The following is a 72,089-nucleotide window of genomic DNA, read 5'->3' on the forward strand; positions in this document are numbered from 1 at the left end:
GCAAAATGAAAAACAGCAGGGTGTTACTAGACATGAAAGCAGACTTGAAGGTGAACAGAATGGATTAACACAGGATTAGAGAAGTGAAGAGATGAGGTGAATGAGGAAAGAGGTGGATGAGATGGGGAAAGGGAAGACAAACAGGAGGAAAAGGAAAAAGACAGAAACTAAAATGAGGGAGTGATAAAAAGCATGCAACAAATGAGCATGAGAAGTGTGGCAGAAATATTGTTTTGACAGTAAAAGGGGAGGATGGAGAGAAAGTGGATAAAAAGAAAGGTTGACATCCAGGCAAAGAAAAACCTGGGGAATGGAGGTGACAGCAACTGAAAAATGTTACTAATAGGATGAGAGAGAGGTAGTGACGTGAAGAAAACCAGGGAACTGAGGTCACAGTGATCCTTGTAAACATTGTGGTGGGTGCCCTAAGCATCATGGTGGCCTAGGCATAAGATATCCGCTGTACACATATTCTTAATATTATAGTCATTAAGATGGCCCTCCATGGCATGCTGTTGCCATCCAGGACTTTAATGAGATCCTGCCCTACTGTTCATCTGTACCCTGCTTCAAACGCTCTTACACCGAACCTTTACTTGGGGAGTTTCTGACTTGCTCTCTTTGATTGCTCGGTGCCATTACAGTCTTGATACCAAGTGGCAGGTATGTTAATGTCCTGCCTACTCCCTTTATTGTGGTTCCTATTCCTACTTTATCCCCTGTAGTGACAAACATCTTCTTTATCCATGTGGTTCACGCTTCTAAGGCTAAGATGTGGACTTCACATATATATCCAGTCACCATATTTGAAATGACAAATAATTTTATGTTTCTGGAAACCTCCATATTTATGCACTTATTTTGTTTCGCAAATTGTGCATCATAGAGGAGGTGGACGCTATGGGAAGAGCTGCAGACTTTGGCACAGGGGAATCTTCTCCCAGTCTCAGCGTCAGCTCAACATCCTGTGGTACTGGGCAAATTACTCAACCTCCCAGTGCCTTAAAAATGATTGTGTAATGTAAAGGAATGAATGAATGAATTTATTGTGTAGTTAATAAAAACCATTACAAAAATAAAAATGCATTAGTCTAAAATTGGTCAGTTTACATGCCTGTTTTAAAAAAAAACATTAATAACTATTTATATTCATAAAATATCAGATGTAAGAATATTACTGAACTACATTATACAATTTCCTATTCGTTCTATACAAAATAGCTCTTATTTCAGGAGCTCAATATCAAATTACATCGATCCATTTGCTAGTGTAAAACGGATCGCACAGCTCTTCCTACTCAAGATCAAAGTTGATTTGGGTCGATCTACTGCGAGTTATGTGAAGGGCTCCAGTATCTTTGGGTCCAGTTTGCGCTATATTAAAAGAAATGTTGAAACTGTTTCCTATTTCAATAATGTTTGTCAATCCTGCCAAAAGTAACCCTGGCAGTGAACTCCGCTCGGTTCACGGAGTTTCCGGAGATTTTTGCACTCCACAGAGCTTGCAAAGTGCAGAAAACTCTGTTCAGTGTAGTGGAGTTTTTACCGCAATCGCCAGCATTAAGTTGGCGAGCATGAGCTGCTGCTCGGGTAGAATTTGAGCCAGAGAGGCAGGAAGAGCAGTTTACCTGCTTGTGATCGCCAACGGTAAGTTGTTGAGTGTGAGCTGCTGCTCAGATAGTATTTCTGCCCAAGCGGCAGGAAGATCAGCAGAAATAACAGTTCTCACTGCAGTCTGGCACTTGCGGAACTCCGTGGAGTTGTTTTGTCACTTTGCGGCATTTGGTGTTGCAGAACTCTGCGAACTCTATACAGACTTAGACAAAAGAAGCAAGTGTAGTGCCCTTACACAACAGATGGCTCTTTGTCACTCCACATTTAAAAAAAGTCATGGTTTTAAAAAGCAAAAATACAAACTTTCACAGCAGATACCAAGTGGAAGCCACGTCCAGTCAGCCTACGTCCCACGCACTCTTAATAAGCTCGAATCTAATAGGGTTGTATGACATTACAACGCATACTTTTACAACTCATGCCTTTACAACACAGTTTTTACATCGCAACATCTTTTACATCGCATGATTTTACATTGCATGCATTTTTAGGAACTACCTTTATAACGCATTCCATTACATCGCATTATACATTTACAATGCATACCATTACAACGCATACCATTACATTTCATTTAAGGTAAGTCTTGGCTAGTGTAGGGGTAATAATTACTATTCTAACTCCAGTGAGTGCAACAGTAGGGTGAGTGTTGAATAGTGTAAGGGTACTATGCGTTGTAATGGTATGCGTTGTAATGTCTTGCGATGTAATGCCCGCGTTGTAGTGACATGCGCTGTAATGGTATGCATTGTAGTGACATGCGATGTAATGTCTGCGTTGTAATGACATGCGATGTAAAGGATGTTGCGATGTAAAAACTGCATTGTAATGGTAGAGCGATGTAAATGTTGCATTGTAAAAGTTGTTTCCCATCTATTAAACAATGCATGCGCTGTCTGTTGTGAGGCATATTGTGGTTAACTAAGATCCTACAAGGACTTAGAAACCCCCATTGTTTAACTTTTCTTGTCACTCTCATTGTCCTGCTTTTTTTTGTCTCTCAACTTGTCAATCTTGTGTTTGTCCATCCCATGGAGCATTGCCGCGTTACAGTCAGTTTGATTAGCTGGCATCACTGATTCCACCATTTGCTTTTCAAGCACTACTTTCTTCTTTTGGTTAAAATACACCAATAGAGTGTGTGAGTTTTTGAGCCAATTCCCTTGTGGATGTACCTCCCCGTTGCCCATTGTGGCCCAACTACTTCTCCCTGCTCTCCTCCTTCTTGTGCTTGCCCTTGTGCTTCTCCCTATTACTTCCACCCACCTGTGCCCTCCATGTTGGTTTCCTGGAACCTCCATGTTGCTTTCGCTCTTGGCCCCTGTTGCTTTCATGTCCCCTGCAGTCCTCACCCCCATTCCTTTTCCACCCCTTCCAGTGTTGCTTCACTGTTGCCTCACCACTTCTCCGGCATTGCTTCTCCGTTGGCTCTCCCCAAGTTGCTTCTGCCTCCCCACTCTCCCCATGTTCCTTTGCTATTTGCCCACCTCATTACCCCTTGTTGCTTGACCGTTCCCAAACACCCGCCCCTATGTTGCTTCCTCTCAACTGCCTGCCATCTTAAAAAAAATGAAAACACCTTTGCATGTTTTATTTTATTTTCAATTACCAAGCCAATTCGAAAAGTAGCTGCATACTTTTGTAGGCACGCGCACGTGATGTTCATGCCTACAAAATGACCCCAGAGGCCACATCAAAGGCCATTATTTTTTTTTTTTTTAACTTTAGCCATGTTGCACAGCATTGTGAATGTTGTGCAGTATGGCTAAACACCACTGGCAAAGCCAATAGCTCACAAAGGAGAGATAGGTTGGCTTTTCACTGCAGAAACTTAATGACTTCCGAGGTATTTGATGGCCTTACAAACTCCTCCTCCAGCCACCGCGAAAAGTAATCCACAAGTACAATTCCACATTTACAACACTCCTTAACCACATTGATTAGTCCTATTATGTCTCTCCCCAGTTTGGTCCAAGCCCTATCACGAACGGGTACAGCTTTCACAGGGTTAGGTAGGTAACATGAGTTTTGTCACTGATGGCACATGCTAAACACTCCAACAAGGGGGGCTTACTGTTCCTAAAGTGACACAGATTGTGTCTGAGAAAAAGACAGTAGAGAGAAATGTGTATCTAGGTACTGCCCCAATCAAGAAAAGACAGCCAATAAGATTGTCTCTAGTTGCCTTCACACATCCCTAAGGATATCATGCTTCATCATTGCATGGTGCTCCTCGTTGGGCTGGCGCTACAATGCCCTACGGGTCCCCGCAAGGGTCACTTTATTTCATTTTATTATATTTATTTTGTTGTTTGATGAGTGTGAGAGTTTGTCCTAAGAGGGGTCATGAGAAGTGGGTGTGAGACTAAATATTAAAACTGGCTAGAGGATATCCCAAGCGTTTTAATATGCTGACTTCCCTATCAGAGTAAAACACCTATAGGTTTGTGTAACTTGTGGGGTAGTAGTGGCCCCTAATAACTGACTAAGTAAAAGGTCGACATGTTTCGCACCTAAAATTTGTCAAACTGATCCCTGGTGCTTCATCAGGACCATAAAGAGGAAAAAGTGTTGATGAGCCAACCCCAATCGTACATTTTTGGTTGAGTGGTCCCCCTTTCTTAATTTAGGGTGGCACCTGCTCGTGATAATTATCACTGTTGGTACAACCATGTTGGTTTCCTGGAACCTCCATGTTGCTTTCGCTCTTGGCCCCTGTTGCTTTCATGTCCCCTGCAGTCCTCACCCCCATTCCTTTTCCACCCCTTCCAGTGTTGCTTCACTGTTGCCTCACCACTTCTCCGGCATTGCTTCTCCGTTGGCTCTCCCCAAGTTGCTTCTGCCTCCCCACTCTCCCCATGTTCCTTTGCTATTTGCCCACCTCATTCCCCCTTGTTGCTTGACCGTTCCCAAACACCCGCCCCTATGTTGCTTCCTCTCAACTGCCTGCCATCTTAAAAAAAATGAAAACACCTTTGCATGTTTTATTTTATTTTCAATTACCAAGCCAATTCGAAAAGTAGCTGCATACTTTTGTTGTCACGCGCACGTTATGTTCATGCCTACAAAATGACCCCAGAGGCCACATCAAAGGCCATTGTTTTTTGTTTTTTTTAACTTTAGCCATGTTGCACAGCATTGTGAATGTTGTGCAGTATGGCTAAACACCACTGGCAAAGCCAATAGCTCACAAAGGAGAGATAGGTTGGCTTTTCAGTGCTTGTTGGTATTTACAGAGGCGCCTGCAGCATTATAAAACTTGTCCTAAAGCAATGAAATTCATGTACCATGTGCCATGGAACAGGAGTATGTTATTGTCCCTAACGCATTGCAGAAGTCACAATGTGAGCTCTGCACTTCAAATTCAAGGAGATACATCCGTGATGCTGTGACGTGTGGCTGTAGTACACTTCTAAGGACAAGCTATTATACAACAACAACCTGCTGAAAGCAAACAGTAATGTTAGAAAACAAGACAACTCTTCATCACAGAAAAGAAAGGCAATTAAAACATTACACGTTTTGTAACAGATTATTACTTGCAGCACAATCTTTTTTATTGGCTTTATCGTTAAGTTATTTTCGTGGTAACTTTATTTAGTCATTCTAAAGGTACTCTAAATTCAACTCCATTAAGTACAGGTCCTTTCATTAATATTTGATTCAATTGCGCTAATATCATTGTCTATATATAAGGTATCACGAGTTGTTTTTTCGTTTTTCACTTTTTAGGCAGGATTTCCACACTCGGTACCGAATTCCTCTTAATGGAATCTGTTCTGAGGTTTTTCTCTCTTCGTTGAAGCCATGTGAATCAAAATATTAAAATGGAAGGGGTGCACTTCACCAGCAGATGTATTTGTGGTAGCAAGTCTTTCTAGATACCTTGCTGCAATCCTTTATGTTTGGACACCAGCTTGTATTTATACCCTGCATGGTTGTGACAAACTAGGTTGGGGGTCTTGGAGGTGTTTTAAACACATTTGCACACTTTTTTGCAGGGGTCAGTCACCTCATCATGTGGAATCTTCTTAAAGTGAATGTTATCATCATGTGCACATCTTCTATCACTGAGCAGGCTTTTGCATTTGGACGCTGGTGAAGTTCATTATCATTAGAAGGACTGGTTGTAAACCAGCACGGAATGAGCAGGTGCCTTCTACAGGAGATAGTCAATAGGTCTTTCAATGCTTTAATGCAGCCCTCCTATTTGTTGTTCTAGCAAGGACCTCTCCTTCTTTCTTTGAATCATTAAGATCGTCACTTCCCTTAAATAGACAACTCCTTCGATAGATGCATGCAATGCCAAGGTTCATTACTTGGGCCTCCATAGTCTTGCCCCCTCCACCTTCATCGCTGTTCCAATTCACAATTCAAATAAACTTTATTCGACAATTAAATCATAAAAGTGAGACATAAAATCACATTTTCCATTAATTAAAAGATCATTAAAAATATTATACAATAAATTGATTTAAAAAAGAATTAAACACCAAGGGACAGTTGTCGAATATCACATAGCTAAAAACACATCCTTAAAATGTATAAAACTCATCAGTTGTGTGGGTTAGGTGCTATATAGCAGGGCTCCTGTCCCAGCTACATCCCTGCATTTACAATATAAATGAACAGTTTAGATGGTACTCTCAGTCTAATTTGATAGAGCTCTTACCCGGATTATCCATGCCCATTTTAGAAATTTTGCCACTGCTATGGCAATTGGGGGATTGGGTCTGTACACAAGATTCGTAGCGCCTCCTCATGTCGGCGGATACCTATTAATTTACATATTGGTTTAATCCGCATCTTTCTAGGGGCCACATAGAGAGGACAGAAAAAAAGGAGATGACTTATCGTCTCCAGTTCTTCTATACACCTCGGGCATTTACCATGATGATTTTCACCTACCCATTTAGCTGTGAATGACCTTGTTGGAAGGGAGCCTACTCTAGTTTGAAAATAAAGTTTACAGTCCAGCTGCTTTTCGATGGCATCCCAATACGATTTCAGCTTAGGGTATCCCTTGAAATCAAGGAAGCGACCTGTAAGGTGCAGGGAGAGGCCCTTCGTTCTTGCATTTATTGTAACCATCTCCCAATATTTTGTCTTTAAATCTTTTTAAGAGGGGAAAACCGCATTAGACGGGTCATCCCAAAGTTCCCTCATCCCTAGATTAATTAGCAGAGACTTTATGGCCTTTAGCCAACAATTTTTTTGGGAAGAATCTTTAGCTATTATTTCTTTTAGGCCCTCTGCATAGTGCTGAAGCTCTTCTTTGGACCATATCCTGCGCCAATACAAAAGCGGGCGCAGGAAAGCAAGATCTTGGATAGATTTTTTCCCTAGATCCAAAATTAAAGGTAGCAACGGGATACTTATCGGGACGCCAGTCGCTTTTCTTAGGAATTCATTTTCTGCTTGTGTTAGGCTCCCTAGTTTTTCAAAACCCCATAGTTCAGCTCCATAAAGAGCCAAACTAAGTACCTTCATCCCATATATTTCTAGCAGTGGGCTAATGGGTTTTGTTACAGAAGATTTAAACCTGTTGAGAAGGATACCTGCCTGCTGGCGAGTCTTAAGGACTACTAGTTCTAGTTGGCTAGTCCAACCCAGATCTTTTAATTAATTAATTATTTGTAGGTTTGTAATGCGCTAGAATCGACTCCCAAAAGGAGTATCTCTGCGCAGTAGACCGCTGGGGAACGCGTCCTGGCTTTCCCTGTGTGATGGTCCCTACTGGGTATCTCCAAGGTGAAACCAGGCATCCCCGCCATATGTGGGGGGCCGTTGTGAAGATGAGACAAGCTAATGGCCAGAGTTGCCAAGTGTGATCCCTGGTTAGAGTAGGCACCGAGGTGAGAATTATCGAGTCCGCTGACCCTGGTCCACAACCCTGCCGCATCGGGAATTGAACCCTAGTCACGGGCCGTCCTCTGCTCTCGGGTCTGCCGCCTCTAACCAGTGAGCGACACCACTCCATTTCTGAAGGGTAACCCCCAGGTAGGTAAAAGCTTCAACCTGTTCAAGCGGGGAATTGTTCATGTATATCCTCCCTCTATAAGGTTTGGTACGCCCAGTAGATTTACGGTCAGTAAGGACCATAAACTAGGGAGCCTGCTTGTGTCAGGCTCCCTAGTTTTTCAAAACCCCATAGTTCAGCTCCATAAAGAGCCGAACTAAGTACCTTCATCCCATATATTTCTAGCAGTGGGCTAATGGGTTTTGGTACAGAAGATTTAAACCTGTTGAGAAGGATACCTGCCTGCTGCGATGCTTAAGGACTGCTAGTTCTAGTTGGCTAGTCCAACCCAGATCTTTCTGAAGGGTAACCCCCAGGTAGGTAAAAGCTTCAACCTGTTCAAGCGGGGAATTGTTCATGTATATCCTCCCTCTATAAGGTTTGGTACGCCCAGTAGATTTACGGTCAGTAAGGACCATAAACTAGGGAGCCTGCTTGTGTCAGGCTCCCTAGTTTTTCAAAACCCCATAGTTCAGCTCCATAAAGAGCCGAACTAAGTACCTTCATCCCATATATTTCTAGCAGTGGGCTAATGGGTTTTGGTACAGAAGATTTAAACCTGTTGAGAAGGATACCTGCCTGCTGCGATGCTTAAGGACTGCTAGTTCTAGTTGGCTAGTCCAACCCAGATCTTTCTGAAGGGTAACCCCCAGGTAGGTAAAAGCTTCAACCTGTTCAAGCGGGGAATTGTTCATGTATATCCTCCCTCTATAAGGTTTGGTACGCCCAGTAGATGTACGGTCAGTAAGGACCATATACTTGGTTTTGGCTATATTTATTTCCAAACCCCGTTCTAGGCAAAAGTCCTCAAAGCGCTTAAGGGCACGCTGCAGGGCACTAGGAGTTTTTGAAATTAATAAGGTGTCGTACGCGAACATGAGGATCGGGACTCGCTCACCGCACATCACAGGGGCATCGGTCGGGACCAGGGAGAGAAAACTCGCTACCCCGTTCACAAAGAGCGAGAACAGGGTAGGCACCAAGACGCAACCCTGCCTCACCCCTCGCCCAACGGGGAAGGGTTCCGTAACATCTCCCTGGATCCCCCACCGTACCTGAGCAAACGTACCCTCATGTAATCGGATGACCAAACTCAGCAGCTCAGGGGGCATCCCAAATTCCTCCAGCACTTGCCACAATTTATTGCGGGGCACCAAGTCAAAAGCCGGCCTTAAGTCTACGAAGACGGCGTAAAGAGTACCTTTGTGCAAAACTACAGTGCGCCAAAATAAAATAATGAATCGGAAGACCTGATCTATAGTGCTGGTCTTGGGTCTAAACCCAGCCTGGAGGTGACTCAAAATGTTATTATCATCCATCCACGTCTGGATTTTTCCCAAAACCAGCCGTCCCATGATTTTTTGGACAGAGTCGATCAGGCTGATGGGCCTGTAATTATCTGCTAACGACTTGTCCCCTTTATTAAACACCGGAACTATTTCCGCGCATTTCCATGAAAATGGGACTTCCATCCCCTGGGCGATGGCATTTGCCAAATGCATGATATACAGTCACCATCTTCCCTTATTGTATAAAAACAAATCGGCGGGGACACAATCCATTCCAGGCACGCGGCCCGTGGTCACCAGATCTAACGCTCTGTCCACATCTCTTACTGTAAATACTACTTCATTGTAGAAAATGTGGACCCATATTCCCTCTATGCCTCCTGCTTCATTAGTGGCGTATTGTGGTTTAAAGTACTCAACCCATGCGCCTTGGGCTACATTATTTTGGGGTGACTCATGTTGTCCATCCCTACCCCATTTAAAGAAGTCCCAAAAAGCTTTTGTGGTTTTGGCTTTACAAGCTTCTTTAAGGTCCTGCCAACTAGACTCTTCCCATGCTTTTTAGCAACAAACTGTTTGTGCTTATAGTTGGCTCTAGCCACCTTTACTTCACTAGGGTCCTTTGATGTTAGTGCTTTAGATAGCTCCCCCCTGGCTTTACGACAGGAGCCATCACACCAACTCTCAGTTCTTCGAGTTTGCACACTTTTTACTTTACGAGTCTTACAGAAGTAGCTTTTCAGACTAGTAAAATAAATATTGTGGGCCTCCATAAAAGCTCTATACGGGAGCCCATCATCAGGTTCAACCTTCATAGTTGCCAGGACACCTTCCAATCCCTCCTCAATTTCTGTAATGATATCCTGATGTTCAACCACCTGACACCACTTTAAGTGTCGCTCATCATTAGCTAAAACTAGGTTCGACTTAAAGGGACCCCTAGTCGTTTCATCCACCATCTTTAGACCCAAATTAAACACCGCAGAGATGGGGTTGTGGTCACTCTCGATGCGGTCCACTACCTCCATGTCAAGAAGGGTGTACCATAACTTGAGAGGAACAAGTAGATAGTCTATGCGGCTTGCTCTAATGCCATTATCAAACGTTACTTTACTCATTCTATCCGAAGGTGTGCGGCCATTAGCTGCCCTCAACTGATACCCCATGCATAGACCTCTCAGTTGAATTGCAGCCTCAGTCCAGTTATTAATAGGGTTGGTGTCTAGCTGGGGGTCTCCCCATCTGCTATCCTCTTCATCCGTCAGGTGCGTATCCTCTGGGCCCAATGGCTCGAAATTAGTATTAAAATCACCTGCTATTATTGGTAGTACATTTCCAGGGGTTTCCTGGAGCATTATATCCAGGGCAACTACCACCTCTGATTTTTTCCTCCCGGTCGCTTAAGAGAACCCTAGCACAGACCACACAACATTTATATAACCATGTTTGGACTCATAAACCTTGAAGTGGCACTGGAGAAACGGTCAAATGGCTGTATGAAGAAGTATAATGTGGATCACACAGTAGGTTTTCTCAACACCTTTATTCTTCCAGTACACTTCCAACGATCGACTGAGCAGCAGCACAGTTACAACTGGCTGTCCATTCAAAAGAAAACATTCTCTCTAAACATTCTGATTCCACAGATGTAATCAAATCCAAACACACCTCCCGTCTTCACGATTATACCCCCTATACACAATAATACCCCTGAACTAAACAAAGAAAAACACATCTACACAGAAGAACAACGAAACATGACATTGATAAATAAACATCATGAAGCATGCTACATGTTCTCAGTATGGTATCGAGACAACAAAGTAGGTTTACTCATATTCTTAAAATTTTACAGGTGCTCTCTCTCACACGGTGTCCTCAAGGTTCTTGTGCCGTTAGACACTTGTTCTGGCCTGACCTCATATCTCACATAATCACCCCTCAATGTACCCCCGCTCCACTGGGGAGACAACTTATCTTTATTCTACCATTTGTTACCCTCTAACATGACCATTCGATCCTTGACTACTATAACTTTCGTAGGTTGTGAACATTTAGAATGTTCCTTGATCAAAATACCAGGTAATCGAACTCTGACTATATCACCCTGTTTAATGGGTGAAGTGTGTGTCGTCTCTGTTTTTGTACCAGATGCATACTTGTCATGTGCTGTTTTACGTTTCAACTTTATTGATGACAAAGTCCTTTCACCCTTAGAATTTCTCATCCACAGACACAACAACTTAGTAGTCGGCTCACAACCTTCAAGAAGGGTAAATGTTGACACACCCATGACCGCATTGGGAGTGGTAACAACTGCCCATAATAAATTCTCCATTTCCTTTCCCCAATCCAACCCCCTAGCAACACAATTGACCTTGATGACTCTATTGCACCTTCAACAAGGCTGTCGTTGGGAGGGTGGTACAAAGATGTTTTGGTACGTTTAACACCCCAATGAGTTAGAAATTCCTCAAATTCACCAGACGTAAATTGTACCCTAATATCCGTTATTATCTCCTCAGGAGTTCCTTCTCTCATGAGCACTGACTGCAGAAACTTAATGACTTCCGAGGTATTTGATGGCCTTACAAACTCCTCCTCCGGCCACCGCGAAAAGTAATCCACAAGTACAATTCCACATTTACAACACTCCTTAACCACATTGATTAGTCCTATTATGTCTCTCCCCAGTTTGGTCCAAGCCCTATCACAAACGAGTACAGCTTTCACAGGGTTAGGTAGGTAACATGAGTTTTGTCACTGATGGCACATGCTAAACACTCCAACAAGGGGGGCTTACTGTTCCTAAAGTGACACAGATTGTGTCTGAGAAAAAGAGAGTAGAGAGAAATGTGTATCTAGGTACTGCCCCAATCAAGAAAAGACAGCCAATAAGATTGTCTCTAGTTGCCTTCACACATCCCTAAGGATATCATGCTTCATCATTGCATGGTGCTCCTCGTTGGGCTGGCGCTACAATGCCCTACGGGTCCCCGCAAGGGTCACTTTATTTCATTTTATTATATTTATTTTGTTGTTTGATGAGTGTGAGAGTTTGTCCTAAGAGGGGTCATGAGAAGTGGGTGTGAGACTAAATATTAAAACTGGCTAGAGGATATCCCAAGCGTTTTAATATGCTGACTTCCCTATCAGAGTAAAACACCTATAGGTTTGTGTAACTTGTGGGGTAGTAGTGGCCCCTAATAACTGACTAAGTAAAAGGTCGACATGTTTCGCACCTAAAATTTGTCAAACTGATCCCTGGTGCTTCATCAGGACCATAAAGAGGAAAAAGTGTTGGTGAGCCAACCCCAATCGTACATTTTTGGTTGAGTGGTCCCCCTTTCTTAATTTAGGGTGGCACCTGCTCGTGATAATTATCACTGTTGGTACAACCTAAATATTCTAGAGAATATGCTTCATATACTATTACACAGTGACCCGCACCATTACAGGGGTTTTGCCGGGTGCGCACCTTGCTTGATGCTCCTCACCAGGCCAGATTCGATGAGGGTTTGCTACATTGGGTTTTCATTTGACCAGCTCCCAGTCAAACTCTGGAAGTAGGACCTCCAGAGCTTTTCATGTGGATGAACCTGAAGGGCAGGCCAGCTCGTGGCGGAGGGTCACTGGCTTGGCTGGCCAGGTTGAGCTGTTCCACTTATGGAGCGTTTTTTCAAAGTTCCTCCAAACTTCTCTAAACTTTTGGAACTTCTTTGTCAAGTTCCTTTGAGGGTCTCAGAGTCTCCAAAGCGTATTCCAAGTGTCTGAAAGCTCAAAGATGGTCCTTGAAAGTTTGGGACTTCTACTCCCACAATCCACTTGGACAAAACCCTTACAAATCCACTGGTAGTACTCCAGGCTGGAAATTCTTGCTTGTGATGGCCCAGGCAGGTGAGGTCTGTCAACTTTTAGCTTGCAGGAGTCCACTCTTTAATCCTTTTGAAGCAGGTTTGATCCACAGGGCTGTAGTTCTAGATTGTGCAGCAGCCGCAGTCAGTCAGAGTGCAAGGTCTGGTTGGTGCAAATCAAACTTCCAGCATGGACCTTTCTTCTTCCTTTAGTTTCAAAGAGCAGATCTGAGAGGCACTGCCCCTCTCAGATACTCATTCAGTGTTCTCTGAAATCAAACAGGAGGGCACTCCCTTCCAATGAGGTGCAGTACAACACCCCAGAGCATGACCTTTTCCTCTAAAGTGTGGCACAATGGTCTCCAAGAAAGCACTATGGGCCATATGTATCAAGATACCAATTAGCGATTCAATAATAGCGATTTTTAAGAAATCGCTATTTCAGAATCACTAATTGGTATGTATCAAGAAAATCACAATGTTTAGCAATTTCTTGATATTCCTTAATTGCGAATTCGCAAATTGCAAATTCGCAAATAAAGAATACTTTCCCATTAATTTCTATGGGCCTCCTGGCCCATAGGAAGGAATGGAAATTTATTCTCTATTTCCGTTTTGCAATTTCCTAATCGCAAATTGAGAATAATTTCAAGGGTGCAGGGGTCTTCAAAGGACACCCTGTTGCAACCCTGAAATAAGTATGGGTGCACATGTGGTGCACATACATGCCCTGAGGGCATGTATGTGCGTCACATGGCACTTTGAAAAATTCTGAAATGCGCATTTTTCAAGAAATTGCAACTTACCACCAACTAGAAGTTGGTGGTAATTTGCGATTCCTTAAGGGCATTTTTGAATTTTTTTTTGCTTAATACATTGCAGTTAAGGAATCGCAAAATTTGTGATTCCTTAAATGCAATTGCAAAATAAGGAATCGCAAAGTTTGCAATTCCTTAATTTGCACCCAAATTCTTTCATACACACCATTTTGCGAAAATGAGTTCGCATACACCAAAGTTCTGCGAATTTCGGTGTTTTCAAACCCATTTGGCCTTGATACATATGGCCCTATATCTCCAAAATTCAATATGGTTAAAGTCTCAGCAGAGAGGCAAAATCTGGCTAAACCTACCGCCAGGATGGCTCATCTCCATAGAAGCCCTACCCTGGTATCAGCACATTCCTTCCTTAAGCCTGCCCGCTGACTGAGTTCAGATGGTAGGGGTGGAAATGCAACTGGTTTCTTCTGCCTGTCCACTCCTTCTTTAGAAGATCATGGTTTACGACCCCTCCCGCTTGCTCTGGCATTCCTCGGCAGCAGAACCATCTCCTCCCAGAATGGCTCTTCACCCCAGGGCTACTTATCACCTCTTCAAAGCAGCCTGGCTAATTTAATTAACTCTGACCAGTCTTGCCAGATCACTGGAAGGGTGACAGCAAAGTTTTATAACATAAATTCAACAATAGAATATAGTTGGATTTATCAATACCATTCTACTAAGTGCTTGAATGATATTTCCCCCGTTTCCTGGCAGAAGTTATTCATTAATAACTTCTTACCATGTTACCTATGTGGCTGAGGATCTGAAATGGGGAAAATGAACTGGGCAATTTCTCCAAAACCAGGGCGTATAGAACATTTTTTATAAGAACTCTGAATATATGTACAGGACCCCCACCCCTGGAACCCTTAGGTTCTGAATATGTAAAAATATTGCAGATCCTCATTCCACAGTGCTCCTAGCACAGAAGTCGAATTTGAGAAGTACTTTACTGCAATGAGGGAAGTGAATTGTGCAATTTCCCTATCCCTGAGTCATATAAAACCTATTTTATAAGGGTCACCCCACCACTGGCACACCTAGGGGAGACCCTAGAGGTACCGAAAATTCCAAATATTGTGTGTTATTAATGTTTAGGTGCCCCAAGCACCAAAGTCGAGTTTGGACACAATATACATGTTAAAAGTATTCCTGCAACACAGACCTGATTTTAAACTGACCTCAGGCTCAGCAGTGCACACATGCACATGAAGAAAGGGCTGCTGGCCTCTAAACTGCCATGCCCTATGATATTCTAGTGACCTAAAGGTAATTATGATACCCCTGTCCTATTATGTACTAGTGCCTTATTGGGGAGGTCATGCCAATCATAGGGGTACCCTAACCCATAGTATACCCTAGTGTACGTAGGTGTTTTCACTGTATTCTAAGTGTCTGTTCAGCATACCACTGTCCCTGGGCCTGGTCAGGCAGAGCCCACGGACATTCAGATTCAACTGCAACCAGAACCAGTCAGCAAACTAATGGGGTGCCAGGGCACAAGGATGACGTTTCAACACTTCAATTATACCTTGATCACACACATTTATTAGTTCATTCCTGAGCTCTTTCCTCATGGCCACCGGTACCAGTCTGACTTTACATACCACAGGTGTGGCCCCAGACTTCAATGTGATCTGATGGGAAAAACCCTTTCATTTCCCAATTTTTCCTAAAAAACTTCAGTAAATGCACTCACCGAAGGACATGCAGCCACAGCACTATTCACATCACAATCCTTTTACAATAGCACCTTCTCAGTGCTATTGGGATCCCAAAGGATTTCCAATTTCTCTGTTCCATTCTTTTCAAACAACACGATCCATCGTTGGCCACATACACAGTGGCCTGTGCTTGGCTTCCTCTAAAGTCCAGAACAGATCAAATTTCACTACCAGCTCTATACATTTTCCTCCATATACAACATGTCGTACATATGACTTCCTTATATTTACATCTTTAAATGTTTTACTTTCCTCCATATCACTAGGATTGAAAAAGGACCCCAAATCTGCCATAATGTTCATGGGATCTTCTGACACAACAAGACAATATGGTCTTTTTACCTTATCAACCCCAACTTGGAAAACATCACCCCCATGCCACCCTCATTCTCCATGCACTCCACATCTGCCTCTAGCAGGCAGAACACAATGCTTTCCTCAGACTCAGAATTGTTTTAATTGGAAACTGATTCAATCATGTTAGCATGCTTATAAACAGATTTGTCATTAAAAGGTTTACACACTTAGGCGAAATTTCCCTTTTTCCTACACTTTGCACACTTTTTGTCCACAACCGTACACAATGAGGAATTACCCAAATGATTTCTGTTCACATATATTAAACACTCCATGACCTCCGTTTTTCCCTTCACATTTTCTATATTCATGTTTGACTCCATCCACCCTTTGCGCAACATGCACATGTGAACTTGCAGACATTTGCTCCATGTACCAAGTGGTAGGCTCAATGCTGCTTGCAATTTCAACTGCTCTCTACAGAGACAACTTTTCAGTGATCAACAGTTTCTCTTGAATCTTTTTGTTGTTGGTCTTCTCCACAACTTGATCTCTAATAATTTCCTCCTCGAGCACTCGATATTCACAGGAGGACATCAATCCTCTAAAAGCTCCCCCACACGACTCAATGGACTCCCTGACAATTGTTGTCTGGTATAACATTTCTGTCTCTCCATTATCACATTTTTCTTTTTCCTCAAAACACAGGTCCAAAGCTTTAATGCCAGTGGCGTATTCATCTATAACATCTCCTTCCCCTATCACATTGATGGTAGGTAGATGTTTTAAAACCTTCCTACCCTCAGGACCCATGGGTGCATTAATATAGCAAATGTTTTCTTCTGATTCAAAACCTCCCCTTTTAAGGCCACTGTTCCCATTGAATTTGAGTAAGACCTGGGAGTGTCAAAGAGGCAGGAGGGGAACAATACTTTGCAGCATTGTGCTAATGTGATGAATAACGTTTAGGGTACACACCCAGTTCCTGAAAAATATTTTCAAATGTCAAGATGTATACATAGTTCCAGAGAATCAGGTGTGTGAATCACCTTTCTTTGTTCAAATCTGCATGTTAGATGTGCAAATCACCATGCAGGCCCACATAAAATACAAGATTCAACAGGGAATGTAGTCATAGGTTGTGCAAATAACCAATGTAGTAAGCTCCGAAAGGATGCAACAATACAAAGTGCACAATGCTCACCAACAAATTTCACTGACTAAAATAGATATACTGTGTGTGAATCACTTAGTGGGGAATCCACAATGCACACCACACAAAATGCCTGGTTTCACTCAGTAAAATAGTCATATGGTGTGTGAATCCCTGAGTTAGTGATCCGCATTAAATCAATGTCAAATACTTTAAAGGGGAATGCTGCAACCAGAGTTGATTTCTGTGCCAATTTCACGTGGCGCGCCAAAGTGTGAGATAATGGGGGGCGCTAGAGGGCGCACTGCGGGATGGCTGGCTGCTGAGTCGGCTCCGCCGGAGGGGCGCGTTTACTTCGTCCCTTCGGCCCCCATCCTGCCCCAACTGCTACACAAATTAGCTGTATGGCCGTCTGACAGACCCGACTCCTAGATGTGGGAGTTTCAGCCAGAAGGAGAGCGGCATGACGGAGAAATCGGCGGATGAACACGCGACCCTTCGGGGCTGACCAAAATGGCGGCGCGCTGCCGTAGCGACCACGGACGAAAATGAACTATGGCACCCCCGGATACTCTCAGAGCTGGACTCACCCCAACGCGCTAGCAGCGAGGACCAAGAGCTGGTGAAAATCAGGTACGCTACGTCTGTTCAACAAGTGGATCTTGCAGCGGACAGTGTGCGTTCCAGGACAGCCAAAATGGCGGCGGCGGTGGAACGCACGATCGGCGACCCTGCTCCGAGCGCAACCGGCTCCCCGCTCCATTAAACCAGCGTTTGACCGGGTGGAGAAACGCTAAACTGCGTGGCAGCAAAGGTGGGAAAGAGGGTGCAGCAGCTGGGGGTGTACCGGAAAGCGTGGCGAAGTGCGGGGCTCTGAGGCGCTACTACGTGCCGCACCAAAAGGCGCGAACCAGGACCACCGTCCACCACGGGTCCGTCTCTATCAGGCAGGAGGATGCTCAGGCTATGATACGATCCTACAACGCATGTAATACCGCGGGGCACGCCTGCATCGAGTGCTGAGCTGCACTGAGCAAATATGCAGCTGAGTGGAACGTCTGATGCATAGATCCACAGCGCAGGGGGCGGTTGGTGCACAGTTACGGCGCAAACGGACGGCGATCAAGCTAGTGGCCCCAACGAGCCCTCAAGTTGTTAGCCCTGCTGTATCTCCGGGCGAAATGGGGAAGCCAGACAAACAGCAGTCGAAGCTGCCCTTCGAGGCAAGGAAGCAAACGGCAAAAACAGGAACTGCTCAAGAGGCGGACGGGGACCTGGCACTGGGGATGGCGCCAACATGGAGGCAGTGCTACGGGCTGTCCAGCAGAGCCTGCAGGATATGAATAGCAAAATGGACAATGTCGTGGCACGGGTGGACTCTCTGTCGACCAAACTGGAAAACCACGAGGAGAGACTGGTGGAGGCAGAACAAAGGATCTCCTCGGTGGAAGACTATTCCAGAGACCTCACGAAAACACACAGTGTCATCGAAAAGACCCTGGAAACCCTGAAGGCAAAGGTGGAGGACCAGGAGGCGAGGTCCCGCCGCAACAACGTACGCATCTCAGGCCTGCCGGAATCCACCAACACCGGCAGGATGGAGACGTACGTGGAAAACATGCTGAAGGATATATTCGGGGCAGGAAGCTTCTCCGAAGTTTTCCTGGTTGAACGCGCACACCGTTCGCTGGCCCCCACTCCGAAACCAGGGGCTCCGCCTCGAATAATCATTGCCCGGGTGCTCAATTACAGAGACAGGGATACTGTACTTAGACTGGCAAGGGGAAAAGGCGCTATTAACCACCAGGGCAACACGCTGGAGTTTTATCCGGACCACACCATGGCGGTGCAACAGGCGAGAAAGGAGTTCGCTCCCGTGAAGAAGAAGCTTCGTGAACTGGAAATCGGATATGCGATGCTGTACCCAGCGAAACTTAAAATCCTAACGGATGGCAAGCCGGTGGTTCTAACGACGGTGCAATCTGCGCAGGACTACGTCAAGACCCTCACCAAACGTCGGAAAGACCGGGAGAACGCGGGCAGAATGAGCGACAACTATTGACAACGCGATGGCTGACCTATGCGGAACAGTGAGTTGCTCCTTCGAATTTGGCTGCAGACGACGGACGTTACATTTGGCGCGAGACTCTGTTTGTGCTCCTCGAGAGTGCGGACATTGCTGCAGGCGAACATTAGAAGGAGACTGTGCATGGCAGTAACGCAGTGAGTACACTTAGGGAGCATTGTTGTAGAGCCCACACACGAGATCCGTGTGTTAACTGATTTGGGGCATGCGGCCAGCAGACTGTACTGAACGCTCCACTGTTGTGAAACTCCGAGTCACTGACTATGAGGGCTTGTAGCACTGCCTATATATGTCTGAAACCACAAAGGGGGACAGGGGGGTAGAGATTGTCATACATACATGTGGGGGGATGGGAAGGGGAGAGGAAGGGAACAATTTTGCGTTATCATTATAGGGAACCGCGCCCGTCCACATCCACTATGTGGATGGAAATGTGTGCTTCGGGCGACACCGCCAGGAGGGTGTACCCCACAACGAGTTCAATTACAGTTCTGAAGTTTGGGGGGGAATGGCTTTGGCACAGTTTGGGCGCTGAAGTGGGTGGAGGGGGGTTGGGGAAGTTGAATATGGTTCACTTGTTTGCACTGTGTCTGAGAAACATTGCGACCTCTCTTGTTGCCTGTACTGATAATGTTAAAAGTGCGCTGTTTCACAGGAGGCCACACAGCCCACGCGGCATAAGATTTCACCCGACCACATGGTAATGGCACGCTTTGACACACTCAACTTTCTAACATGGAATGTCAGGGGGCTGGGGAACCCGAAAAAGAAAAGACAGATGTTTGCGTACCTTGACAGGCTTAAGGTGGATGTGGCGTTTCTGCAAGAAACACACATGGCACCCACTTCCACATCCAGGCGGGGGAACAAATGGGCAGAATCTGCCACTGGCTAATACTACTGGACGTACTCCCGGGGCGTCAGTATTCTGATCAAGAAAGGGACTCACTTCAAAATCAAAGACACGTACACCGACACAGGGGGACGATATGTCATAGTGGTGGGTGAGGTGAGACAGCAGAAACTGGCACTGGTAAATGTCTATGGCCCGAACGTGGATGATGCAGGTTTTTTCGAAAAGCTATGGCACACACTAGCGGATATACAGGCGGACAATGTAATCTGGGGGGGGGACTTCAACGTCACACTCCAAGATGGGCTTGACAGGGCTCCGCACACGCTTGAGCACCATACCAAGGCGAGGGAAATGCTGCTGGACGCAATATCTGATTTACATGTGAGCGACCTGTGGAGGATACTGCACCCAGGGGAACAGGTGGCCATGCACATTAATGCGGCAAATAGGAGCTGGTCCAGGCTGGACTACTGGTTAGCCACACAGGACGTTATTGCATGGGTAGAGCAGATAACACATCTCCCGAGAACACTGTCGGATCACGGCCCGGTGCTCCTAAGGTTACGAATCCCGCACTATGTCCCGCCGCCCTACACATGGCGATTTAACGCGCAGGCCTTGTGAGATCCCCTCTATGTTGACACAGTCCTGAAAGCAATTACTGACTATTTCGAGCTGAATACCCCCACTACGGAGGACCCGTGCCTCCTGTGGGAAGCATTTAAGGCGACAATACGGGGCGTATGCATTAGCACATCCGCGGGGATATTAAAAGATATCCGTCACCAGCTTAAAAGGAGGGAGGTGATGCTTCAGGAACTGGAACAGAGATACGCAAGCACTGGGGACACGGCACTACTGAGTGACATTCAGGTACTATTGTCGGAATACAACACATTTGCAGATGATGAACTTAAGCACATATTCAAGAGGACAACGGCTAGGAGGTATGGGGAAGGGGGACGGCCGGGCAGAGCCCTAGCGGAGAAGATTTACTCGGGCAGGGCACCACAGCATATAGCGACAATACGGACTACAAACGGCACACGTGCGCACGACATACCGACCATTATGGGGGAATTCAGAGAAACCTATGGGTCACTGTACGAGGCTAGGGCTCAAACACCGCGGGAGGAAATATTGGAATACATGGCCGACGTGGAGATCGCCTGGCTGGCGGATGGCCACAGGGAATACTTAGCAAGGCCTATCACGACACAAGAAGTCATAGATACTATCAAAAGACTCCCCAATGGCAAAGCACCGGGACCGGATGGCTTCGTCATAGAATTTTACAAAACGTATGCAGACACCCTAGCGCCACATCTGGTGAATCTGTATGAAACCGCGCATGAAGCCCAAACACTTCCACCATCCATGAGAGAGGCGTTGATCATCGCTCTTTTGAAACCGGGCAAAGATGAAGAGCACTGTGATTCCTACCGCCCCCTCTCATTAATCAACGTAGACACTAAGATATTAGCTAGCATACTAGCAGACAGACTGAAACCGCTCATGCCGATGCTAATAAGACCGGACCAGGCAGGTTTCATTCCGGATAGGTCGACCACCCACAACACTCGCACCCTTTTTGCTCTGGCACACTACTTGGCCCCGACTATAAAAGCGGTTGCTGTCTTATTGGATGCGGCCAAGGCATTCGATACGATTGACTGGCCCTTCCTGCACGCGGTCCTAATCCGTATGGGGTTCCCGCCCTTGTTCATCGGCTGGATCACAATGCTGTACTCGGGCCTGTCAGCTCGCATACGGGTGAACAAACATCTATCGGCCCCGATAGATATCAAGCGAGGCACTAGACAGGGGTGCCCTCTCTCGCCAATGCTGTTTGCCCTCATACTGGAGCCCTTGGCGTGTAAAATACGGCAGCATCACCACTATTCAGCTATTCAGTTGCCAACGCGGCCCATACACATAGCCTTGTACGCTGATGACATGGTCCTCTATGTGAAAAACCCGGAGACTAATCTCAACCCACTGTTGCGGGAATACATTAAATTCGGCCAATATTCAGGACTCCACATCAATTGGAGCAAATTCCTCATACTCCCGCTGACAGAGGGTACCCAGCCCACAGCGCTGGACTACCCCCTGGAATGGCAAGAGGAGCCGACGAAATACTTAGGCGTCTGGTTCCATAGAGACCCAGAACTGGTCATCCGCACCAATTACGGGAGAACCGTGTCAGCACTAGAAGATAAGGTCAAGAGATGGATTGGGCTACCGCTATCACTTGCAGATAGACTCGCCATAGTCAAAATGGTACTCCTGCCTAAATTCTTATATCTATTCAATAACATACCTATCAAGCCCCCGGCGGAGGTGTTTCGTAACATAAAATCTCTCATGCTCTCCTTAATCTGGGCGGGAAAACAAGCTAGGTTAGACCTACAGACTCTAACACTGCCGTACGCCAAAGGGGGTTTCAAGGTGCCAGACATCTACCTGTACTACCAGTGTGCGCAGGCGCAATTTTCGCATTATTGGTTTCACGAGATTCCATTTCTAACACACGTTGCGGTAGAGCAAGGGGATGCTGATCCCATCCCACTGACGTGTATTTTAACGCACAAACGTCCCAGATTGCACGATCATGACATTAATCCAGTGAACACCACGATAGACGCATGGAGGACACTGAGTAGAATGGCACGATGCACACCAATCTGCGCCCCAACACTTCCCTTAGCTCACCATCCGGCACTGTCTGTCACACAAGAACAGGTGGGAATGGACCTTCTTAAACGTGCTGGCATAGATACCCTAGGCGATTTGTATAGAGACGGGCAGTTTATACCACTGGACCAACTAACATATATCCAAAATCCAACTCTGTTGTTTAGTTTCAATTATTACCGACTACAGAGGGCGGTGAAAGAACATTTTCAAACATTCCCAGCAGAACCACAAGCTCTTGCACCACTGACACTCGTCCTCACCACCCCCTCAGCATCACACTTGGTATCTCGATTATACCGCAGCGCGCAATCTAGCATTGGGGGTAACACGACAAGAGCCAGGGAGAAGTGGAACACAGCGCTGGGGGACACCCTCACGGAAGAGGACTGGGAGGCCTCCTGCATGCTAACGGGGATGCTGTCACCAAACGGCAATCTCAGGCTGATCCATTATAAATATTTGCATCACATGTATCATACGCCTGAAAGACTACATAGATATGGTCTAAGGGACAACTCCAACTGTACTAGGTGCAAACAGGAACACGCAGATTTCATACACTTGGCATGGCACTGTGATGCGGTGGCGCGTTACTGGGAGCAGGTGGTGCAGACACTCAACACTATCTTGGGGGCCTCATTGCTATGTACTGCTAAAGTCTGCCTCCTGGGGTTAGTGCCACAATTGAGAGCGAGGCGACGTAAACTGTGTGTGATTGCACTACTGATGGCGAAGAGGAGGATATCCTTACATTGGAACAGTAAGCGGAAACCAAAGGTAAAAAACTGGCTAGAGGACTTGACCTATTGCAGAGATACTTTAGTCACATACGAGGAGGAGTTACCTATGGGATCCCGCCCCAGGGACTATTGGGAGCCTTTCAGACAATATCTGGTGTCAGTGGCATCTGTTGATGAAACGTGCTGAGCGCACAATTACTACGGGACATCTGCTACTCTGTGAAATACATGGCGGGGTAATGAGGGGGGGAGAATGTTGTGACACAGTGCTTTGAGTTTTAAAGGGGGTTATTGTTTTGTTGTTTTTTCATTCCCCTAAGGTTATAGGGGTTCTGGCTGAAAATACTGAAAATGTGAGACTGATCAAGCATATACACCATACTGATGCATTGTCAAACAATGAGCCTACACTGACACAGAACAACGCGCCGCCGGACCTATGGTTGTCGGCTGATGGGCTGTGTATGGATGAACCTCTGATTTACTATTCTGAAACGTGGACAGCCAGCCTTCTCAGGATGTAGGCGATGTGTTTGTACTATTTCTATAACAATGTGCAATAAATGTCTTACACAAAAAAAAAAGTGTGAGATAATGAGCACAACACTTCCTCGCGCACACTAGAGCTCACACTTGATCAGAAACAGCAAGTGCATGCCCATGCATGAGACAGGGGTCCAGCATGCACCTCCACTACTGAAATCAAAACCTAACACAATGCTCTTCACATATGGAGAACTACAATATTCTCAATCATCAACAAGAAAAAGAAACATGTCTTCCACAAGGGAAGGCATGTGCACTGATACTCTTCCCAACCTTTATCACAATTGACTAAATGGGGCTACTAAAACCTCTTTAACAGGTGGCTGAAATTGGTGACAAGGCTCTGACCGAGTTCACCCGGTTCCTGAACGTCTGCACCCATCAATCTTCTCACCAGTCTTTTCAACATTGTATGGGTGTCCTTTGACTCAAAGTCCTTGATAATAATTATGTTAATCTCCACATGTAGACTAATGTACCCAGATGCACCTTAGGTTGAAGAAGACATTTGAACCCCCAACTCTGAGATATCTTCGTGCCTGATGCCCTTGCAAAACCAGTACCCTTAATCCTGTTTTGCAGTTGGTGTACTTCAATGTGATCACCCTGTCTCCCCTCGACCTCGAACTCTCGTGGTTCTCCTTGACTCTGATCTGTCTTTCATACTTTGTATAAAAGGCATCCCTGTGCTTTAGACTTCTGACCTGCACACTCTTCCAACAGAGCACTCCTGAAATGGTCACATTGGACCTAGCTATGATTATGAACCTTCCTAGAATCATGCAAAGTCCCTTACATGGGGCTACCAGGCATGTCTCTGAGTAAACTTCAAATAGTTCAGGACAGACTCTACTTCAAGCAAACATCCACCACAAAATGTCACTACATGGACGCCACATGCAGAAAATGTTCCAATTTCAAAATATCTGTATTATTCACAAAGCCAGTAACTCTTTAGTTTTAGCAGCATCAATTAGACATTCTAACTTTATCAGCAATTTCTTAAGACATGCCTCCCACAAACCAAGTGCTAAAGGTATATTGCTTCATCAAAAAAGGTGTGTTCCCCTAGCATCACCATGGTGAGTAGCACAGGCAGGCGTGGAAGATGGCTATCTAGAAATCCAAAATTGTTTACAATTGTGCGCAAGTATAACTGTGTATTTATGCCATTTTTTTAAACTTGTCCTGAATTTACATAGAATTACTTTTTCAAATTGATATTTTGTTTTCTGGTATCTTGTGTGACTTTTTCCATGCAAGGTATCACGGGAGACTGGTTCAAGCAGAATATGTCTCTTGGCGTAACTTTTTATGCTTGAACCAGATCCCCACTGGGAAAATATGAGTGACATTGTGTAATGTGAAATTTTGATACAATTTCACCTCGCGCAAATTTGGGAATTTTGCTGGTGTAACTTAAATTCTGCCAAAGCCTTGTTGAAGTCTCTTCAGTTCAGCCTCTGGCCACAAACTAAGGACAAAAGTTGGTTAATAGCTTTAGTCCAGCCACTGATTTCCATTGATACTTATCTATTTAAACCGTGTATGTGATCAGCACAAGGACGGCATAAAAACCTGAAATTAAATATTATACATGATTCTAATCATTTTGCTTGGCTCTGCTAATCAATATCTCCCAAGGAGAATAGTTACCAAAAGCTAAGACAAGTCACACCACAGACTCAACCCTCACCTCCTTTGCATAACACCATACTGTAAAGATTTAATCAGTGCTAAATTTGTAAAATATGAAGTGCAGGTCCTCAAATGTTGTCGGAGGCCACATCCACTTTTATCCGGATCCACCCACTTCCTCCACTGGCTCCACCCACTTCCTCTATTAACTCCTCCCACATCCTCAACTAGGCACTGCTAAAAGCCAGATGTAACACCCGATCTGAATTTCAGCAAGGGAGCCTTCCTCATAGTAAGGTTTTGATAGGAGGTTCCCTTGCCCTGTGAACAATATGCCAATAAAGCCTGAAATGCATTGGGTCTATGACATCCACTATCAATGATGATTTCTGTACACAGCATGTTTCGGAAAAAGGCCTGGATGGGCATATCTGATTCAGAAGAAGTTTGAGTATACAGATACCGTTTCACATGTGGCAGGAGTAAAAAGTGATGAATTGAAAAAAACTAATTGGAATTAACGGAATAAAGATTATGGAATATTGACAAATTGAGGAATACATTGTGGAAAATATTCACGTACTATGCTGTGCGTCCGGATGAAGAGGAATGCTTCTTCTGTTTTTGCAGACATTATTCACTGCCATGATGTAGCAACAGTGGGAAACAAAAGATGCTTCCCACTGTTGCAATTCCAGGCTGCTCTGACACTCTCTCTGAGAGCCTGTCAGTGGAGGACTGTCTGTCTGCTTTAAATAGAGAACAAAGAGCACAGATACGGGTGGAGAGCACAAGGGAAGGCAGAGAGGGTGGAGGGGTGCCCATTGGCAGGTGGCATTTAAAAAAAATTTAGACAGAAGAGAGAGGCCATGTTATTATGGCTTTTTTAATACTCTTGTGCCCTTGTTTAGCGTTTAAAAGTGGGGGCAAATATACCACAAAGGTTTAGGTGGGTTAACAGTGATTAAGGATATAAGGGGATGTTTTTATATCAAAGTTTGGAGAAACATAATAGGCAACTTGAGCTTCACTCTCGTCTAGTAACCCCTTGGTCAAAAATATAATTCTTATTTATCGTTATCCATCTAAAATTATATTTGTTATGCCTAGCCTGTATTACCTTTCACTATTATGAATTGTGTTATTTAATGTTGTTATTCACTATAAGCATATTACAGGAGTGGGATGCAAAACAAGTTCACAGGTTATGTGTCCTAGAACGCCTCTTGCTGACAATTTGCTTCAACAGTGGCAGGCATCGCAACTGCCGCTTTACTAAGTAGAGCCACAGAGGGATGTTTGTGCTTCACTAAAGTCCTGCATTTATAAGGAGAGCAGTACTGTTCTGAGACATTGCACATTTTGTGTGGTGACCCTCATTTTCTGCTGCATGTAAAAATTGGCTAACACCTAATTGGCAGTTTAACTTTCTTATAAGGCGATAGTATATGGTGTCTAAAATACATCCATGGCTTGGGAAGATAAATGCCACCTATGGACCAAACCGCTACTGTGCCCTCCAGTTGTGAGACCAGACAAACTTAAATCCAGGCCTGTCACTGCAGCCCTGCAGCTTCAGTTTAAATGTGCAGGCCGACTTGTCAAAATGAACCCTTATTGACAGGAGAAACCAAAACATTTAACAATTTAAAGTTTATAAGGCCTGCCCGTGACGAGCAACCAAAATACATTTTCTGTGTAGCAAATAGGACTGGCTCATAGCGAAACACAGGGAAAGAATATTAACTACTAATACTTCTATCTCCAGATTGGGATCAGCTAGAAATAAGATTAACCCACTATTTTTCATAATATTTATTAAAAACTCAACTCAATGGTGGTGTTGGATTTTTAATAAATATTAAGAAAACATAACTTTTAGAAAACTACATTTCCCTGCTCGAATCTCCTGGAGACTGATTTGCATTGCTTTACTGAGTGCCTTTGAGACTGTAGCCTGATATGTTTTGAAAAATACTTTCAGAACAGAGTCGATGGCTTGGGTGAGGGGAGGTGTTTTTGTTCCTCTGACAGGAAGACCAGTTGGGCTGTGCCCAGGAACCTTTCCTTTCACAAGCAGATGGCAGATGACATCTGGACAAGTGCCTTTCTTTGACATCCCAGTCAGATATACACCAAACCTGGTCGGAGGAAGAATGCCCCCAGATCTCATTTGGAGTAACCACAGAGGAGGGGTTGCTCATTACCCTGACCACACAGGCTATGGGTGGGCAGACATGCTCTTCACAAGGGGTGAAGGGTTTCCTATTTTGAATTTCTAGGAGTGAATGGCACTGGTAGGACTCTGCGGCAGCTCCTCCATTAGGGCGGAGGATTGTCGTCCCACTGCTTTCTCACAGTGCGAGAAGCAAAAACATAAAATTGTTTTTTAAATACCATTTAAGTTTCTGCTTCTCGCGCTGCGAGGAAGCAGAAGGCAGGGTACGCCTGGTTGGGGCGGGCAGGAGGTTATGCCTGGTTTGGGGCGAGCAGGTGGGCTGGTCGGGGAGGAGTGGCTTGCCCACTGTTGTGGGCCCAGAGGGCTGACCAAACTAATCATGAGCACTCTACATTTTCTCTATGTAGGCTGTGACCCCCCACACCCTCCCACCCACAAGTCATGCAATCCGCGACTGGTAGGACTGTTTGTGAAAGGTAACACAGGAGCTGATGCAAAAGTGAGTTGGGTTACCACTGGGAACTTTTATCCTATTGGTTAGGGAGAAGTCAGGAGTCACCCCTACCTATAAGCTAGTGCCAGCAATATATGTGGCACACAGGAGAAACATTCTTCAGAATACTGCTGGACCTGTGGAAGAAGAGAAGCGGAAAAGACCTGCTGTTGTGACCTGTGAGAAGGCCCTGAAGGACAGGACCTGTTCCCTTCTGTACATAGAACAGAGAAGTGGACTCCAGGAGTCAGATGGCTGGCCTTCTGTTTGGCTACAGGCATTTAAAAAGCTACCAGAGCCCTTTTCCTGCAACTTCAAGCTGACAAGTACAACTTGACCAGGTCTGAACCCTGCTGGTGGGCTCTGCTGGAGTGAGTCTTGACTGTTCCTGAGGTCCTGGGATTTCTTGGCTGTGTCTAATTTGACTTTTCCTAACATCTCTGAAAACCTGGCACTAAGAAAGGTTTTGGACTTGAAGACGTGTGGAGACTGGGACAAATCTAGCCGATAAGCCCATGACTCTACCTCGCTGAGCTGAAGGAAAAGGTTTCCCCCACTCACGTCTTTTTTGCAGCTGCAAATGGATCTCAGCTGGACCTCAGCAAGAAGGTATCCGATCTCATGGCACCGTCACCTGACACAGCCCACAGCCTTGCCAGCTGGAGGATTCTGAGCTCCAAAAAAGAGACAATGTGCATATTTACAAGGGCATTGTGCCACCGGAGTGTTACTTTTTCTGACTTACTGGTGGGTCAATGTCCTGCTCCATATTTACAAGGTGGCCTTAAGCCATTATGTCTGACTTTGCGCAGCCTAGTAAATATGAACCTCTTGACTATCGTTTTCTGCGGCAAAGGGGTGCGCAATAGGTGTTGCTGTGAGCGCACCTACGCCAACCCCGTTGCTGTTTGACACTGCCCCAGATTTACAAGGATCTGTAAATCTGAGGCAGCGGCAAAAATGAACTCCATTGAAAAGGAGGCATTAGAGTGGCGCAGCGAGGAGAAATGCTTTTATTTCTCCTAATTTTTTGCTTTTTCTAAGTGTGATACCTTCTGCAGCACACATCGAAGGAGCAAAACACCATTAATGATTGTTTTTCTGCAGGAAGGATGCCTGCGCTGGCACAAGACAGCTTATTTAGCACTGGGGCAGGGAAAAACACAGGGGTACACTGTATTCTTGTCAATGTGACACATCCCTGTATTTTTTAAATGACACAGCAGGGCGCTTCTAAGTTGTTTGCAGTGCCGCGCTGTGCCATTTAGTTGTGAATATGCCCGATAGGGTTAGATGTATGAATGTTTTCACCGATCGTAAATGCTGCGATTCGTAAATCGCGGGGTTGAGACCATCGAATGTGTTTTTTTAATTAACTAAACACATTTAACAATTCAGTAGCAGGTTGCATATTACATACTTTCGACTAATGGCCAGTATATCCATTGCATCTGAAAGAAGATGTGTCAGATACGAGTGAGAGTATTTAAAGCATCGTCTCTGTAGGATGCCATATTGTGTCTATGTTCTCTTTGAAAAAAGAACCATTTACAGTTATTTTTAGGTCTGACTACAAACAACATTGGTTTCTGGAAGACCTATTGTCATCAATGCTTCTTTTATTCCACTGTTTGAAGAATTGAGCCCTGATATCCTGCAGAGAAGATTATTTACTCTAACTCATATCTGTCTGCCCAAGACACCTAACTGGTCTTGGCACCTGGCAATCTAAAATATGATTTAGCTCAAAAGGCGTCTTGTTGGATGCTATTTTGAAAAGGTGTCTTGGTGGATGCTATTTTGTTCACGTTTACTCGTTATGAAAACACAAACTGTGCTTTTCTCCTGGCTGAGTTGACTCCCTCCCTTTTTATTTGAAGGCCCGGCTCTGCACTTTTAGTCTTCAAAATAGGTTTCTAACAACTCTGTTTTTACATTCGAAAAAATTGTAAGTTGCCCATTAGACGCAATTTACCGGGCAGCGTCTTTCAGGACTAGCACTCTAATTGGCTTACTAACAGCATTAATAATGTGTTCACTTTGAAGGCCTCCTTTGCGCTGATTTAGTGAAATTTAGTTGTTATTCCTTCTAACACAGTATTTGAAGCTTTTTGCAAACCAGGCTGGGTATGCAAAAGACAGAGCTGTATGGGCAAGGTATTAAGGTATTCCAGAGGTTGGAAGGGAACTCTGTGAGTCATTTGAGGTAAGTCTAAAGTGACAGCTTGAGTATGTTTTGGTCTGAACTTTAGAGTGCCTCTGCTGAAGAAAGGCATGAATGTGTTGCTTGAAGTAACCAGATACTAAGCTAGGATGGGTATTGTCTCTGAGCTTCTAGGACATATTCAAACAATTGGTATTTTTTCAGCAATGATGGGGTTCACTCAATGCTTAATTTGTGATGGTGGTTGCTGGTGGAGAATATTAGCACTCATTTTTGGGACCAGAGGTATTATTTTTCATGAGACTTTAAGCCAGAGCATGAGAGAAAAAGGTATAAAAGGGAAACAGAAGGAAGACATGAAAGAAAAACAGTGAAGGGAGAAATAAGATATGAAAAAGAACCTGTAAGAGTGAAATGAAGAGACAGTAAGTTATGGTAGTGGAAGAGGAGTCATAGGTGGAATCACGGTGCTAGGAGCACCCAAAGTCAGTTTATGACAGCCAATCCATACCAGAAAGGCCAACAAGGATTGGCTGTTGAAAACTGACATCATAATCCCTTACGGCAGAACTGCTGTCCTTAAGGGATTCTGAGGCCATTTTGACTGGCCGGTGGGCTACTTGAGCCCGTCGGAACCACGTCGGATTTCCCGGTCGATTTGAACTCTGACTGCTGTCCTCATAGTACGGCAGTTGGACTTTAAATGTTAAATGTTAAATGTTGTATACTTGTAAAGCGCACAGCTGCCCCAGCAAAGGGGCGTCCCGGCGCTGTATACCGCTGGGGAACCCGTCCTGGCTTTCCCTGTGGGAGGGTCCCTACTGGGAATCCCCAAGGTGGAGCCAGGCATCCCCGGCGTTGATGGGGCCGTTGTGGAGATTAGGCAAGCTAATGCCCAGAGTTGCCGAGTGGGACCCCAGGTTAGAGTAGGCACCGAGGCGAGAATTGTCGAGTCCGCTGACCCTGGTCCACGACCCTACCGCGCCCGGAATTGAACCCTGGTCCCGGGCCGACTTCTGCTCTCGGGTCTGCCGCCTCTAACCAGTGAGCCACACCACTCCACTCCACTTTAACCCCTTCAACGCTCATGACGGAGTGGTTCCGTCATGAGCGTCGGTTGGGCTGTGCTCATGACGGAACCATTCCCTCACGACCACGCCTGTTATTTAGAACCTTCAGCACAGCGCAAAAATTCGCGCCGCGCTGAAGGTGTTAAGCCTACAATGTCAGTCGGAAAGCCTCCAACGAGCTGTTGTAGTCTTTCCGACTGACATTGCATTGAGGCTCTCCGTGTTCTCCCTCGTGCTGACAGACTTGAGGATGGCTCTCCGAGAACTAGCTGTTGTAGCCTTGTCTGCAAAGGGAGCTTTCCCTGGTTCTCTAAATTCAACAAGAACAGAGCGGCAGGCTGGGATTTATGCTGCGGCCTTATCCCCCACATTTTGCTGCGAGAGCACATTTTGCAAGGATGTAACACACATATATAAGTATGTAGCATCCTCACATCGGCCCAAGGTGATGTCTGTCATCCATCTCCTACTTCCTTATCTCTATGGGCATTCACCCTTCCGTTGTCAGGGGCGTTGAGGTTTATCTTACGGACAATCATCATCATTCACTCACCTCTGCCTGCAGCCTGGTTAGAATGTCCTGGGAAGGCTGGTCTCTGAGATAAGTAGCTATTCTATGCCACAGACAGTGAAAAGTATCATTGTGCATTTTCAACAAAAACATCATGGCATTATAATTGCAAGATGTTCAATTGAGCTTGCTGCAAAGTACATTTCAATGGAGATGTGTGTGTACGTGTGTGTGGTGTGTGTGTGTGTGCATGTGTGTGTGCGCGCACACGTTGTGTGTATGTGTTTATACACTTTAAAACAAGATTACAAGTCAAAGTTGTGGCTATCCATCCACAAGCTTAGGTAAGAATCAGTGAATCACACGACAAACGATTTCAACAGCCAATTTGTTGTCAAACCGGAAGCATCTCAAATGGCTCAACAGAGATTAGTGTCTTCCTTCCTAATCCATTCTTAGCTTACTTTGCACAGTCTCAGTCTTTGATGTGCAATTGTTTGTCACCGAGATAACACAAAGGAAGCAATTTTCTCTCAACATCCCTTTCTTTGAAGCTATTTTAAACTAAATCCAGAATCTTGTTTCGGAGTGCGCTTCTTCCACCTGCGAAGTTGGATAAATCCGCTGTCTGTTTGTTGATGACAGAGGCATTGGCATAAGAAAATAGATTGGATTTATTCATGCAATGACCTCGAACACAATCATTTTTCAGGCAGGTAAAATTCTATATAAATGAAAACCCAGGGAGTTGCTTAAAAATCGGAATTCTTCATCGGGAACACATCATAGTTCATACCAGTACCTATAGCTAACCTGTAATTCAAAAAGTATCATTAGCAGTAACGATTTCAGCCAAATTAAAGTGTTTTAAATAACCAGTAGATGTTAAAAGGCAGGATACTCTTTTCATAAAGTAAAACTATTTAGAAAAATATTTAGAAGGTTTTTAAATATTGGTACTGCTGCAATGACGTAGTGATTATTCATTAAAAACTCCCATTTACCCTACAATATAACTTCTTAACAAAATAAAAATTGACTCGTTTTGCAAGTATTAATAAACTACATTGACAAGACATACAAACATTCACTATTTAAGGAAGATGAAATCGATCTATTTGATGTTACCAAATATTGCCCAATCTCGAATGTCCTCGCTCTGGGCCAAACCTAGGAATAATTGGTAGCCAAAAATGTCTCCATCCATCTTGAGGAGTCCAATACTCTGAACTAATTATAGCTATCGGTTTGTCCTGGAAGAGTGACTGAAGCCACTCTGTCTAATGCAGCAGACAGTATCAGAGCAATAATGGATGATAGCAACATGGCGGGAAATGAGTCTGTAGGACTTCTCTGCCACACTTGATATCATGGACCAATCCTTCTGATTGGGTGTTTAGCAGAGAAGGGAACTGGGTGCACTATCTTGACATGCTTTAAATCCCTCCTAGAAGGTCCCTCTTCCCTGCCTTTAACACTCTTTCGATATAGGGGTTAGAAATGTGCAATTTAGTCTGGGGTAAACAGAGTTCTTCTCTATTGTTCCCCACGTTGTTTGGCAGATATATGCAATCTTTAACAGGTATTTTACGATCTTATGGTTGTTATGGAGATTCATAAAGTGAATAAACACAATTGATCACTGTGCTGGACTGTCATGTCCCCTACTCTACCAGTAATCATTAATGGAAGGTCCATCAGCCAACAGAATTGAATTCTGCGTATCCCTAAAACCAAATCTATCAAGGGATCGTGCATTCTGGCACGTCTTGGGAGATTCAAAGGCACCTGCATCAAAACCTAGGTGTTTGGAAATCATTTTAAATGAAGATTTTCTAATGTCACAATCAATGGAAAATCCATCTCTTGCTCCCATGGGTAGTATCATCTTACAGTTTCTCCCAAAGTAGCCCCATGTAACTATGCTTGTCTGCTGCATATTATCAAGGATATATTCACTACAATGGGCCCAGCCGAGGCCTCCAGCCTGTGCATTGCAGTAAGCCCAACACTTTGCTGCCCAGAATATTCTGAGATTGCGGGAATTTGTTCACAGGTTTGAGAATCCTGCACTGGCTTGCAGATTAGCAAAAGATACAGTGAAAGGTTCTTTTCCTGGTACACAAGTCCTCTTATAGTCATCCTAAATCCTGGGTCACCACACTCCATCCAAGTCTCTTTGTTTAAAGAACCTTCCATTCCTACTTCTCCGATAGATTAGGTTGGAATGAAAGAATCACTTGACTTTCAGAAAGACCCTCAAATGTTGCTAACAGGCAGCAGAATTCTTAGTTTTCTTTCCCTTTCTCTTGATGAACACAATAAGTAGTTGTTTGTGCGTTCAGAACCAAGATGGTATATACTGTGGTTATGGTATAGACTGTGCACTGCAAATAGTAAAATAAAATCTCACAAACGCAGGAAACGTCATTGCCGAGCCATTGCATTTAAAAAAAAATGAGTATCGGTACTGCACACAGAGACTTCTTCCAATGAAAAATCAATGTAAGTCTATATCCACAACTAATGGAGATTCCAAAAAATCATTCCTTTAAAACCATTCTATTGTTTCTAGTATCTCAGTCTCTTGCAGGAGAAAACATATCACTTCCTGGTTCAAAGTCATTCCAAGCTAAAGGTTTTGCTCAGAGGCCTGTGGCCGTAACTGGCAAAGGTTGGGTTGCTGAATGCCAATGCTGCCTGGTCGAGATTCCACCTAATGCCTCTTTGATCCACCACCAACTGCTCCCTGCCTCTTTATCTCGTTCTTGCATGTTCTTTTTCATCCCATCTTTCTCCTCTTGTCAGTGTTTTTCCATTTTCCATCTTCCCTTTCCTTCTTCTTTCCCATTTTTTGTTTTTTCTCTATCACTCTGGTGAAAATGAGTGCCGGTGGGACCAATTTGCAACCACTGGCTCTAATCAAGTACTGCCTTCACTTCACTTCACAACTTTCCAACTGAGTTCTACATCTCATATAATCCACTATCGGTTTCCTCAGAAGCGCTTGCCACCAAGAAAGACAACTCATACTTCTGCCAGCCAAGTCTTACTGTCTAAGAAGAGGTATCAGCTTCATGATAATAAAATCATACATCCAGAGCTCACTGACCACCACAGTCTCCTAAAAGAGAACTCAGTACAGGTACTGGTCCTAGGATGCTTGTTTCCAGTCCAGGAAGGACCTGGCCTGGCAGTTCGGGATGGACTGTTCCCATTGGGCACAGGGTCAAGACTGATTTGCATATGGCTGGGTTCAAAATGGAATGGGGTGGTGAGCAAAACAACAATGGATTTAGGTCCAGATCACTGCACTGGGTTGAAAGTATGACATTTTTCTGCATTCTGTCCATCAATTGTTGTTTTTGAAACAGATCAGCACCGCCTGAATCAGGTGCTGGTTTGCTATGTAAATCTGGAATCTTTCAGGCAAGCCACTTATATACTAACATAGTATAAGATTACATTACTAATTTGATGAAATACAGATTTAGATGCATGTTTATGAAAAGCCAGAGTGTTTTTGATTGGTGACATATTGCTTCAGGACTTTTGTATCTTAGATGCAAATCAACTAACTGAATGCTGGAGACCCAAAGCTATTTTTATCTGTAAAACAGAAGTAATCTAGATGGACTCCATACCCCTTCCCCTCTATGTCTACCTTTCACCATGAATGGACAAATGGACCATGCTACCTATGTGGGTGCAGAAGGTTTTGTCGTTAAAAACCTTTCTTTCAATCAAGTACTCTGTAAAAGATCCTTGATCTGTTATCAAGTAGATTCATTGCTACTGTTCATTTAGGGTTAGCTAAGTTTTATTTCTTTAAATCTCTCTATTTGTATTAACATGATAGAGGATATGGATAGTCCCATAGTTATGTCATCAACGTAATGTACATGCAGTACATGCAGTAAATGTTTTATGCTGTCTGTGGGTTTCATAAAATGCCTCAGTTCATCACCTATGGATGAAAAACAGAGGCCACATTTATAATATTCAGCAGCCCAAATAGTAGCTTCTAACTGCTCAGAGTGTATTTATCATATTACTTTGGTGGTGGAACAAGCCATATAAATACCATCCTTTAGCACTGGCAAATGAGTTAATGCTTTCAAATGTTTACTCTGCCCTGTCATATTTTATTTTTTCGAAAGTGAGTAGTGAGTTTGTAAACGGGAATAACATAAGTCGATTCTTAAAAGTAAAACTGCTCTGAATGAGAATACAAGATACCTCAGAGATGTTTCAGCATTTCTGTACCTCATCGGTGAGGAGCAGATTGTAACCTCTGTATATAATCATTTATTTTTACTATAAATACGTACCTATCTTTGTGTATTCCTTTGTATAAACATGTAGAATAATTATGTTAAAAAAAACGTACAATAAAACACGAAAACCAGAGTTTATCTGGTGCATCTTTGGTCTACATGAATTTCTTCCATTGTGCATCTATGTACTTTCCATGTACTTGGATCTGTGTATTTGTTACTTTCCTCCTGAAACGCATATCCAATTCACTACCCTATTTCTCATCCTGTACCTCTTTCAGTATCTTTACTCTACATATACCTACCCTCTTTATGCATCTATGTACTTTCAATGTACTTTTGGATTTTTATATTTATCACTTTCCTCTTATTCAGCATATCCAATGCACTACCCTATTTCTCACCCTATACTTCTCTCAATATATCTTCTAACCCAACTTTCGGACTCATCTCAAACTTCTTTCCACTACTCTTTCCAAAGCACAACCCCATTTCTCACCCTATACATCTTTAATGTATCCTCTACACCAACTTTCTCATTTATCCAAACCCCATACCACTACTATGATCCCCAAAATAAACCTTTCTAGGCTCTCCCTTTCTCTACCCCTCCTTGCATCATCTGACACCTCTTTTACTAGACCGATCCCTAAACAAACCTTTCTGAACTCTTCCCTCTGACTAGTCTCCTCCAAAACCCATTTTACTCATCCAAAAGCCTCCTCCTAATGCTATGACCTCCCAATAAAATAAATCTAAATCCTTTACTCTCCTATTCCTCCACTATCCTTTTAAATAAAAATAACAGACTAACGTGTTCACTTCTCATACTTCAATATACTAATCCACCACTAATTCTTTATGGGTCCCAGATTAGCGTGCTACTCGCCAAAAAAGTGCTTCAACACCTCATCAGAGGTAGGCAAGCATTATATTTAATTTGATATAAGCTTTATTTGACAAAAATGTCATAAAAGCTGTGTTTAAAACACGTTTCCTTTAAAAACATAGTCCAAATATACAATGTTTTCGATTTACATAAGCAATACATACAGTAAACAATGATCAAACGAGCCTTAAATTCAATAAAGCATATTTCATCTGAAGAGTGTTAAAAAGAGGATAACATTGGCAGATGCACTGTTCAATTTGTCGTATACATTTCTACAGTTAAAAGGGTATAAAAACAATTCATTTCATCTTCAAAAATGGTAAGGGGACAGTTTTCTAAAATGCTATTTATAAGACCCACAAGATTACAGCACAGCTTTGACAAATAAAGTGCTTGTCCCAGAAAGTGCAAATAGTTTTTGCATTAGAACATAAAATTGTAAATTTCCTAGTTTCCGGTGAACTTAAACCGATCTTGCGGGGGCTTTCCACCTTATGAGCCATGCTTGTCCCAAGAACTTTGCTACAAAGCATGCAAACAATGGCCTAGGATCAGCCCTGAGAATATGTAATGTTGTAGGGTGGTCCCGTGTGCCCAATTGCTTCTGCCATTTGGCCCTTGGCGCTTTGTACGCCGGGCAGGCAAATATTAAATGGGCAATGCTTTCTTTAAGGGTCATACAGAATGGACAGTTTTTCCCATTGTTGGTAGCTCACTTTACTATCACCTCGCAAACGGGGAGGGTTCGGAACCTAAAATGCATGTAAAGCATTCTGTCTCTTTATACCAGAATTGTGTCAAGGAAGGGCTCAAAGTGTCTTATCTGTTTGTGGAAGAGAAATTCTGCTGTTAGTTTACCCACATTTGGTTTGGAAATCTCCCATTGGTCCACCCAATCCCAATATAGGCGTTTGATATCTTCTCTTCTTGGCGGTTCCTGACTGTCCGAACAGGTTCACAGGTCTATGACTGTCAGCGTTTTTTTAATACAGGCAATCCAGCCTATTTTGCAGCCGGTGTTTAGGTGGATGATCTGGGTAAGGACATCAGCATAGGAAAGAAGCTCGGGAGTCCACCTAATGTGGGCCCAGAAAAGTATGGCGCAAAGCCTGGCTACATCAGCTATTGGCCGCCTACCCATATCCAGCAGTAAAGGAGTAAGGGGAACATACCTAGGAGCCATGACCAGGTTGCCTCAAAATTTATATTCTGATCTACTAAGCTCTTCAAGTTTATCTAAGTCCCAAACCTCCGCTCCGTAGAGGGCAGACCTGACTGCTTTTTATCGTATACTTGGAGAGCGGGAGCTATAAGCCTAGTGTGTGAAAGGCGGTGTTCCTTCCCTACTACTCCTGCCACACACTTGTGTGCCAACAGCATCTTTGCTAAGTGGGGTCTTCAAGACATTTTGTCATTGAGTCTTACACCAAGGTAATCGAAGGTGTCCACCTTTTCAAGGGGTACCCCTCCCAGCAAAGGGCCGTTCTTATATGGTCTACGGCAGTTGAAGGCCATAAATTTGTTTTTTGTGCTGTTTATTACCAATCCCCGGTTGTTGCAGAAGGTTTGAAATCTGTCAATAAGGTGTTGTAGTCCAACTAGGGTCTTTGATATAAACAGGGTGTTGTCTGCAAACAACAGGGTTGGTATCTTGTTGCCACCCAGGGTAGGCGAGGGGAAGGCTCCTCTAGGAGAAAATCAACAACCCCATTCACATAAAGGGAGAACAGCGTTGGAGCCAGGGCACATCCCTGTTGCCAGGGATGCGCTCTGTTAGTTTATATAAATGCAAACCTTTTTATAACACATCCACAATTCAAACTACTTTCATGTTTCACTATACTCATTTTCAAGGCTAATCCTTTATTGGGTCCGGAGTAGCGTGCTACTCGCCAATAAAGCGCTTCAAACCCCATCAGGTTTACAAGCCCCTTATAAATGCAAACCTTTTCCCTTTTCTACCCCTCCCCAACCCTATCTAAAGCCAAATAACTGACTAACATATTCACCACTCAAATTACTTTCACATTTCACTATGCTAATTCAACACTAATCCTTATGGGTTCTAGAGTAGGGTGCTACTAAAAAAAAAAGTGCTTCAAACCCCATCAGGGGTAGTAAACGCTATAAAAATACAAACTTCTTTACCTCTTCTCTCCTGCTGCTACCCTTCTCTATCCAAATAACTGAATAACATATCCACCACTCAAATTACTTCATATTACACTATACTAATTTTTCAACACTTATCCTTTTATGGGTTCCGGAGTAGCGTGCTACTCGCCAGAAAAACGCTTCAACACCCCATCAGGGGTAACAAGCACTATATGAATGCAAACCTTTCTCCCCCTACTATCCCTCCGCTATCCTTCTCACTCCAATCCACTCAAATTACTTTCATTTTTCACCATACTAATTCACTACTAATCCTTTATGGGCTACCGGAGTAGCGTGCTGCTGCCCCCCCCAAAAAAAGGCGCTTCAACACCCCACCAGGGGTAATAAGCGCTATATAAATACAAACCTTTTTTCCTCTTCTATTCTTCCACTATCCTTCCGAATCCAAATAACTGACTAACCTATCCACCACCTTAATTACTTTCATAGTTCACTATACTAATTCAACACTAATCCTTTTAGGGTCCCGGAGTAGCGTGATACTGCCCGTAGACGCACTTTGACGCCTCATCAGGGGTAGTAAGTGCTACATAAATTCAATTACAATACAATTACAATACCCTGTACAGCAGCGTGTAGCAGACCCATGTCTAAACATACCAGCTACACGTAGGCATCACATTGAAACAACAACAACCCTTTCTCCTCTCCATCGCACTATGTTTCATGTTTATTTTGACTCATCTCATTAAGTGATCATTTACAATATGGATATCTTATGTTCTTCTACCTCTTGTCTCCTTTTTTTTCCATCTGTGCAGTTTCAGACTAGTTTTAAAAGTTTAGGGCCTCATTATGATTGCGGTGAATCCGCATACTCCGGGCCGGCGGAAGCCACCGCCGTCCCGGAGTATACGGATTCACCGCTGCAGCCACATAGAACACCCACCGCAAGATTAGGATGGCGGTGGGATTGCGGATGGACCAGCGGCGGACTGCAGGTCCATCCGCCACTGATCCGCGGGGAGGGGAGGGCTATTTGGTGACGGTGTCTGCAAGACACCGTCAGCCAAATTAGGATTTGCACGGAGACATGCTTTTCCGCGGCGGCTTTTCCGCCGTGGAAAAGCATGTGGACTTTGGCTTTTGGGGGCCCGTTGCGGGCCCCCAGGGTGTCAGGGGGGTGGGGGGTGCACATGGGGGGTACCTATGGTACCCCCCAACATTTACATGCACAAAGCAGCAGGCACCGCGCGGTGCCTGCCTCTTTGTGCATGTAAATGTAATACATGCATTTTTAACATTGCGGCGGGTGCAGCTTGAAGCTGCACCCGCCGCAATGTTAAAAATAGAGGATGTGACTGCCACCCTGGCGGTCACATCCTAATCTGCATGGAGGGACCGCCGCTGCCCCTGCGGACGGTCCCTCCTTCTCTATGGTGGCGGACGGACTCAGGTCCGTCCGCCATCATAATCGGCCCCTTAGTTAGCTGTAGAAACTGTCACATATAACATAGGCTTGTCAAAGCATATATCTGGAGCAAGTAATTCATATTATATGTGAAATGCATATCCAATTCAGATCAATTTTTTATGTGAAAATGTAACGGGATATACTTTGAAATGATTGTACTGCTAAGCTTTTTTTATTGCATATTTCAGAAAACAATGAAAAATAAGTTTGAACTGAAAAATCAACAAAAGATGATTGGTGCAAAGCCTGGGAAGTTTCAGCCACTGTCAATAACTGGGAGGTGTCCCTTCCATTATCTTTGGGCCCTTTAGCCACTCCAGACAGAGAGCACCCTTACGCAGTGAGCCTTGGGCCTGATCCAATAACAGGAGGTAAACCTGAAGTGCCAGACCATGTCCTCTGAACAGGAAGACAAGTAGCCCCAGAGCAGCGTCTGCCTTTTTGGGCTTCATCCATGGGCTGCAGCCTGAGTCTTAACCCCTTCGCTGCGGCTTGAATTCAGCCGCAGCGTGGGGGGGTTAGGGGGTGAGCACGGCGCTGCGGTGCTCATGACGGAGGGATTCCGTCATGACCCCGCCCGCTCATTCATTCGCCCGAACAGGCGGAGATAGTGCCGCGTGGGAGGAGCGGCAGCCGCATGGCGGAACCACGCCGTCATGAGAACACGCTGCCCATGACTCATTATAGTGTGGTTCCATCATAAGCACCCAAGGGGTTAAGGCACAGCGAGAATGGGACCCATCTTTTAAAAAAAAGTAACAAAACCGAGAAGATGGCAATTTTTACCTCAAAATAAAGTTAGGAATTGCTTTGATCTTGCAAATCATTTTGCACAAAAAGTAATAAATATTGAATGTGGTCGCTGTTGTTTATCTGTTGCAAATGTTAACGCTCTGAATATAGGGGCATATTACCAAGCAATAGCGATAATTATCGCTATTGCTTGGTTAGAGACAAAAATTTACCGCTGAGCTGCGGCGATTTTTACCGCAAATAAACCTTGGTATTACCAAGGTTTATCGCAAATGCGATAAAAATCGCCGCAATGCATGAATATCGCTGAAAAGTCAGCGATATTCATGCATTACCGAGCTAATGCTCTTAGCCATGTTATCCACCTCCCATTGGATAACATGGCTAAGAACTGCTCAGGGCAGGTGTTAGCTTTTGGAGATATTCGCGCTTAGCGCGAATATCTTCAAAAGTTGGTAATAGGAGATAGCGATGTTAGCGACTGTTTTCAGTCGCTAACATCTTGGCATGCCCACTTTGCATATCATTAGTGATAAATATCACTGACATGCAAAGTGGGGCCCAGGATGGTCGCTATCTCCTACTAGCTGTCGCTAACTGGTGTTAGCGACAGCTAGGTAATAGGGAGATAATTTTATCTCCGCTTTCTTGGCTTTTAAAGCCAAAAAAGCGAAGATAAAGCCCCTTGGTAATATGCCCCTCAGTATTTTAATTTTCCATTTCTTTAGTGACTATAGGTATGTTTCTGCTACTCACAAAGTCACATTTTTAGGTTTGGAAACATAGGGCCATATGCATCAACACATTTTCCCATAGACACAGAATGGGCAAAACCCTTTGATGCATCTGGCCTATAGTGCAAAATCCGCCTGGCAGCTCTTGTGAGGGTTACTGCTCTGTGATTCATACCGCATTGTCCACGCAGAGATAAGTGGATTTAGAGTGATGGAAAACAACTTGCCTTCCTCAGAAACTCTACGACTTATTATTTTGCTTCATCTCCGCTTTCAAAAGTAAGTTGAGAAAAGTCTGCCAATGCTGTTTATTCACAACAGACTGCTCTAAACCCCGAGGGTCAAACCAGAAAAAACATGTACCATTCTTTGGATGGAAAAAAAGCTATAAATATTTAGTGTGTGACACATACTGAACAGGAGAAGGACAGACTGGTTCAAGTAGTGACTGAGTGGCAGCTGAAGCCTTTTTAAACCCTTCGATTTCACTTGTAACTGCCAGAGTAAAGCAGACAAGAGGAAAGAGAAATGAAAGCAGCAAAGCGACAAAATAGCAGCGTGACTGGGTCGCCACTGTAACCAACAAGCATTGACAAAGCCAATAGGTCTCAACTATACTAGAGCCATTTGGCTTTGTTTTTTTTTCTTTTTTAGCGATACTACAATATAGTATGACAGAATGATTATATGGTAAAAATTTTATGGTATGACCTGGCATTGAATAGTACAGTATGGTAGAGTATGACCTGTCAGTGTATAGCATAGTATGCAAAGCCTGTCTTTGTATGGTATGGTATGGTCTGTGATTGTATAGTATGCTTGTTCTTGTATTGTATGGTATGGTTTGTCAATGTGTAGTATGTTCTGTTATTGTAGAGCATGGTATGATCTGTTATTGTATATTAGAACATTAGAATGTTGGGAGCTCCATGCTTCTACAGGCGGTAAAGTCCTGCAAAGCAACATTCCAATGTTTTCACAAAGGCCTCTCGAAGCCTGAGTGGATTTAAACCACCTTGGGCTCCGAGAGGCCTTTATTTTATTTGTGGGAACATTATGCCCTCTAGTGGCAGAATGTTCTAGCCTTCTAGCCCCTCGCAGCTTGGCTATACTGGCTATTAAAGTCTCACTCCCTTGTTAAAGGCCCTCGCCTTCGTCTTGGGCCTTAAACGCTGTAGCCGGCATTTAATAGCCGGTATAGCCCACTATGGCAGGCTATAAGGCTATGGTATGGTATGGCATGGTTTTGTATGACGTGAGTAACAAAGTGAGGCTTAGTGGCTCACTCTCAGAGGAGTAAGTCTATAGTTACGTCAGTCTTGTGGCCGTTAGCAGCATACTTCATGGCGCATCCCTTTCCAACTTTTAACAATCACTGGATGGCTGACTTTTTTAGCAGGCCTTGCAATTTAAGGCATCACTGGTGAACTTCCAGCTATTACCCTCTTTTACTTGGTCTCTGTTCAAAACACATGATTCTCCACGCTGATGAGAGACAGAGTTGGCATGAGAGTTAACACAGTACTTTCCAGAGAAAATGGAGAAATGTAAATGTAAAGCATTCAGTTAACGTGTAAAGTGCCATGCTTTCTACAATGCAGGATAGACGTCCAACTTATGTTTTTATAATAGGTGTTTTAAATGTAAAAATTTGTATTTTGCTACAGATTTTTTTTTATATAAATCTTTGTATACAGCTTCTGGAGTTATTTTCTTCCCAACAACAATATGTTGCCCTCTAAATCAATGTCTTTGTGCCCATGTAATCGAAATACCACTTCCCTTTCCAATTTGTACTTAATTCCACTTTTCATGCCATATTAGCTTGCTTTCAGTTAGTCTTAGAATGATAGCATGGACAGCCATGAACCCCCCCTCCCCCCCACCCCACACACTCTCCTCAATGGAAGTCGAAACGCACCTTTAGCTGTGGCTTACACAAAGTGAGAGGATAGTAGTATGTGTGCTGGTTGAACAGGAGTTTTGAGTTGACAGGAGAGAGTATTTTTCAACCACCACACAACAAAGTAACGCCGTAAACGTGAAATTTGGGGTTTGCTATAGTTGGAAGCTTCCAGGAGAGGCACATTGCTGGCCAGCCCTGCTGCCCCCTTCCATGCTGTGTGTGTGGGAGGGCATGTGCCCGTCAGAGCTAGTCCTCAGTCGATGACTGAATGCAATTCTCTGGGGCGTGCAGCTGCACGCTACTACCTCATCACATTTTATCAGTTACACTGTGGCACACACATTCAAGAACACGCATTGGCAAAGTCAGTACTTCTCAGATGTGCCTGAGTTATAGGCTTTCAGTACTTCTCGGCTATGCCTGAGGTATAGGCTTTGCCAATGTATTTTAGCCATGTTGCAGAGCAGCGCAGCTGCTGTACACATGGCTAAACGTTAGACAAAAGAGCACTATAATGTGGGTACCACTGGCCAGGGTTGGATTGGGATTAAAAATCGGCACAATAAAAAAAATGGCCCACATTGCATATTGCCTTTCCGCAAACACTGCGGGGCAGATTTATGAAGGGCTTGCGCCACGTTTACGCCGCCGTTGCGTGACGCAACGGCGCGGAAACGTGGCGCATCCCTGTGCCCTATTTACAACGTGACGCATATAGGAGATGCGTCACGTTGTACAGCACTGCGCCATGAGGAGGCGTTCCTGCGCAGGGGGGGGGGGCGTTCCTGCGCAGGAACGCCTCCTGAAAGTGGCTGAGTGAAATCTATGAGATTTCACTCAGTCACTTTCAGGGCAATGCTGCGTCAAAACCCTGCGCCTGCTTGAAGCAGGCGTAAGGCTTGAGGCAGCATTGAAAGAATAGGTCCCCCCAGAGCATTGCTGGAGCTGCGTCGCGCTTGCGACGCAACTCCAGCAATGCGTCACTTTTACGGCACAGATGCGTGACGCATCTGTGCCGTTTTTGCCCCATGGTGCGCCGCATCATAAATGCGGGGCACCATGGGTGGCGTAGCTGTGGCGCACTGTGGCGCATGTTAACTGGCGCATCCCTCGGGATGCGCCAGTTAACATAAATCTGCCCCTGCATGTTTTCTTAACTTTGTTTAGATAAAAAAAAATGCACAGATTAGTTGAGTTCACACTGATTAAACACACCTGAAAACAAGTGAGGCCACATCTGCTCAGCCCCCTGCCTCTGCTCAGTATGCACACGTTAATTGGCCGGTCCAGCGACAGAAAGGGAGTGACACCTCTACCCGTTGATAAAAGGGAGGTAATGAACACACCCATCTGCCTCCAGAAAGGCCACTTAGGCCCGCAATGGGCCGTTGGCGACATCTAAACACAGCCGACACAGCCCAAATCGACCCCCCCAGGCTGCCCAAAAAAGCAGCCCACGAATACCGGCCCCCTGGGCATTGCCTGAGTGCCTGCCTTACCAATCCGACCCTGCCACTGGACGCATCATAGTACTATTTTCGCTATGGTTGGGGAGGTAAGATGAACAATGTTGGGGTAGAAAAGTAACACAGGCAACTGGAGCATGAGCTGAAAGAAGGAAATACGAAAGAAGCAGCACAGATAGGAAGAAAGAAAGAAACAACTCTGATAGAAGGAGGAAAGGGGGGGCAGGCAGCATTTTTAAAGTGCACTTGACAAACACTGCGTTTCCGTGGGAAATAACAGAACACCACTCACGGGAATAGCTACCCCTCAATCTGTAGGCTGAAAGGAGATGGTAAATCCAAAAGGATGCAAAATTAGCAGACTAAAAGTGACACACCAACAAATGGACACATCCGGGTTGATAATACCGCACCTTAAGCAGTGAAATCAAAGATGGCACATTATGTACACTGGCCCCCTGTCCTCAATGCCTGTGCACAACTTTCTGTTTGCTAAAGCAGAGCCACCATCTTCTCATCAGGCACAAGAATAAGTTCCTAAAGCACACACACTTCAAAGCAGTTCAACCCCGTGCAGCGGAGTGACAAATTAAAGAAGAAAACACGACCTGAGCATCAGAAAGACCGGGATACAAAAGAGGCATCATTCTCGTGAGAATAGTGAGCTGGGCTCCGTGTTTGACAAAGACAGTGGAGGTTAGCTTCTTTCTTGTTCTTTCCCTTAGTTTTCTGTATTGGGATAGCGTTTTTTAAACACACAGTGCCGACAGAATGGTTAACCCCTTGGACGCTGATGACGGAACCGCTCCGTCATCAGCTGCGGGTGCGCTGTGCTGATGACGGAGCGGTGCCGTCATGGCCCGCTCGGAACGCCTGTGCAGCGCAAATTCCGCGCCTGCGCTGAGCGTTCCATTGAGCGGGGCGGGCCATGATGGAACCACTCCATCATTAGCACAGCTCAACCGAGGCTGGTGACGGAGCGGTTCCGTCACCAGCATGCGGCCGCCGCGCGGCCGCCCCGCCCCCTTAGCACTGCGGCGGAATAGCCGCCGCAGTGAAGGGGTTAAAGAAATCTGATTTTAAAAGATAAGTTTGCTTCCTGTTGGAAGGGTGTATTCATAAGTAACTCACAGAGAATAATGAATGATATGGGTAAAATATCTGATATGGTCTCTGTCCTAATAATTGCGGACACTACTGCTACAAGGGCAAATCTGCACAGGGAAAAAAAAATGATATACTTTGAAAAATGGTACGTCGGTACACAACACTCTAACACAACATTGCACTTTCACCAGGAAGTGTGGTTCACCCTCAGTCAGTTTCTATCACTGAGGTAGTTCGAAAGCAAAGATTTATGATAGTCATTTAGGTAGGTTTCACTGAAGTAATTGGGCAAGATAAAAACAAGGCCAGCTAAAAAATTCACTCCTGCAGAGGGCCCATGGGTGAAGGCGCTGAGGTCAGCGGACGGTGAGGCGGTTATGCGCGGGCGCAGTGTCGGATTGGTAACGCGGGCACTCGGGCCAGTATCTGATTCCAGCTGTGGGCTGCTTTTTTTTAGCAGCTTGGGAGGCTGATTTGGGTGGTTACTGCATTGTTGGATGCCGCAACCGCCCAGTGGGTGCCTGAGTTGGCTTTCTGGGGGCAGATGGGTGTCCATGACATCCCTTTTGCCATCAAGCAGAGGTATCACTTCCTTTCTCTCCCTGGGTGGGCCCATTCATATATGTACATTGAGCGGGGGCAGGGACCCTGAGAAAAAGTGGCCTCACTTGTTTTCAGGTGTGTTTGACCAGTGTAAACAAATCCGTGCATTTCTTTTTTTTAAAACCCCCCGCCCCCGTTTTAAAAACAAATTTCACTGAAGCAGTGTTTTGCGAAAGGCAATATGCAAATGTGGGCCACTTTTTTTTAGGATGCCCAGGCCGATTTTTAATCCGAGTCCAACCCTGCGTCAGAAGGGGCATTTTACCAACAGCTGCAGTATGTTGTTATCTTATTGGAAATGTGTACCGCGTGTTAAACTAGTCGCGAGACACTTCGGAATAATTAAAAGAAATAAAAAGGCAGACAACAGATGGAATAAGAAGGCACAAGTCATTTGCAGTACACAGGCGTTCACAAGTTTTCACGATCTAAAACGGCAGGCAGGCAGATGGAATTAGGAGGCACAAGTCATCTGCTGTACACAGGCGTTGACAAGTTTTCACAATCTCTTAGCAAAGTATAGGGAAGGGCTCGAGAGGCTGACAGAGTGTGATGCACAGTGCATGTTTTAAAACTAGACTGTGACGTGCTCCTGTCAAAATCATGTATTTTTTATTCCCGCCTGTTCAAAATTCCCACGAGCCCGTTCAATGAAAACAATTTATAAGCATGATCGGAACCGCCGGCAGAAATAATGCACCAGACTGCACTCACATTTCGGTTCCTCAGATTTCCACAGGTAGAGACTGCTTGCATGTAACTGCTCATTCCTGTGGCAATCCTCTATGGGAGTTAACTTTTAAAAGAAGGAGGGACATGCACCAACCTTTAGCCATTTGGAGGCTGGAGTTTTTAAATGACACAGACAAAAGTCAATACAAAGTGATGGTAGGAGTCAAACTCCACAAAGTACAGGCAACTGATCATTCTGCAGTGCAGGCAAGCGTTGTATGCTTGACCCAAAAAGCATCTCACCTCATCCTGGACTTCAATAGTGGTACTCACTTTGGCCCATAATGGAGAGACAATCGTGGAAACATAGCATTTTTGTCAATTAAAATCATTAGGGGGCATTTATTGATAGCATAAATTATATGTACCCTGCGTTTACCCTTGCGTCTCCCGATGTAATCATGCACCCAAACATCACGCACCCATCCATTTGCCACACTTGGCCACATAGCAGTCCATTGTTTTATGAGCCACACTTATCAACCTAGGCCCATGTTACAACAGAACTGTGATCCCTGCCAGAAATGCCACTTCACACACATCTGAACATCATTCACACCAAATGTTAGAAACATTACATAACATTTTGGAAATTGTGCCAGAGCTTTTGAGAAAGCCCTATCTCTAGACAGCTCAGCTTTTTAATTATTTCCACATTTCCTACAGATAAAACATTGACGTTCACTTTTTTGACTGTCCGGTGCTGCAATGTGCCAATGGCATATGTATATGGCCAAGTAAAGCCATGTTACTTGGCTTTTCATGGCCTTATAAATATGTGCCTCTTTCACACAGACAACTATGTGAAAGGGGCGTTCCGTGGGTGCTGCTGGTAGTGTTCCCAACAAAATTGATGACTTTTTGACACAGCCCCAGATTTACGAGAAAACATAAGTCTGAGACGGCACCAAAAACTTAAGCCTCCCAGGGGAGCAGTAAGAGAGGCAAAATATCTTTAAATCTCCTTGTTTCCCTCTTTCTACATGTGCTGCATTCTGCGGCACACATGAAAAGAGGTAAAAGCCTCCCGTGATTGTTTTTTCTGCCAGACGGTTTCCATTCCTGAACAAAAATAATCATCTTTGCAATGCAGGCACCTTTGCACCATGATGCAAAGGTGTCTGCGATGGCGCAAGGCCGCTGATTGTGCACTGGCCAGGGGAAAAGGACAGGAATGCGATGTATCTAGTAGATAAGGCGCATTCCTGCCTTTTTCTTTTGCCATAGGGCAGCGCAGCAGCAAGGCCTGCTGCGCTTCCATATGGCAATAAACCCATAAATGAGGCCCTAAACCCCCAGGAGGGCCAACACAGAATTTCATCCGCGATAAACAGTGTGATTAGGTGGGAGGATGGTAATATCTATTATGTACATAAATATAAAAAATGCTGAGGCAGCAACACTACATGCACAATGAGTGATTATTGCATCAATATCTGCCTCAGCACTTTCCTCTATCAGTGCTGCTAGAGATGTTTGCTTAATAAAAAGTTCCAGAAAATCAGATAGAGATGCATTGAGAAATCTGAGAGGTAAGAAAGTAGTTTGCAGTACTTATATAGAGAATACTCTGCAGCAAGTCCTGTGATTGTTAATCATGTTGAGAGATACCCACTTGTAGGTGTTAAACATGCACCATTCAGTTGAAGTTTTATCTAATTCTGGTGAAAAGCATTTTGCCATAAAGAAAAGTGCAACTGCAGCGATAAATCTTGATGCTAATGATACCATATATATACATCGATATAAAGCTCATAAAAAAGCATTATCAGCTAAAACAATATCCCAAAGACTAGAGGATTTAAGATAATAAGGGCTGTATACAGGCGATAAAAAGATTTAGAGGTTAAAAGATATACATTTGTCTCTTCAAATAAACAGAGCTATATACAATAGAAGGGTAAAAAACATAAAATCCAACAGCATTTCATCATATAGACCTTATCCTGAATAATTATTGCCATACATTTCATTCTGACTGTGTAAATGGAGTAACCCAAGTTGTAAACGGGCCCCAGATCATTTTCCATTTAGTCCTACCCTTTCTACCTCTTCGCTCACGAAGTGCTTTTTCTAGATTATAAATGTGCAAAGATCGGCCTTTCCATTGCTGAAAAGTCAGGGTTTGAGATCTAATCAGGCTGAGGCAACACAAAGTCTATAAACTGACATCGCGATGAACATGAGCTCTTCTCCCTTTTTTCCCCCTATTAATATCATAAGTTGAGGTGACAAAGGAACAATCCACTTTTAATACAAGCTGTAAAAAAGTGGATATTTCATGACCCAGTGGCTCAATGCAAGAACAAGTGGAGAAAATGTGTATATATCTGCACCATGTGCCTTACACCTAAAACTGTGAATTCCTTCCTCTCCTCCCCATTTCACAATTTTTGCTGATGTGATATAAAGGTCAAACAGGGTCTTGAAATGTTGTGACTGCAAATTAGCAGAACACAGCATGGAGTTCCCCAATTCAACTGATTTCAGAAGACAAGAATCCAAAATCCCCAGTTTATCCTGCCATCTTAGCCTGTGCTTATCTAGATTGTCTGGCAGCCCTTCCAGCAGGCAACTATAAAGTTGTGAGAGTGAAGAGCCCGAGCTATGAATTAATAATTCAATTAACGCCACTTGCCGAAATCCTGCAGCACCGCAAGCTTTTTTAAGAAGGAAGTTCCTTAACTGTAAAAAAAAAAAAATAATCCAGGGGCCTATACTAAATCTTTCCAAAATTATGTCAAAGGAAGCTATGTATTCCCCAGCCAAGTGATCCCCGATCCTATAAAAGCCACCTCTTCCCCACCTTGCCAAGCACTCATCTGGTAAGGCCATCAGGAGCTGATCGTTTCCAATCAAAGGGGTATACCGCCCTACCTACCGACAATTTTTTCCTTACACCAGCCCAGTTATGAAAGGCCATAATAAAGAGCTTAAACCAAGTTTTTTTTTAAAGTAACTTGGCTTCATAAAATTTCAAAAGGCAGCCATTAGCCAATGTGCTGATCAAGATTCCATATATTGAAGGGACATAGCTAGGGTCATTTCCATCCCTAGCCTTGACTCCAAGGAGAGGCCTATAGTATTGCAAAACTGCAGCTAAATTCTATAGCTTAAAATGTGGGAGACCCCATCCCCTCTCTCCCTTGGGAGGATAGAAATGCATTAGCTCTCCTCGTTCTGTCAATAGGACCAACTAAATCTCGCTACCTTCCTCTCAATCTGTTGAAACCAAAAATTGTGTATTTCCAAGGGGATTGTATGAAAAATATACCGCAGTTTTGGAAAAAATCATCATTTTAATGAGGTTGCACATCCCCATTTTTGACAACTTCAGGTTGTCACATCGCTGGAGGTCATCTTTTATTTTCCTCATTATGGTAACCATATTTAGCTCTACAATATTCTCCACCTTAGCAGTATTGTATATCCCTAGATAAACTGCTTTTTTCACAATCCTAGTATCCGAGGCTGTGACAAATCTGTTTATCAAGATCTGTGTTTTAGCTCTATTCAACAAGAAACCCAAGTAAGTCCCAAAATCTTCTGCAATGCTTTTGATAGCGAGCATTGCTCCATCGGTGTCAGAAGTAATTATGGGCACATCGTCGGCGTATGCCAGGAGTTTCGTATCCCACCGTTTAGACTAACTGAAATGAAATCTACCAAGGCCTCCGGCCATCTAAGAAAGGGGTTTATATATGATGCAAATAGCAAGGAGGAGGACGGGCAGCCCTGCTGAGTCCCCCTGCCAATTGAAAATGCCTCCGATTCCTCTCCCATTATTCTCAGTCGTGCTATGGGTTGGTGTAGAAAACCTGTATCGGGTTCACAAATGAATTCCCCAAGCCATTAACCTCCAAAACCTTCCATAAATAGTTCCATGGCACCCTATTGAACGCCTTCTCTGAATCCAAAAAGGATACCCCCTAGGGTTTTTTGAGGACTTCAGTAGCGTCAATACGTGAGATTACCCTGCTGACATGTTCTGCCTTCCCCTGTATAAAACCATGCTGCCAAACTGAAACAAGTTGATGCATCACAGAATTCAACTGAGTTGCAAAGCTCTTTGAGTATAGTTTGGTATCACTGTTTAACAGTGTAATGGGTCTGTATGAGCCCATACTAATAGGATCTTTGTGTCAGGATTCAACAAGGCGCCTACCCAATGTATAAGAACTACAAGTCCCACAATGCCTATACAGGGGGCGGGGTCCTATAAATGTCAGGTGGACCCATTACTTCCTGTTAGTAATTTTGTAATCCATAGTGACTGTGTGACTATCCTGGCTGTTGTTTCCTGGCTTCTCTTGGGACTGTGTGAGAGAAGCTTTGCTTGAGTATTTAATCGTCTGCAGCGCGAGTGCCTTTGGAACGCGCTGTTTGCCGAGGGTTCCGTTTTCAAACAGAGTCGGCGGGGAAGGAGTTTCCCGTATATTGTTTTGGTGCACACGCTGACTGATCTAGCCGCTCGGCAGCGGCCTGGGAGCTTCTTGCTGCGGAAACTCGTCAAGGAAGAAGAAGCGCCTTTTGGTACAGTGAGTACTTTTGTAGCGCGTGATGTTAAACGCGCTACAGTGAGATTTAACGGTGATACAACCGAAAGGAATAATGAATGTAGATGAACTGAGCGGGGTGATTTACAACTTGTGAGTGATTCTCGCCGGAGAGCGGAGTGCAGTGGGGAACCCTCCGCGCACTGCCGCTACGAAGTACGGCACTAGTGTCTCAGGCGGTCATTTAACCAAGCGGAAGATAGTGGGAAGGCCTACATCTTGCCGTGTTGGGGGAAACAGTGCTTTTGGAGACAATTGTTTATATTTGAAAAGGAAGCGGAGGACAGTAGTAGGAGGCTACGTCTTGCCGTGTTCCTAAAAGAGAACCTTGCATTTAAGGGTGACACAAAGAATACAATTTGGAAGAGCATAACTTTGATTTGGTTTTTGGCAACACATATAGGTGGAGGATACTCGTTTATTTAAAGACTCTTTCTAAACAAGGAGGGGTAGGTGCTGTTTCTATGCCATCAGAATATACCTTCTATAGTAGGAGGTGTTACTCAGATCTAATTGCTGTTTACCATCCATAGGAAACCTGTGCAGATAAACTCATCTTGTACAGAGAGGAGGCTATTCACAACCAGGATATACAGGGAGGTGGAGGAGTGCATTGATTATAGAAAGGTGAACACTTTACATATAGCACTACAAGAAGCAGAGAGACAGGGGTATGAAGTAATAGTTCTAACCTGTGCATTGTTTTGTTTTCTTGTCTTTCAGCTATCCCTTCCCAGCAGCCCCCTTCCTTTCCCTTCCTTGGTCTCCTGTTTTTTCCCTCGCCCTATCACTCGAACCCACTGTGTTTTTACAGCCAGTGTGTTGGTGAGATCGGGAGGTGGAGTTTTATGTGCATCAGCCGGATCCTGCAGTGTGGAGTCTGACAGAATTACTAACCTACGAATTGCATACTGCCCGGTCCGGCTGGGGTACATATGGCCACCTTGGATGATGTGTTGAGGGCTTTGGTCTTAGTTCAGCAAGAACTAGCGGCTTCCAAGGCGGAAGCTGTGGCTCTGAAGGATAGGGTTGAGCAGTTGTCAAAAAACCCTTTTTCTTCAGGGGCACAACAGATTCAAGTTACCGTTCCTCCCCCCATTCCTTTAGCTACTCCTGAACGATATGGAGGGGATCCACACAAAACACAGACCTTCATGACCCAGATTATGCTACATTTCTCATGCAAACCGGCGTCTTTTCCAACTAATCACTCTAGGGTGGCGTTTGCCCTGTCGTATTTGGTGGGGGATGCTGCGAATTGGGCGGTGCCCTTAGTCAAAAACGACGATGCCATGCTGTCCAACTGGAATATGTTCAGGGAGGAATTTGAGAAGGTTTTTGACAGAAGGGCCACCAATTTCAGTGCGGATAAAGAGCTATTGTCATTACGTCAGGGGAGAAGCGATTTAGTAACGTATTTGACTACTTTCAATCGCTTAGTAGCCGAAACAGAATGGCCTGAGGGTAAAAGAATGTCCCTGTTCTATCAGGGTTTAAGAGATGAACTGAAAGACGCAGTGGCGCATATAGACCCACAACCAACCACTTGTATAGACATGGTGAATCTGGTGTTGAGGTTGGATGGTCGTTTGACTGAGAGGAGTGGGGATAGAAGGAAGTGGGACAGGGGCTATGCCCGTAATACAGGGTTTCCTTCTAGAGCTACGGGTTCTGCAGAGTCAGGGGTGGAGCCAATGGAAATCGGAGCGATTAGGCCCCCTTTATCGAAAACAGAGAGAGAAAGTAGAAGAGTACAAGGGCTCTGTATGTATTGTGGAAAAAAGGGACACTATGTAAGAGAATGCCCTTCAAAACCTAAGACCTCCAATACTTGGAATAAGAATCAAAGGGTGGCAGCGTCAAGTTCGGCAAGAGAGAAGGAAGAAGTGCTTCCATCATTGCCTAAGGCGGAAGAGGTTCCCGATTGGAAACTCACCTCCTTGGCTTCCTCTGGTATAGGAGAAACTGAGTCCCATTTGGTGTTGGAGATGTCCTTGGAGTGCGAACAAAAATCCCATTCTGTGATGGTGATGTTGGACTCCGGGGCAACAGGGAATTTCATAGACAATGGATTGGTGGACCGACTGGTATTGCCTAGGGTACCCCGAGGGAATCCTGAGGAGGTATTAGCGGTCGATGGGCAGCCCATTAAGTCGGGTCTAATAACCGAGAAGACAGCAGAGGTGGAGTTGTCTATAGAGGTCTCAGAAGGGAGACACGTGGAGAGGGTGGAATTGAACATCATTGATGCTCCACAATACGAAATAATACTGGGAATGCCATGGTTCACGTTCCATAATCCGTCCATTGACTGGAAATCCCGCACAGTGCTGTTCTCTTCTGGAATGTGCAAGGAACATTTGGTGCCTTATGTATCTTCTCCAGGGGCAGTGTTAGCCTTGCAATTCAGGGTGGCTACAGCGGCAGAGAAGGAGGTAGTGCTTCCAAAACAATACGAAAGCTATAGGGAGGTCTTTAGCGAAAGTAGAGCAGAGAAGCTACCGCCTCATCGAGCCTATGACTGTAGGATTGATTTAATTGATGGGGCAGTGATTCCTACATGTCGGGTATATGCATTAACCGTACCCGAAACAGCTCACTTACGGGAGTACATTACACACTATGAGAGCATTGGATTTATAAGACCTTCTCGTTCCCCCGCAGCCTCTCCCCTTTTCTTTATAGCGAAAGCTAATGGGGATCTGAGGGCGTGTGTGGACTACCGCGTCTTGAATAAAAATACCATCAGAAACCGTTATCCTCTCCCTCTAATCAACGTGTTGATCGATCAGGTGAGAGAAGCTGTGATCTATACTCGCTTGGACTTGCGAGGGGCTTATCACCTGGTCAGGGTTAGAGAGGGGGACGAGTGGAAGACGGCTTTCAAGACGCGGTATGGACTATACGAGTATCTAGTTATGCCGTTTGGGCTTTGTAATGCCCCCGCGGCTTTTCAGTTCCTGATTAATGACGTGCTAAAGGAGTTCTTAGACTTGTTTGTTGTCGTGTACATAGACGACATTTTGGTGTACTCGATGGATGTCCAGTGTCATGTGGAACATGTTTGCAAAGTGTTGGCCAGGTTGCAAGAACATAGCCTTTTCGTAAAGCTCAGCAAATGTGAGTTTGGTGTGTATAGTGTAGAGTTTTTGGGTGTGATGATCAGTCCATCGGGTTTGCAAATGTCGGAACGGAAGGTGGAGGCAGTACGAGACTGGCCGGTTCCGAGAAATGTGAGAGAGGTCCAGAGTTTTCTGGGCTTCGCGAATTACTATCGCCGATTTATAATGCATTTCTCGTTGACGGCGGTACCGATCACTAAGCTTCTGAGAAAGGGTAAGCCTTTTGAGTGGACGGTGGAAGCCGGGGAGGCTTTTGAAACGCTAAAAAACTCATTCACTACTGCACCTGTGCTGTCACATCCCAATCTAGAACATCCCTTTATTGTTGAGGCAGACGCTTCGGATGAAGCAATAGGGGCGGTATTGTCACAGAGGGATGGGAGTACAGGGCAGTTGCACCCGGTGGCCTTTCTGTCAAAAAAGTTGAGTTCGGCTGAACTCAACTATACAATAGCGGAGAAGGAACTACTGTCGATAAAAAGGGCTTTTCAGGAGTGGAGGCACTACCTATGGGGGGCACTACATACCATCACGGTGTACTCCGACCATAGGAATTTGCAATTCATGTCATCTGCTAGACATCTAACCCAAAGGCAGATGAGATGGATGCTTTTTTTTGCCGAATACAATTTTGTAGTTACCTTTCGCCCGGGGACTGAAAATAGAAAAGCAGATGCCCTATCAAGACAGACAATGCCCACTGATAGCGTGGAAGAAACACAGGCCATCATTCCAGAGGGGAAAGTTTTGTGTATAGTAAGAGCTGAAACGTTTTTGGATGAGGTACGAACCTATCAGTATCCTGGAGGATGGATGTCATGGGCTCATGGCATAGCAGAGAGGAGGGTGAGAGATGGTTTGCCTTTTTATCAGAACAAATTGTTTCTGCCCTCATTACCATTGCAGAAAAAGGCGTTTGTTTGGGGGCATGAGGGAGAGCTGGTGGGACATCCCGGTGTTCGTAAAACCCTTGAAATAGTTCAAAGACACTTCTGGTGGCCAGGTCTGGGTAAGAACATCAAAGCATGGGTAGCCCGGTGTGACACATGTGCCAGGGCTAAGGGATTAAACACTAAAACAGCGGGGAAGCTTGTAACCATGCCTACTCCCAATCAACCCTGGCAACACATTAGTTTAGATTTCGTGTCTGGCCTTCCGTTGGACAAGGGATTTTCAGCTGTGTTAGTGGTAGTGGACAGTCTCACAAAAATGGGACACTTCATCCCATGTAAAAATCTACCGAATGCCAGTCAGACGGCGCAACTTCTAGCTAGTAATGTTGTCCGTTTGCATGGTATTCCCAGGGTGATAGTGTCCGACAGGGGACCTCAATTCATTGCCAGGTTCTGGCGGATGTGGTGTCGGGCCCTGAATATTGAGTCTAATCTGTCTACCAGTTTCCACCCCCAAACAGACGGGCAAACAGAGCGACTGAATCAAACCTTAAAGAAGTATTTGAGATGTTTCTCTAAAGAAGCACATGAATCCTGGGTTGATCTGTTGTGGATGGCGGAGCTGGCGTACAATAACTCCTGGCACAGTTCAACAGGGATGTCGCCTTTCAAAGCTACATTCGGATTTGACGCAAAAACCTTGCCGATTGATATACCACTCGATCTCAAAGACCAACCCTCAGTCAGGGAAAGGGTACTGATGTTGAGGAAAGTACATAAGGGAGTTCAGATACATTTGAACAGGGCTAAGGAAGTGTACAAGAAATGGGAGGATCGTCGCAGGATAGAGAGCCGTCAGTACGTGGTGGGTGATAAGGTCTGGCTGTCTACCAGGAACATCAGGTTCAAGTTGCGTAGCGTGTTCCACCCCAGGTTTATCGGCCCTTATGTCATTGTGAAGCAAGTGAACCCTGTCACTTACAAGTTGAAATTGCCTGGTTCCTTACGCATTCACCCGGTGTTCCATGTACAGCTGTTGAAACCCGCTCTTTCTTCACGCAGGGCGGCCCCTCCTCCAGTGCTGTGTGATGGGGGGATGGAATACGAGGTGAGAAGCATTAAGGACTCAAAGTGGAGCAGGGGTGTTCTTAAATACCTGGTTTCATGGAAGGGGTACACCGCGGAGGATGATTCTTGGGAGCCATGTTCGGACGTACATGCTCCGGCGGCGGTGCGCTCATTCCATCGGAGATTTCCCACTAAGCCTGGCCCTAGGAGGCGCTAGGGGAGGGGACATACTGTCAGGATTCAACAAGGCGCCTACCCAATGTATAAGAACTACAAGTCCCACAATGCCTATACAGGGGGCGGGGTCCTATAAATGTCAGGTGGACCCATTACTTCCTGTTAGTAATTTTGTAATCCATAGTGACTGTGTGACTATCCTGGCTGTTGTTTCCTGGCTTCTCTTGGGACTGTGTGAGAGAAGCTTTGCTTGAGTATTTAATCGTCTGCAGCGCGAGTGCCTTTGGAACGCGCTGTTTGCCGAGGGTTCCGTTTTCAAACAGAGTCGGCGGGGAAGGAGTTTCCCGTATATTGTTTTGGTGCACACGCTGACTGATCTAGCCGCTCGGCAGCGGCCTGGGAGCTTCTTGCTGCGGAAACTCGTCAAGGAAGAAGAAGCGCCTTTTGGTACAGTGAGTACTTTTGTAGCGCGTGATGTTAAACGCGCTACAGTGAGATTTAACGGTGATACAACCGAAAGGAATAATGAATGTAGATGAACTGAGCGGGGTGATTTACAACTTGTGAGTGATTCTCGCCGGAGAGCGGAGTGCAGTGGGGAACCCTCCGCGCACTGCCGCTACGAAGTACGGCACTAGTGTCTCAGGCGGTCATTTAACCAAGCGGAAGATAGTGGGAAGGCCTACATCTTGCCGTGTTGGGGGAAACAGTGCTTTTGGAGACAATTGTTTATATTTGAAAAGGAAGCGGAGGACAGTAGTAGGAGGCTACGTCTTGCCGTGTTCCTAAAAGAGAACCTTGCATTTAAGGGTGACACAAAGAATACAATTTGGAAGAGCATAACTTTGATTTGGTTTTTGGCAACACATATAGGTGGAGGATACTCGTTTATTTAAAGACTCTTTCTAAACAAGGAGGGGTAGGTGCTGTTTCTATGCCATCAGAATATACCTTCTATAGTAGGAGGTGTTACTCAGATCTAATTGTTGTTTACCATCCATAGGAAACCTGTGCAGATAAACTCATCTTGTACAGAGAGGAGGCTATTCACAACCAGGATATACAGGGAGGTGGAGGAGTGCATTGATTATAGAAAGGTGAACACTTTACATATAGCACTACAAGAAGCAGAGAGACAGGGGTATGAAGTAATAGTTCTAACCTGTGCATTGTTTTGTTTTCTTGTCTTTCAGCTATCCCTTCCCAGCAGCCCCCTTCCTTTCCCTTCCTTGGTCTCCTGTTTTTTCCCTCGCCCTATCACTCGAACCCACTGTGTTTTTACAGCCAGTGTGTTGGTGAGATCGGGAGGTGGAGTTTTATGTGCATCAGCCGGATCCTGCAGTGTGGAGTCTGACACTTTGCCCTTCTTTAAGAAGACAATAATAGTAGCAGAGCCCCAAGAGCCAGGTGGTAGAGCTCCTTCCCTAACCTCCTTAAATAATCCAAGCAAAACCTGACAGGTCTCACAAAACGTATAAAACTCTATAGGGATATAATCGGTTCCTGATGCTTTACCTGCTGGTAGGGCTTGAAGTGCGCAATATAGGTCCTCCCGTGAAATATCCAAGCCCAATAGTGAATCCTCCTCCTGGGAGAGCCTCTCTCTCTCTGGATAAACTCCCCCAGTTCATCAACCTCTAAAGGACCATTAGATGGAGAAGCCCTATATAAGTCCCTCTCATATTTTTGACCTCTTCAATATGACCTGACGCGACCTGTTGCCTAGCCCTGACTGCCAATAATCGACCAACATTCTCACTGTATTCATAATAGTCCTGTCTCTTGGCCAGGAACTTCCCTGCTGTCCTCTCAGCATTAAAGTCGGACAGACAAGCTTTGGTAACCATAGTGAATTCAAAGTTGTGGAGGTATCATCTCCCCTAGCCACCTTGCATATTAATTCTGTTTCCAGATGGGAAAGCTTTTGAAAAAACAATTTAATCTGTGCTGCCCCTTTTTTTCTGTTTGGTCAGACTATATTGCAGTGTCTACCCTCTCACTTTCACCTTGAAAGCATCCCACATCATCCCAGGAGGAGCACTACCAATCTTATTGTAAAAAAAAAACTCTCTAATTCAACCCTTCATATAATCAACATATTCATTATCCGATAGAAATGCCCTCTCAAACATCCAACTTGTATACTCCTTTCGTTTTCCAATGAGTGGGAGTTCCAGGACAATAGGGTTGTGGTCTGACATTACTCTGGGAAAGAGATCCACCAAAGCCTTCTGAAGTAGAGAGGGGGAAATTAAAAAATAATCAAGTCTGGCAATTTTGCCATGAGGGGCGGAATAATAGGTATAACCAGGATCCTCTTCTTTCAATTTAGCCCATACATCTACCAAGCCAATATCCCTTAAAAGATTTTTAGACTCCCTCATAGAGTGTGGTTTACGCCCTTTGCTAGATACCCCAATGTCCCCTGAGATTCCTCTCAAACCATTAAGATTTAAATTTCCACAGACCACATATGGTGCCGAACAAGAAGGTAATTCATTAGCTAGAAAATGCAATAAACTCGGGTCATCGAACACTGGTGCATATATTGAGCATAATGTAAAAAAACAACGCTACATTTACATTGTGGAGAAGTGTGGCTCACTGGTGTGGAGAAGTGTGGCTCACCGGTTAGAGGAGGCAGACCGGGACGCAGAGGTCAGACCTGGGACCAGGGTTCAATCCCCGACGCGGCAAGGCCTTGAGCTCAAAATATCCATGGAATTGATCATTCTTGCCTCGGTGCCTACTCGAATCATGGGTTCACACCCTGCAACTCTGGGCAATAGCTTGCTTAATCTCCACTACGGCCCCACCGCGATAGGATGCCTGGCTTTCACCTTAGAGATGCCCAGTAGGGGTTATCTCGCAGGGAAAAGCAAGGACGGGTTCCCAAAGCAAGCGCCTTGAGACCTTATGGTGAAAGGCGCTATATAAGAACGTACGATTTACATTCCATTATGACCGAACACTATTCCTATCCACTACCTTTTTTACAAGAGTAATGGCACTACCTTTCATAAGGATAGCAACACCCATAGTCCTAACATCTTGTGTTGTATAAGCTACGACCTTCAACCCCAAAGATTTAAGCAGATCACAATCCTTCCGTGTGATGTGGGTTTCCTGAAGACAGTACAGATCGGCTTTTAGGACTTTACGATCTTCTTGAACCATGTCGTGTAAATTAAATGCTACTAGTGGGCCTGGAGCACTGACTGTGCCACCCACTTAAGTAGCCATTTTAACATACCCCTGCTTTCTATTCCAGAGCCTGTGTGTGCAGTTTTAACAGCCATTTGAACCTGGCAGATGCTAACCTTCCTTTTTAATACATATCTCACCTCTAAGGTATGCGGGGGAAGCCCCAGGGGCAGAATGCAGTATATTTGAAAATTGCACTTGTACTTTTAACTTTTAAATGTTGTGGTAGTGAAAAACTCTTTAAAATAATTCAGTACTGCAAGGCCTATTTTGCTCATAAGATAACATTGGAGTTTCCTTATTACATTTTGTAACTGTCATTTTCAAATTGGAGGAGAAAACCCCTTCAAGTTTGGTGTCTCTGGAATCACAATATAATCACAATATAAAATCTTACCTTATGGTGAAGTGAGATTTTAAATTGCCTTTCTGAAAATGGCTCATTTAAAAAGTTGGCACTTTCTTGCCTTAGCCATTTGGTACCCAAAGCCTGTCTCTGGTCACATGGCTGAGTTCAGTTGGCAGTTGGGCTTTGTGTATTCCTCATAAGCAGCCACACACAATGCAAGCTTAGGTGTGAGTGGGTCATCATTAGCATGATGGGAGAAAGAGCTGAACCCAGCCTCATTTTCACCTGACTAGGCTGTATTCTGTCTCCGCACAAAAGACTGCATACCCCCTGTAGTTAGTCTGAAGCCAGGGCATTTGTTCATTTAAAGAAATGTCTCTAGAAGCTTCTCCCCACTTTCAAGGTACAACTGTGTATAAAAGAAAGACTTCAGAAACCACCTCTTCAGTACACTTCGGGACCTGAGGATATTCTGCCAGGAAAAAGGATTGCTGTGCTGCTGAAGTACTGCCACTCTGCTGGACTCCACTCTGCTGGAATCCTGCTTACTGTGCTGACTTGCTGCCCCTTGCCTGTGTGAGAAGGACTGGAGCTGAATTTCTTGGCCCCAGGACCCAGAGTAACTCCAAGGACTTTTCGAATGGTCTCCTGATCTGCAGCCTCAGGGACATAGGCTTTAAACAATCTTGCACCTACACCTGGACTCTGCCATATGTGAGTCTACCCTGCTAAGTGGTGCCACCCCAACCAGATTCTCACACCTCTCACCGGCTGCAGCCTGGACGAGGATGCAAGACTCTGCATCGCAGCCTCATAGTTCCTCAGAACTGACACACAGCTAGCTGCGCGCTGCATTCCCGATGCCGGACTTTGCATTACAAACCCCTTTGATGGGATCCTCGACGATGACCCAACAGGACCTCATATCGCAGTCTTGCTGCATCTCGGAACTGATGCATTGCTTTGGCTATGTGCCACTTATTCAACTCCAGGCTGCGCATCGCTTTGCTACCAGGATTTAAGATACTTTGTTTAGTGGGCCTAACTGGGTCCGTATAGCCGGCCCATGCTCCATCGTGATCGGCCTGAACTTGTGACTTTGTTCGCTAGTTAAAGTTTGAGCTTGCTGGCACCACTTTCACTAACAAACTCTAAAATTCAATATCTCAAGTTCTACATATTGGGTTTTTGTTCTTTGGGTCATGTTTTATTTTTTAAATTGAGCTCTTTTTTTGTAACCTGGAGTTGGTTTTTGTGTAGTGTTTTCACTGTTTTACTGTCCAAAATGATCACACATTCTTCACACATTGCCCCTAGAATAATCCTGACTGCTCTTTGCCAAACTACCCGGGGTTGAGCACAGTTTAATCTGGGGTTGGCTTGTGCCTAATCCTGACTAGGATTGTGGTTACTGCTTGACCAGGGTTCACACCCCCTTCAAGAAGTAACCCAATTTCTATCAACTTTGACCAGCTGTGAGAACAAGATTTGTGTTTGTGCAGTGCCAAACAGTGATTTGGTGCACACTACCATCCCATATCTAAAACCAATTCGATATGACATTCTCCCTGATTGGCCTTTTTACTTTTCCCATATTCATTCTTACTCTACCTGACTGTTTGTTTCTGTGTCCGCACCTACAAAGATGGAGTTTGAGCTTGTCAACCCTGAAAGCTTCACTTAGGCTCAGCTCAAGGAGTTTTGCCAGGAGAGGCGGTTGCCTGCTAAAAGCAGCATTGTGAAGGTGGATCTCCAAAAAGCCCTGACAGCTTGGGCAGAGGCCAATCAATTGCCAGTCACAACAGATGAACAGGAGAATGAAGAGGATCAAGAAGGGTCAGAGCAGGACCTACAGGCGGTTCTTGGACTGCGACCTTTAGAGGAGGGGGGTAGCCTACTCCCAGGATTGGGTGTACCTTCATGTACAGGAAGAAGTGTGACCTCTCGCATCCTGTCCCCAGAGGAGCTGGCAAATAGGAGGGTCGAGAGGGAGTACAGGCTGGAGATGGGAAAGCTCAAACTGGAGGATAAGTGGATGGCACAGGAGGAAAAGCAAAGAAAACTGGCCATGGGCAGCGAGAATTACTTTGAAGTGTTTGACTCATGAGAGGAGTCTTAAGGAGCTGGACATCAAGACCAAACAGGCAGAGTCCAGCAGTGATTGTGGTGGCCTTTCTTCAGTGCCCATTGGAAACAAGAGAGTCTAAATTCCAAAAGGTCTATGCCAAACATTGTTGTGGGAGACAATATTGGCAGGTGGTTTGAGGCTTATGAGATTGCCTTGCAGATGCACAAGATCTCTGTGGAAGATTGGGGAACTAGTCTGTGGAGGCATATCCCTAGCGATGGAAGGGGCACCCTACTGGCCCAGAGAAGGAGGACCGAATGAGGTATCCCCTCATGCTAGAAGCCCTCCTATATACAGAAGTTCAGGGACAGTTAGAAACTGACCCAACAGATGCGGGTAGATTGTGTGGATTTATTTTGCAAGGTACGGGATGGTTGGGTGAAGTAAAGGATTATCAGGTGCTGTACAATTTAGTTGTAAGTGAGCACATGTTCCGTCTTTGTTTTCCAGATCTGCACTAACACCTGATTGATAGTAAGCTCACTAACTCCAGGGAGCTTGATAAGGATGCGGACCGCTGGATCAGCACCAGGGTTCAAAATAAGGTATCTGGAAGAGACCCCAATAAGGGCGGTTCAGGTTCCCCCAGCAGATTGAGGGGAAAGTCAAAGAAGGCACAGATAGGTTGCAGAGTAAGGAGGAGGGAGGGTCCCATGCCCCTTCTGAGACACAGGGAGGAGGTTCTTGTGGAAGTTTGCCCAGGACACCCCATTTCAAGCCATACTGCTTTGATTTTAACCCAGCTAGGGCACAAGAAGAGGGAATCTGCCTGTCCTAAAAAACAGACCACTGGTGGGACCTTCACAGGGGTGGCCTTAGGGGTAAGTAGTCCCCAGGAGTAAGTCATTGACTATGCCATGTTCTCCCGTACCTGGGGGATAGACTCAAACGGTGAGCTGGTAATCCTTGAGGATGGGAGTCATCCATTCTGCCAGGTGTAAGTGAATGGGGTCCCTGTCACTGCTCTGAGGGACACAGGGGCTAACCAGACCTTGGTAGTGGGATGCCTAGCTTTCCTAGAGCAGCACACTGGCCAAAGTCTGCGAAAAGGCGGCATTCTGGCAACTGGAGAGATTCGTGGAATCCTCTGAAGCTCTCCATCCTGCCCAATCAGGGTTCTGCACTTCTTTCAGTACGGAAACTGCATTGGTGGAAGTGGCTGAGGCCATCAGGGAATGCCTTGACGGAGGCGGCAGAGCGGCCCTTATTCTTTTGGACCTCTCTGCCGCATTCGACACGGTGCCCCATTTCTTTGCCATTTTTTGTGGAACTCTGTCCTAAATCCCCCTTCTTCCTCCTACCTGCAACCCTCTCCCTGGGATTCCTACTCCGAACTATTCTTTCTTGCCCTAATTCTCTCTTGTTCCATAATCCTACACTCTTCATGTAACTATTTCTCCATCTTTTACACGGTTATACACTTGTACCCATATCCATGCTTATTCCCTAGCCCATCTACTACTATATTTACCCTAATATATCTATCATGAATAGTATCTTTGTACCTTCAGATAATTCTATCCCTATATTTACCTCAATGCCTGTATCCCAATCTGTACACTACTACCTCAACCGATACCTGTACCATAGCTCTTACACCTCCCCTTATACCTCTATCCCTACTAGGCCCTGACAACTCTAAGTCCTAGTACATTTTCTTCACCCCATCTCTAATACACGTGCTCCAGCACGTGCACAGCAAGAGCTGTGGAAATGGGCTAAAGTCAGCCCCTGGTTATCCCCGGCTTGCCTAAACTGCTTTTTGTAGTTCAGCCAAACCAGGGAGACATGTGAGCTGAGCAGCATCCCCCTCGCTCCTCCCATGCTCAAGTGACTCTGAGCTAGTCGGAGTCAACATTCAGTAGCGGGGAGTTCCACAGACAAGGTCCTTGCACATGTAGGAAGCATCTACAACTTTTCTTGTAACAGGTCTGCTTCCTCCCTCCCATACTCTGTTCCTAAGATGCTCCAATATGAATATCAGGAAGACTGTAACATTCCAGCAGGCAATCATCAAGCATCTGCACTGGATAATCTTATCGTGCTGCTGCCCTCTACTGGACACAATTGATAAAAAATAAAAGTCTCCATTAGTGCTGAATGCTCCTGCCTTTGCTGTTCCTTCCTTCACAAAAAACAATGCTGCCCATAACGCAGACCCTCTTGCACTAAGGTGAAAGGGGGACTGCATTGGCGCTAGGCTGCACGTAGTGCACCCACGGGAGGAGAAGAGCAGAAATGCTACAAATCTTTCTAAATATGGAGCCTTTCTGCTTTTGTCACTTGCACTCAATGCAGCACAGAATCTTTGCTTGCTTCCCTGCGTTGCTTCAAAGATGAATGAATATAGCTTGCAGTGCTTACAGGTGACTGGGTGCATTGTGTGCCTGAGGTTGGTGAAGAGAAGGAAAGGCAAAAGAGTGCTTTCAGGTGAGTGCAAATGTGCTGAAGAGGAAATAAATGTGGTACAAGATATGCAGATGGACAAAATGTCAAGAGATAAAGGACGTACATGTCTAATATAGAAGAAACTTTTTCAATATTAATTATTTACCACAAAATATTTGCTGTTGTCCATATATCTTTAACAGCTCGCACTAGGGCAATCACAGAAATTCAATTCATATGTTTAAACCACACCTCTTGATTACATAGGCCATGCCCCTTTAAGAGACCCCCCCACAACATACACACGTTTTTCATGCCACTTAAACCCCTGAAGAGAAGACTGACGTATCTGCCTTCCATGTGGTCACATGTTGTGATGTTCTATTATCTAACCTCTATACTTGGTAGACTGTAGCGTAAACAAGGAAAGGGCATTTTTCCAGGAACTACATGATATGCTACTAAAAAAAGCAACTAATCGATTTACCCATTTATGTTGCAGGCATTTGTTTCTGAACTTACAAGACAATTTAATTACTTTCTAAACTGTTTCTGTCGCATTGCTTTATGGAAGTTCTTGTCATTGGTATGGCGGTTGGGCGGCACTATACTGAAAGAAACCTGGACATTGGAAAAAGTACAACTACTATTTTCTCAAGACAAGTATCATTTATTTGGGGCCTCATTTACAATATTTTGACGTTGGGCAGTGCAGCAAGCCTTTCTGCTGCGCTGACATGCGCAAACCAAGGGGCAGAAATGCACAGTATCTAGAAGATATGGTACATTCCTATCTTTTTCCCCCGCGTTGCTGCACAATGGGCTGCCCTGTGCCAACGATTGTTTTTATGCAGGAAGGGACGATTCTGCAAAAAAACGATCATGAGTGGTGTTTTCCTCTTTCTGTGTGTGCTGCAGAAGGCAGCACACACAGAAAAAGGAAAAATTAGAAGAAATAGAGGTATTTCTCCTCGTTGCGCCTCCCTTACGCCTCCCCTGGGGAGGCGTGGGAATCTGACGCATTCCCAGGTTTGCAAAGCCTTGTAAATTGGGGAATGCATCAGTTCCATTGATGTTTCACGGAACACCCACAGCAACACCCATGGAACACCCCTTTCATTCAGAGTAATGCTTAATATGGCGGCCATGTTTACAAGGCCATGAAAAGTAACACAGGGCGGCTTTACATGGCCTGTAAATATGAGCAGGAACGCTGTGCCGCTTGTGCATCAAAAAAAGTGATGCACCAGCAGCGCACTAGGCTTGTAAATATGCCCCTTGGTTTCATCCAGTAGAAAGGAATCTTCACCTGGAACGAGAATATCCATGTGGAAGAAAGTAACTCTCGTCAGCTGTTAGTGTGATTGTCCACAACAACACAGTGTTAGAAATGAAGTAAGGATTTCATTGCAAAATGATAAAATGCCTTCCCAAGGGACTTCGCAAGCCAGAGAAGGACACCAAATATAGTTGCACTGTAAGAAGACGTAGTACTTGAAGTGATGGGCCCCCTTGCAAAACATGATGAAGGGCCTTTGATTCTCCCATTACTCACACATATTCATTGGTCGTGGGCTGAATAAGGCCTCCTGAAGGATTAGGAGTCCAAGAAAGGGTTGGGGTTCCCCTGTTTCTCTGGGGGTGCATGGGCCTGTGTTACGCCCCTGTTGCAGAGGCACTGCTCCACCTCACAGACATACACCACTGAGTGCTGTCCGCTTCAACACTATGTGAGCAGTAATTTAGCTGAGGGTCGAATTGCCCCTATCTTTCTCTGATTGAAACTAAATATTGTAGTTAGAAGTGTTTGGGTGTATTACACTTACAGGCTCTTTTCGCAGCTGCAACTTTTTACTGCTCTTTAAATTTCGTGTGGAGCAACATCAACGTAGGTACATTGTGAGCAGCTAGGGGTGCCCGTTTAGTCAACTACACCCCTAGTAGGATACTACGGTCCTCGGAGGGCATACACCCGCTTCAGCTTGTCTTCCAAAGGAGGAAGAGCTTTCTCGACCTCCATCCCCAAATTTGGAACAACTTGCCGGAGAATGTACGTAAAGAACATGCTCTTCCCCCATTTAGGAAGAAGTTAAAGACAGTGCTTTTTTCAGAAGCCTGGGGCACAATCTAACGTATGCTACCTCCCCACATGCTAGGGTAGGGCTCTCTCTCATGGTGCTTAGAGACCTGAAGGTGATAATACGCTTTATAAATGGCAATTACGACTACGATTACGATTTGCGGTGCAAACACTGCCATGCTGGTGTCTTAGCCTAGTGCCATGCGGAGCCACTTTGAGAAACTTGTAGCTGGTAGAACCCACATTGGAACTTCTTGAACTCTACTGAATTCCCGGGGGGGGGGCGATGGTAATCCTTAGGATTACCTTCTCAGGGGCAAGAAAACACCCCTGACAATGGAAATTCTTTTTCTGTTCTTGGGAATGTTTACAATAGTTGTAATGAAATTGGCAGACCTTTAGTCAAGGAAGGGGCTGTTAATGCAATCCAAGCAACGTTGCCCTCAGAATTATTTGAGTCTGGTAATATGGGCAATCCCCCAACAAGGAATCTGGGAGTCCAAGTGAAAAGTTACTAGTAGTAGCAATAAAGAACCAAGTTTGATCATAGGGCCCGATTCCGAGTCGTGGCGCAGCGCAGAAGTAGCTGATAGTCATCCCTTGCTGAAAATAATTATTTTAGCTGTTTTTATAACTTGCTTCTGAAGAGGTGGATCCAAGTCCTACTGAGAGGTCATTCCAAATTTTCATGGGCAGGAACATAAACAAACAGTCACTTTTTCTGATCTGGTGAATCTTAGGTAGTTTCAGCAGATGGAGGTATGAGAAATGCAGTGATCTCTCAGGACAGTCAGTAGGGAGTCAATCTCTCCCTAAGATATCACAGGCCTCTGTAGTAGAATGTCCTGTGTGTGAACATTAGGCATTTGAAGATGACGCTCTTTCATACTGAAAGTCACTGTAACTGCCTCAGCTAGGGGAAGGGGGGAGGGGAAACTGACTGCCTTCCAGGAATATTACAGATGAATCTGGAAGTTGCATTCTGGATGTTCTGTAAACGCAGGAAGTCCAAAATACAGGGTGTGGGCATAGCCCAACCTATATGAGAAATACATTTCCGTGTATAGTCTGAAACCTTTTTTACATTTTCTTCAGCAGCTTCAGCTGAATGAAGCAAGTAGCAGTGACAGCCAGGACTTGAGGGTGAAAGGAAGGATGTTTGTCAAATTTAAACCCTAGGTTCCTAGCAATGGTTGTTGTTGCAGGAGGTGTGCCTGATTTCCTGGACCACCAATTATTGGTCCGTCCCAACGAAAATAGCCCCTATTGTCATTGACACCTTTACTTTATATACAAGAGCACTCAATAAACAAGTCCTATAAGCAAATATCATACATAAAGCTCAACCCTGCTGCGGAACAACTCAGAGACAGGCCCTGTGTCATGGAGTGAGATTTAAAAATAACAAAGTATGGTGCTGAGGCACACTATAAAAGTAGGACAAAATATGTTAAAAAGTTACTCAAAACATTATAGGATGTGCCTTATGTTTCCCATACCTTATCACGCTAAGGGATCTGGCTCTGGTACCGCTTCCACGGTACCCGAACCCGCAGAGCAACAGTACACCGCTGTGATGCTTGGTGAGACTCACAACACCCAGACCTGCACCCAACACCTATGCCTAGTAACTCCATGCACCTGTCCCTAGTTCTTACACCCCTGTTCAATACGGCATTCACACTGTCCCCAATACCACCGTTGACAAGAGACCTACTTATCAGCTTCACATATTACTAATGGTATAATTGACTATAACAGACGAATTATGTCACCCTAATGTATGTCTTGTATTATGTACTGTCATGGTAAAACTATGAAATGCTAATAAAAAAGTGCCTTATGTTTGGGACCACCATGAGTCTGTTGGCCGATACTCACCAACTAGCTATCTGTATTATCATCAGCACTTTCCTACAGCAGCAGGAGGACCACCCATACGTAATGTGTATAATTAATATTCAGTATCTCAACGATAGATTAACCTTCTATGGGTCCTCAAAAAGGGGGGGGGGGGTGGGACTCAATTACTTCCTCTCCTAATAAACCTTAAATATAAGTCTAAAAAGGCATGTCCCACATACTTTACTAAAATCCAAGACTCATGATTAAAAACATCATAACATGTTTAGGCCAATTTCTTGCGAACAACCGAAATGCTTCATTACCAAACAAACCTCACAGGCAAATTCATCAGGGCAGAGGACCCAAAAGTCACCCAACTGTGCACCGTACCATATGACCACCAGTTGACCGCCTTCTACTTGGCCATGCGGGAAGTTTCAATCAGTAATGATAGGTCGCCTCCAGTGCCGGCGGACAATGAAAATGGCAAGATATTGCACCAGGCAGAGGAGGGCCTGCTAAGTTATAGAACTTCTGACTTTTCTGGATTAAGTTTCAAACAGCTCTTTTCATTCACTCTACCAGTCTTTGATCTCTTTGTGACCTTTTTGGAAGGAGAATATGAACTGTCAGTCATCCACATAGGCTATCACACCACAACTATAAAATGCAATAATAGGAACAGCTATGTTAATAGAACTTGCAAAAGATAAGCGACTCCTACCTGAAGGTGTACCTCAGTGTTTATCCGACACAGGACAAAGAGACTAGCTACAACAGTCAAGTCTTCAGGAGTTTTTTTTAAATCTAACAAAATCTGTGCATTAGGTACAATTAATAAGATTACTCAGGGATGAGCCCTTGAGGACTTCGTATCTCAGTGGCTTAGGTGTGGAAGTAAACAGAGGTAGCCGGACTGTCTCTGAGATGTTTGGGAGAAAGGATTGCAGCCAGTACCATGACTATCCTCAAGTACACATGCTAGTTAGTTGTTCCAAGAGACTAGGATGGGACAAAGTGTTGAGGACCGCAGATAGCAAATAGCACTAGAACAGCAATTGCCCATGGTCCAAATTCACCTTGATGAAGTCTGCTACTTCCAGCCTATCTGACTCTGTACTCTATACATGAAGGAGTCCTGACTGGGAGCTGTGAAGGAGATTATTTTCTCCCAGGTAAGAAGAAATCAGGAACATTATCATTTTTCCAGATTTTCTGTAGATAATGGGAGCAACAATATTGGCCTGAAGTTGCTAAGACTGGTAAGATTTGCCAATGCTTTTTTTTTTAATTAGTTTTATTTTTTATACAAAAAAAAGCAGAAGTAAGCAAGTTAAGTAACAGCGGTATACCATACACTCCTGTTGTATTACATCTGGATGTTCCACTTGAGGTGACAAATGCAAAAAGAACAATTGTCACCCTAAGTGGTAAGGGTATGCTCAGACGTGGGTCCCATGCTCACTGCGCCACTGGATGAGACAGCTTTGCATATGGCTGGGTCCACACTGTGGTGGTGTGGTGAGCAAAAGAACAATGGGTTAAACCTAGATCTTTGTGCCTGGGGGTGAATGGTACAGCATTCTGTCCTTCATTTGTTCCTTTTGCTTTTGTCACCCTAAGTGGGAATGGTATGCCCTGATGTGGGCCATGTGCTCACTGCACCACTAGATGAAAGCTAACCTGGCTTATGAGAGATGATGCCCGAAAAATGGTCCAGGATACTTGTTTCCAGTCCAGGGGGGACCTGCCGTGGCCGTTTGGGTTGGACTTTTCCCATGAGGAGCAGGGTCAAGACTGATTTGCATATGGCTGGGTCCACACTGGAGCCAAAGAATGATGGCTTAAACCCAAGTCTTTGCAACTGGGGCTGAATGTTTGCATTATTCAACATTCCATCCATAATTTGTTTGTTCCCAGATGTAGACCCCATGCTCGATGCACCACCAGATCCAAGCTAGCCTAGTTGATGATGGTGGTGTCCCGAAACTGGTCCCAGAATGCTTGTTTTCGGTCCAGGGAGGTCCTGGCTTGGCAGTTCGGATTAGACTGTTCCTATGAGGAGCAGGGTAAAAACTGATTTGCATACGGCTGGGTCCACACTGGGGTGGTGTGATGAGCATGGATTAAACCCATTGTTACTTGGGGTGAATGTTTGCATTGTTCAGCATTCCGTCCTTCATTTGCTCCTTTTGCTTTGTCACCCTAGCTGGGCAGGGTATGCCCAGACGTGGGTCCTGTGCTCATGGCGCCACTGGATTCAAGCTAGACTGGCTGATAAGGGTTGATGCCCCAAAACCGCTCCCAGAATGCTTATTTCTGGTCCAGGGAAGTCCTCGCTTGGCAGTTTGGGATGCACTGTTCCCATGAGGAGCGGGGTCAAAACTCATTTGTGTATGGCTGGGTCATCACTGGGGTTGTGTGGTGAGCTAGAGAACAATGGATTACACCCAGACCTATGTG

This window comes from Lissotriton vulgaris, unplaced genomic scaffold (assembly GCF_964263255.1).
Source record: "Lissotriton vulgaris unplaced genomic scaffold, aLisVul1.2 SCAFFOLD_1111, whole genome shotgun sequence".
Lineage (NCBI taxonomy): Eukaryota > Metazoa > Chordata > Amphibia > Caudata > Salamandridae > Lissotriton > Lissotriton vulgaris.